The following is a 72,089-nucleotide window of genomic DNA, read 5'->3' on the forward strand; positions in this document are numbered from 1 at the left end:
TTTTTGCACGGGAACGCCTACTCTGCATCTCATTAGGGTTAGTTGGTGGTGTCGACCGTGGACATAAATTTTGGGGCAGTTATTGTGGGAATACTGGCGTTGTCTGTAGTTTGCACCAGCTTGTGAATGGGGTGTTAAATCTATCTCCGATTGTGATGTGTTAAGGTGTCGGTACATCGGAGATGAGTCCTTGTGAATATCCCCCTCTGTCCTAAACCGACATTAGAGGTCGAACAGTAAGCGGTCCAGTCCAACACAAGAAGTATTGATGTGCCTCTTATGCATGGGGGTGGGGTCTACAGATTGCTACCTAGGCACTTGAACAGAACACCCTTCTTTACAATATTGAATAATTACATGCATGGTTCAATCAAACACAAGTGTAGTGGTATGCAGCTGCACAAGATACATAGTGATTCAAAGTGCTTGTTAAGGATAAACCTCCCACAAGCACCCTGCAGACTTTAAACCACCCCTGGCGTAAGCGCCGGAAGCTTCCACCACCAACAGAAGAACGAAAGGCTGGAACGAATGCCTGCTGTATCCAAAAGTTCTATTTTGCTCAGTTTTAATAGTAATATAATGTTAATTAACTGGACTGCTGGTTAGCTCTCCGAATATCTATTCTAGGATATCTGACTGACTGTAAATCAAAACAAAGCCATTTAGAGGTTTTATTTGAGCACAAACATTAAATATTGAAGTCAGGGTTGGGCTAGTGCAGCAGATGCTACCCTAAGCTTGCCATGGGTAACCAGCTGGGGCCTCACTGCATTTGTCTCAGGGTTCTTGAAGGTAACAGCAGAAAGAGACAGTAAACATAGCACTATGAATTGTTTAATATGTGTAGTTTGCTCGTTTTGTTCTTCCCCCAGGAGGACAAGTCAACCCTGCAGTGTCCTCTGAGGTCAGAGGGAATGCAGCGCCACTTCTCAGCCCTTGGTGTCTTTGTGGCTCATTGGCCCTGACAATGGGGCGCCACCTTATCTCTAGATATTTGGTTACTGAAAGAAGCCGGCCACTGTCCTTTCAGTGCGCCCAGTGCATAATGTGCAGATCTGGCACTGGCCAAATGGACAATGCACAACACGACCCCACCAGATGTTCATTCAGCGATGAGATGCATTGCAGCTGTTTCAATGAATGCCACGGTGAAGGGTGGCGTAGGATAGCAACCCTCACTCCAAGCCTTCTCCTTGACAGGCACCTGTCCCTTAAAGACCTGTGGGAGCAACAGTGAGGTGGACACTGAGAAGTATGTGGGGCCCCTCCCTATGAACCCCACCTTTACTTGCTGCCATTGGCTAAATGTCAAAGATGTGGAAGCAGTCCACAATGAGATGCTGGCTTCCATCTTGTGAATGGCCTGTGCATGCTCAGGGCAGGTGGGAGCATGGGATACCCGGATACGTTGTTGCAATGCTTCTACCTTGAATTGCAACTGACACACCTTGACACATAGCAAATGTTCTTAGAACCATTGAAAAGACACAAATTCATCAGTTCTGGCTTTCCAATAGCACAAAGGAGCGATTTACAAGCATTAAACATGGCGGAAGCTATAACTGCGCGGAGTTCGTATAGGATTTGTAAGCGAAAATTGGACCTTGTATGGGAAAGGTCCAGTGAGCTATGACTTGAGTTAAAATCTCCAAGCAAACGATCCAAATATGTATTTAATGGTTACCCCTGAGAGCCGGTGTACAGCTTACAGTAGCACCACGAGAGAACCACCCATTCAAACTCCACCCATTCAAACTCCACCCATTCAAACTCCACCCATTCAAACTCCACCCATTCAAACTCCAACCATTCAAGCTTCTTGATACAGCCAATGACTTTTCACGAAGCAGTTTTTTAATTTGTCTCCGCTACTTATTGAGAGTGTGCCACCCAGAAACACTCAGATACACACCCCAACCTACACCTGCGACGCCAGCCTTCTGCCATACTGGCAAAATGGCTGCATTATTAAGAGCAGCGTATGTATACACATTTTCATCAATCAGTATTCTGTAATACCTTTTCATCAGCCACGTTCCTGTGTTCATCAATTATTATTTTTTGGTTTTGTAAATTTTCAACAATCATGATTTTTTGTATTTAACATTTTCATCAATCATGATTCTATGTTGCTGGAAGAGATTTTGTAAATTCAACTTAAGAGCCCTAAAAAAGGCGAAATTCTTCATTTTCACAAATCCTCCCTGCCGCCAAAAGAGACGCAAAGTTGTCATGAAATCCCATGATCCTGAGGCCCCTGGTCGCAGGAGCACAGTTGGCACCAGAGGCTACGGCTTGCTTTCTGAATGCTGAGTCATCGTTTTACATCTTCTGATGGGTGCACCACAGAGTGAGGGATCCACGCGTGAAGACCCTGGGACAGCTCTTCGTGTCACTGCAGGCGGGTGAGATGCTGCAAAGCCAACAGCTCATCACGGCTCTTTTACATCAGCACCACATGAAACCAGAGAGGAAGCAGAAGGAGTGCTTGATGCCTACTGTAAATACACTACTTCTACATCTAAACATTCGCGAAATGAGTCACCCCACAGCTGGTCCTTGTTTGAGCTTAGCGCAGTAGTCGAAAGCACGCGGGTCTGTTTTGTGATGTTCTTATTGTCGAATCAAAAAAGGTTTTTTTTTAAACATTGATATTGTAATTATGGAAAACATGCGTTAGCCCCAATAAATTAATCGCATTACATTACGTTACTGACCGGCACATAAAAGCCGCGATAAATAAAAAGAGGAAGAAGCAGTGTGCGTCATTAACAAATGCAATATTGACAAATCTCTGGTTTTGCTATCTGAAAACCGTCGACAGAAGACCTCTGCAGGTAATGAAGCTCGTAGGACAATGGATCTACCCCAAGTAGGACACCCTGGTCGGGTCTTGTCTAAGCGTGCATTAGTGGACCCATACTCAGTCAAATGATCATGAAGGGGAAGGTCACCAGTGAGGGTGAGGGAAAGAGTGGGCTCAGATACAGTCCCATCTAAAGGCTTTCATCCATGGGAATGGAAGCGCTACTTTGGATTACCTTTAGACAACCTATCAAGTTAACACTTTTAAATCAACACTGCACCTATTTGCACCACTTTTGGTTACTTTGCACTAGTACAAAGTCTCGCTAAATCTGATTTGAAATCTAAAAATTCTGAGAAACGATGGATTAGGGAGTTCATATTAGATATAGCTGTTCCAGATCTAGACAATCTTAGCAGGAAGTTATTTGCCTAGAGCAGGGTTTTTACCCGTCGCATCACACTCTGCAACTCGTGGTCATCATTCACGGCGCCAGGGCTAGAAGGAACAAACAGGGGACATACCCAACGGGTACCACACCATATCTTGATCATCCTGGATAAGAAGCCATTACATTTAATGGCTGCCAATAGAGTATTGTATAACCAAGGTTCTATAGATATCAGTTCTTCTCCCAGGTGGGCTCTCTCGAGTGTCATCACTCTACATGATCATATATGTTTTCTGTTAAGTGAGAGAGCAAGGGATTCTGTGGTCATTCTCCTCTGCCACAGGAGGTGTGTTAGTGTTCTGAGATGGTGTGCCAATGAGCGACCCAGTATGATGTTATGTTAACCCAACTTATATAGCGCAACAGCTGCCTCAGCGAAGAGGTGTCCCTGCGCTGCCAGCAGCAAGACATAGAGGCTAAGGCCTAAGCCGGGGGGAAGAGATAGGTTTTGATAGCCTTCCGAAACATCAGATAGTTGTCCAGACAGCGGATCTGGGAGGGAAGAGAGTTCCAATGTTTAGCCGCTAGGCTGCAAAACGACCGTCCACCGGCACGTACACGTTTCACCCGAGAGACGGTGACCAGGCATTGCCCCGAGGAGCGCAAAAGGCGCAACGGTGTTTAAGGCACTAACAGATTGTCCAAGATACCCGGGGAGGAGGTCTTCAGAATTTTAAAGGCCAGGCAAAGGGCCTTCAATTCGATACACTTGGCCATAGGTAGCCAATCTAATTGTCGAATAGCACCGGTTGTCGGGCAGCTTCTAGGGACTCTTTGCAGACGTGTGCCCTCAGCCTTATTAGCCCCCAGGTAGAGCGAACTGGTGTAGTCCAGCCTTGACAAGATAGCTGCTTGGACAATCGTTTGTCGGGTGGACGGACCAAAGTACCCCAACAGGGGTTTCAATCCCCGAAGTAAGCCAAAACACGTGCCAGCCACTTTCTTGGTGTAATCCTGAAAACTGAGTGTCGAGTCCATCCACACCCCTAGATTTTTCACCACCAACTTAGGGGTGGGTGGGCACCCAAGAATATTCGGCCACCAATGCTCACTCCAGAACTCGGTGTCTCTCCCCACCAGCAACACCTCAGATTTATTGCCATTGAGCTTGAGGCAGTTGGCGGTCATCCACTCCGCGACTGCTGCCAAACCGCTCTTAAATTTGGGAGCATCCAGAATAATGTCGTGGGAGAGGACCACCACCAACTGCGTGTCATCGGCGTAGGAGACAATGGAGAGACCCCAAGCCCTGGCCACCACAGCCAAAGGCTGAACATACAGATTGAACAGTACAGGACTCAGAGCAGAGCCCTGCGGCACACCCTGTCCGATAGACTGTACACGAGAGAGAAAAGGCGGAGTGGTCACCTGAAATGTTCTCTCAGAGAGGAAAGATCTCTCTAGAGCTGAGCCAACGATACCGGCCTCCTCCAGATGCTGCAGTAGAATCTGATGGGAGACTGTATCGAATGCAGCGCTGAGATCTAGCAGAATCAGTGCTGCGGTGTTCCCAGCATCCAGAACAGTCTGCAGATGTTCGGACACAGCAAGGAGAGCAGTCTCGGTGATGTGACCTGGGCGGAAACCGTTCTGCGTGAGATCCAGATTACCGTGACTGTCCAGAAATGCCATTCCATTTTGAAAAACTTTATTCGACAATTGAGTCATGAAAGTATCGTACATCAAGCAAATTCATTAACATAATTTGTAGGGAAACTACAATAAAATAAACTCAACACATGATTTGTACACTTAAAACTCCCTAGATCACGAAATACTCCATGATTGCTATTTGATGTTAATTCCTAAACATACAATTTGGTTAAAGTAATTCATTTTTAGGCAACAATATTAGCTTATCCTCAACAAAAATTGGTCAAAACCACAAATAAACCAATTGCATATGAGGATGGATAAATAAATTTACATGAAATGATAAAAACAATAAAAACATGACTACCTTAGGGTGCCTTATCATTAGTCACATTCACATTAGAGTGTCTATATCGTATAATCCAAGCCCACTTGATATATTTAGCCATTGCTATTGCAATTGTCGGGCTTGGATCCGAGCGCAAGATTCTTAATGCCTCCTCATACCTTCGAATGCCTATAAGACGACAGACGGGTAATACCCATTTTTTACGGGGGCACTCATAGAGGGGACAGAAAAAGATGAAATGACTAAGAGACTCAACCGTATCTCTACATTTGGGACATTTGTCCTGGGACCCGTTAACCCATTTGCACGTAAATGTACAGATGGGTAGGGTACCTATCCTAAACTGGAAATATAGTTTACGATCAGTTGGTTCTTCAATCATGCCCCAAAAGAGTTCCTGCCCAGGGTTGGCCTTAATCTCTAGGTATCTAGCTGTTAACTCGGATGTACTCCCCCTGGAGACAGACTCCGTAACTACGAATTCCCAGTACTTAGCTTTAACAATATCTTTTGAAGGGAAAACCGCATTTTGGGGATCATTCCATAGATTGCTCCATCCCAGTCTAAAAAGTAATGTTTTGATAGACTTCAGCCATTCTATTTTGTGAAAGAGGTCTTTCTCCATTATTTCTTTCAGTCCCAGGGCATAATGCCTGAGCTCCTCAGTTGACCAAACCCTACGCCAATACAGCAAAGGCCGCAAATTAGCAGTATCTTGTAGGGTTTTCAGGCCGAGGTCCCAAAAAAGGGGTAACAGAGGAGTACTTTGTGGTACACCAACAATTTTCTGTATAAACTCACTCTCCATTACATTCAAGCGTTTGGGATTGTTACCATAGCCCCATAGTTCTGAACCATATAATGACGAGCTACGAATCTTCATTGAATAAATTTCTAAGAGTGGGCTCATTGGTTGCGAGTGTGAAGCTTTGAATCTTTTCATAAGAAAGCCTGTCTGCTGCTGGAACTTCAGAATTGACATGTCTAGTTGGCTTTTCCAACACATGTTCTTCTGTATCGTGACTCCCAAATATGTAAACGCGTCAACTTGTTCCAGGGGCAAACCACCCATTACAATTTTGCCACCAAACGGTTTGTTAGATCTACACGGGTTAGGGCCATTAAGAACCATAAACTTGGTTTTGGAAACATTTATTTCCAGGCCACGAAGCAAGCAGAACTCTTCAAAGCGGCGGAGGGTAAGCTGCAGGCCACTCGGAGTTTTAGAAATCAGCAATGTGTCGTCCGCGAACATGAGAACTGGAATACGAATACCATTCATAGCCGGTGCATCCGAGGGGACACGGGAGAGGAACTCGGCCACCCCGTTCACGAAGAGCGAGAACAGGGTCGGTGCCAAAACACAGCCCTGTCGAACTCCTCGCTCCACAGGGAATGACTCAGTTACCTCTCCCTGCCGCCCCCATCGGACCCGTGCAAAGTTGTTCTCATGTAGGCGGACCACTAAAGCCAACAACTCCGGCGCCATCCCCAACTCCTCCAATACTTTCCACAGCTTGCCTCGTGGAACCAAGTCAAACGCCGCTCGTAGGTCAACAAATACGGCATACAAAACCCCTTTCTCTAGGACAACTGTCCGCCAGTAGAGGACGACAAACCTGAAGACCTGATCTATTGTACTTGTTTTTGGACGAAACCCAGCCTGTAAAGGACTTAATATGCTGTTATCTTCCATCCAGGTTTGAATTTTGCCCAAAACCAATCTGCCCAGGATTTTTTGCATAGCATCTATTAAGCTTATGGGTCTATAGTTACAAGCCAGCGATTTGTCCCCTTTTTTATATATTGGGACAATTTCGGCACCCTTCCAGGAGTGAGGGATGCTCATTCCCTGGGCTATGGCATTAGCCATATGGGTAATATATAGACACCATCTTTTTCTATTATGCAAAAATACATCGGCCGGGATACAATCCATGCCTGGTGCGCGTCCCTGAGCAACCATGTCAAGCGCTATGTCAACCTCCTCTGGGGTAAACACAGGGCTATTATAAAACGGCCACTCCCGTTGGGGCATTCTAGTATCCTCGATACCTTTACAATATTGTGACTTAAAGAAGTCTATCCAAGCATTCTGGGGAACATAATTATGAGGACTATCAGTAATTTCGCCCCTCTTCCATTTAAAAATGTCCCAGAATTTTTTCTGGTTTTTATCAGCGCATGCTGCTTTTAAATCTTGCCACTCACGCTCATCCCAGTCTTTTTTTGCTTTCCATAAGGTCTTTTTGTGTGCATTACGAGCTGTTTTAATCTCGCTCATATTCTTAGTTTTAAGAGCGAGACCCAGATTACTGCGGGCATGTTTACAGGAGGCGTTATACCAATCCTCCTGTTTACGTTTGGGGGCTTGTTTTGCTTTAGAAGGTCTACAAAAGCATGATTTCAAATTGACTACTAGTTTTTCATGTATAATCTCTTGTTCGACTAATGGTTGACAATTATTACCTATTGCCCTGATTGATGACAACGCCTCTTCCAGATAGGACTCGATACTACCTAGAAGATCAGGGTGCTCAACTATATTACGCCATTTAAGGTGGCGTTGATCATTTGATAAAACAGCAGCTGGACCATCCATTTTTTCGGAACCAGGGGCCTCTACATCGGCCGATCCTAATTTAAAAATTGCAACTAGCGGGTTATGATCGCTTTCAATCCGTGTCTCAACCACCATATCCACAAGGGTGTGCCACATCCTCAGGTGGACCAGGAGATAATCTATGTTACTTGCCCTGATACCATTATCATACGTTTTATTGCATATCCTATCTGATATGGTTCTGCCGTTAGCCGCCCTCAATTGGTTACTCAGGCAAAACCCATTCAGATACAGGGCTGCCTCAGTCCACTTGGCCACTGCCTTTGTCTCAAGCAGTGGAACACCCCACTTCAGATCTTCTTCCTCTACTAAAAGCATATCTTGAGACCCTAGAGGCTCAAAATTTGTATTAAAATCACCCGCAATGAGTGGGAGCACATCGATGGGATTGGATTCGACGAGAGTACTAAGTACTGGCATCACCTCAGAGATTTTCCCACCAGGTAAGCCCCTTACGTATACGTTGTATACGTCAATTTTGAGGTTTGGCATACAGGTCAGTCTGACTCCCAGTATATCATTATTCTGAGTTGGAATGGATTGAATTGTATACCATAGGCTTTGTTTAATCCATATGACTAAGCCTCCTGATGGCCGCCCCTTGGATTTTTTAACTGCGGGGACGTAAAAATTCAAATAGCCCAACATAAATACAGGCTCTGTTGACCAGGTCTCCTGAAAAAGACAGATATCATGCTTATTAATGAAGTCTGCCCACAGAGGAGAAAGAAGTTTAGAACCAATACCCGCTACATTCCAGGATAGAAACAGCACATGACCAACGGGGTTAGTTCCGCCTTTAACACTCCCATTTTTTGTTGTAGGTAAAGGTAAAGGGACTACGCCTTTTGAAAAGCTAGGGGTGCCTTCATTGCTTAAATTTTCATTTAGGAATTCGCCTTGTGATCCTCCCTCGCCAGCCCCCCCTATGTTAGTTTGATCATGGAACCTACAATCATTAGTACCCTCAACTAAACTAGGGGGGTCCCAATGGCATGTGTCCTCAGCTTCCTCTGCGGCTATATGCAGTTTTTCGTGATTGCCCGATGTCATCAGGGCCGCGTATGACATTTGGGGTTTAGGATATACTCTACCCTTGTTCAGTCAGTCGCAGTCCGCTAGCCCAGAGAGCACATCGAATCTATTGATGGATCTTATGTCCGCGTAGGCGTTACCCCTCCACAGGGAGCCCCCACACATAATCCCACCTAAGGGCAAGGTCATGGGTGCATAGAAAAATGACAGTGGCATTGTGCGTATTAGGGGTGATGGGTCGGTTTGAGGCCAGGAACAAATATGTTCCACACACCTTCTATCCCTAAAATTAATAACAACACAATCCCCCTTTAGTGACTTAGGACTCCTGCCCACCCAATTCACTCGCCTAGCATACAAGATTTCAGCTCGTATGTGGGTCGGCAATGGTCGCTTATCATTAAGCCAAAAAGTACATTTATTCTTTAAGTCCCCATATGATTCACTTGCTCCATCGGCCAGAGGTGGGACCCCCGTTAAGATCACCACATAGGGGGCGGCATCCGGCGGCAAATGTAAATCAATTAAGCTCGATGAAGCTTGCACAAAAGGTTGAGCTGGTGGGGGTGGCTTGTCCCTTTTAGCTCTGTCTGCCCCAGAACTATTTGATACCACGGATGGAAGAGGATGATCGACTCTGGGTTGGTTACCAGCAGCTGGAGTAGGTTGAGATCCATGAGAATTAGTGGGATTATTCATCGCAATTATATTATTGTCAGTGAGATTAGTCTCAGTGCAATGGCCTACTGTGCTAGGACATCCCTTTGGCAATCCCAAACCTAGTCTGCCACCTCGAGGTTGGGCCGATGCAAGTGAAAGTTCCATGCATGTAAGTCTGCTTTCAATCGAACCAAGCCTTTCATAAATCGGGTCACACAGATTCTTTATGGTTCTTTCTAATCTTTTCCAAAATAGCGTTGGGTCTGAATCTGCCCCGCACGTGGACCCCGTAGATAGCAATGAATTTGTCCGTGTTTCGGTAGATAAAGGTTTCGGACATGGGGGTAGATCCCTCCTTGTGACGGGGGGAGGGACGTGATCAATATTCGGCTTTTTCCCAGCAACAATCTTTTGATTTCCCCTGCGAGTTTTTTTCGAAATAGGGGCTGGTTGCTGATGGTCAGATGCCGTTGTTCTATTACTTGTTGAGCGGGTCTTAATACCTGATAAAGATTTGGAAGTTGGAACCAAATTTACACGGTTCACGACATCATTATTATCCTCCAATATTTCGGCCGGGGGGGTGGGACACATCAAGAGATCATCATTTTGCTCTTCCTCCAAAGGAGATACACAGGTCATAGAATCCGACCTAACGGGCTGTCGACAAGGTGGTGAACTTAAGTTAGCCATACTTCCTAAGGAGGACCTCTTGTCACACAGGATATCTAAAGATAATCTCTTTTCAGGTAATTCAATATCCTTAGCAAGGACTGATTGCACCCGGACCAAAAAATTGTCCAATGTTCCCATTAATGCTCCCCCAGTCGACTGTGCAATAGTACCATCCCTTTTAGCAGATTTTTCCATTCTTCAGTAGTACTGACAGCCACTTAACACGAATTCCCACAATGTTACACACAAGTGCCTGATGCTTACCCTTACTGGTTCACTTTAGTCAATGCTTGTTAGAGGAAGGTCCCGTTCCGTTCTCGGTCGATCTCGGACGGGCTCAGACGGGCCCGCCCTTGGCCCGGGCTTCGCCCGGCGCGCGCCCGCGCGCGTCCCGCGATGCGTGGGCCGTGAGGAGTTTTATGGCATCAGGGCGGGAGGGCGGGAGTACGGGAAGAGGCCACAGCTGTGTAGAGTTACGGGGCTGCTGGTCCTCGCAGTCCCGTATCCGTTGCTTTGCTTCAGCAACCAGTCACCTTTGCTGACACTTGTAGCTCCCTCGTTAATGCAGCACTCGCCAGGTCCTTTAGTAAAAGAGTTCCGATAAAATAGCACACTGAAGAGACTCCAACCACGAACGGCTCCCGCGAAGCGGGGGCCGTGAGGAGTTTTATGGCGTCAGGGCGGGAGGGCGGGAGTACGGGAAGAGGCCACAGCTGTGTAGAGTTACGGGGCTGCTGGTCCTCGCAGTCCCGTATCCGTTGCTTTGCTTCAGCAACCAGTCACCTTTGCTGACACTTGTAGCTCCCTCGTTAATGCAGCACTCGCCAGGTCCTTTAGTAAAAGAGTTCCGATAAAATAGCACACTGAAGAGACTCCAACCACGAACGGCTCCCGCGAAGCGGGGGCCGTGAGGAGTTTTATGGCGTCAGGGCGGGAGGGCGGGAGTACGGGAAGAGGCCACAGCTGTGTAGAGTTACGGGGCTGCTGGTCCTCGCAGTCCCGTATCCGTTGCTTTGCTTCAGCAACCAGTCACCTTTGCTGACACTTGTAGCTCCCTCGTTAATGCAGCACTCGCCAGGTCCTTTAGTAAAAGAGTTCCGATAAAATAGCACACTGAAGAGACTCCAACCACGAACGGCACTCCAGAAATGCCATTAGAGTGCAATTAATATGTGCCTCTGTAATCTTAGTTGCCCAAGGTAAAAGAGAAATCGGACGGAAGTTTTCCAATTTTGCTGGATCCATTGAAGGTTTTAAGAAGGGGGACCACCATAGCCTGTTTCCACAGACAAGGGACCACAGCAGTGGAGAGCGAGGTATTAACCACCTGGCACAGAGGTGCCAAGAGCACAGGCAGCGAGTTCATGAACTGGTTTGGCTTAAGTGGGTCTGCAGGAGAGCCAGATTTAACTTTGCTGCATAGCAGACGGAGCTCATCCTGAGAAACCGAACAAAAGGCCGTGAGAGTATGGGTAGTAGGGGGTGTGTGTATAGGGCTAGGACGGGCAGAAACCAAAGGGAAGGATTTATATATAGTTTCCACTTTCGTAACGAAAAAAGTAGCAAGTTCCTCACAGTGCTGCTTAGATGTAATCACAGATGCCGTAGGGGTTTTCCTTACTTTAAGATCGTTGAGTATTTTGAAAATGCATTTGGCTGGGTTGCTGCTGGACTTAATTTCATTAGCATAGTAGGCAGCCCGCTCAGATTGTATGACCCGATGGTAGCTCTTAATGGCAGCCTGATAGCGTCTCTTAGCCGCCAGATCGTAATCCCTTCTCCAATCCCGCTCCAGTTTTTTATAGGCTTTACGCAATGTGGCCAGACTATCAGAGAACCAAGGATTGGAGTTGGAGTTGCGGCATTTTGACCATGTGGCCGGAATAAAAGAGTCCAATGTTTGAACAATCCAGTCACAGAGTGTTTTATATGCCACATCTGGATCGTTAGGCAGCGTAGGAGTTTCTCAAGATTCAATTTTCGCCAAGGGCGCTTACGGCAGGACTTCTGAGCAGCTCTGTGCAGGGGTTCAGAGGTTGGAAGGGACACAGAGATCAAAAAGTGGTCAGTCCAACATACCCGGCTAGGTGTATTAACAGTAAGGGAGGGGAGGTTGAAGAAGGCGTGTTAAGCAAGTGGCATGCTGTATGAGTGGGACCTGCAACTAATTAAGTTAGTTGACAGGCTGCCAGGTCTGCCAGTAAACTATTGATTTCTGTATCTGTATGGCTGTCCAAGTGTAGGTTCAGGTCACCAAAATAGTAAAATTAGCTGTTCACATTGCCAGGACACTGGTCACTTCAATGAGTGCGGATTTAAACTCTTTAGCTGGTCCAGGAGGGCGGTAGACCAGCAGCCCTGACATAGTATGGTTGGCTCGAAGCGAACGCATTCGCAACCAGCCACGGCCTCTTTAGCAAACGTACAACCATAATGGGATTTAAAAATGACTGCGATACCGCCACCTCTCGATATCCTATTTAAGGTCAGGATACTATAGCCATGCGGAAGTGCTAAACCTGGCTCCGCAACCATATCATCAGAAAGCCAGGTTTCCGTTCAAAAGAAGACGGCAGGAGCTTCATCCTGTACTAAGTCATGTACATCTAAATAATGTTTAGCCAGTGAGCGAGAGCTAACACTCAAAATTTATATAAAAGGCCTTGGTAGGGGCAAAGAAAGTGGTGGAGTCAATTTAGTATAGGAATTGAAGCCGCAATGGATACAGCAAAATGGCCCTTCCAGAGAATCGGTTCCTGGCTGGCCACACGGGTTAACCGTTTTATTGGTTATGGTTGATGCCCACCATTGAGGAGTACATTAAAGATGGAGTAACCCTGCACAATCCTGTGGTGACAGCGTATGCCAGAATCTTCATGCCTATTTTGTTTAGGGACATGCGTCAATAGCTGGCGCAGTCGAGGAGGTCCTTGCCTTCTCATGGTGGCACTATTTAAAGATGGTAGAGCTTGTCGCCGATATTTCATTCACCTTCAGCAGTAATCGCCATCGTTGTGGAGGTATGCCAGGGACAGCTGCTGAAAAAAGGACTGAAAGACGTGGGCCAAGCAGGTGAACACATATCTCACCCAGGGACAAGCATGATAGACAGTATCATAATGATGCACCAGGCTATGGTGTTGGATCCAGTCTTGCACTCCAGTTGCCACTGTGGAGTTGTGGAGTCTGCATATGAAGGGAGATGCCTTTCAATGTAGTTGCAGGTTACTTGCTGCTCCAGTCCTGAATGCCAGTAGAAGATGCAAGTTGCATGCACTAATGCCTGCCCGAGTGTCTCTCCCACTCACCAGTCACAGTGAGCTGCCAATTGCTCCTTCTTTAGGAGCTGCTTATCAGAGGCACTATGACTCGATGGGCGAGTTCTGTGTCTGCAGTCATCGAATCCCACCTTGGGTAGTCAATATAGTGTCTACATTGGTGTACCTTTTGTTGCTGGGTTCTTGGAGGTCTCAAGCCTGGATCTGCCCATCAGCAGGTGGCTCTGGCCAGGTTGTCTCAGGGGGACAGTTTCTTCACAGTCATGAAGGCAGCGTGCATGTACGCAACGCGCCATACATTGAATGAAAACCGCCTCCAGTGGGACACCCGAGGTGCAGGTATACCTTGCCAGTTGTCTCATGCTGGGAGCTCTCTCACTGACAAAGCCACAACGCTTTGATTCACAGTCTTCCAGCATGTACTCTCCGTCTGTCCAGTGGCAACAAGGACCTCTGATGCAGTTGGTCACTGTTGTCTGACCCGCAGGGCTGACGATGCTCCTTCGCTCTTCAGTTCATCACACAACCCCCATGTGACGGGAAGCAACCCTGGCTCGGTGTAGGCTGCCAGAGCCCAGGTAGTGATCCAGTCTAAGTTACAACAATACCCTTTCAGGCATAGAGTGATGCATAAACTATGCAAAAAAGGAAGCAAGGAACTCTGGGTAATTCCTATGTTTAGGTGGAGAGCAGCTCCTGTATAGAGCACCCTACAACACCAGCAACACTCTGAACCTGCATCTTAAATGCCTATTTTTCTATAAAAGTCTTTAAGCATAGGATTGCACAGTGCCATCCACATCGACCTGTAAATTTACAAAAGTGATCTTTAATGTCCATTCTCTGGTCAATCACCAGGGGTAAGTATGGAGGATGAGATGTATTCGATGGAAATTATATATATATATATATATATATATATATATATATATATATATACACACACACGCACATATATAGACACACACATATATATAATGGAAAGAAATTATATTTTATTTTTAATAATTACTTGTACTTTACTGCAAAGTAATGTCCAATGCAAGTTAGTTACTCCCTGTGAAAATGTAGTGATACTCACATGTAATGAAATGACTCCTGGTGTTCTGGCTGCGATGCAATGGTAGTATACCTTTTACAAATTTGCCTCAATGGCAAAAGGTCCGGTCGAGCCTTTAGTACACTGGAAGATCACTCAAGGCTTTTGTAACCCTACTATCCAAAGCTCCTGCTCTGGTTTATTCATTGTAGGCACTCTGAGCAGAATGTTGTTATTGGACCTCAATGTTATAGTTGGCTGGTGAGGAACTACACATAGACACTTCCAAAAAATGTAATCTGTAATGTTTAACCCAGAGCAGAAATGTTCTTCCTAAGGCATGGCAGATGATGAGACCTCTGCCTCTTGTTGGCAGCTGAGTTCCAGGTTCAAGATCAGCTGCCACAATCAACTCCTTGGATCTTTCCTCAGGTCCTAGAGACTGAAACCCCCTTAGTACGAGGGATCTGCCTCAAAGGAGAGTCTGCAGATATCAGGTGTTACTCAGAAGAGGCTAGGATGGGACCAGTGTCGCCTTTTCCTTCACAAGAGCTTATGAAGGTCCCAATGAGGCCTGTTTGCTCCAAAGTGAAGGTGCTCAGCTTGTGCTGGGTTAAAGATTGCTTTAAGAGAAGGTGCATGCAATAAACCCCCAAGACTAGAAGTGTGGCTTGTGCAAGCTCTGGTCAGATGGCCAAAAACAGGAACCTGCAGTAAGCATGTGTCTAGTCCAGGAGTACCCCAGTCGACAGGCCAGAGGACTTACTGAATCTCACAGTGGAAAGGTTCTTTAGGCCTTTGGAGGTTTGTGGGTTCCTTTAATATCCTGCTAGGAAGTGAGAAGTCTCTGGGTGTCGACAGTGGGTCTGAAGCTGCAATCGCGACCTCTTTCATTCTAAGGGGCATATTTATGAAGAAATCACGCAGCGCAGCAACGTGACTTGCTGCGTTGTGTGATAGGCAAAGGCCAGGAATGCGCCATATTTAACATACTATGGCACATTGCTGTCTTCCCAGCACTGACACACAATGCCTGCCTAGCGCCAATGCAGGCCCTCTTGCGCCATGATGCAAGGGCGCCTGCGTTGTAAGCAGGATTGTTTTTGTGTAGAAAGGGGCACCTTACTGCACAAAAACAATCCTGAGAGGCGTTTTCCTCTTTCTATGTGTGCAGCACACATAGAAAGAGGAAAAAACGAGGAGAAATAAACATATTCCTCCTCGTTGCGCCTCACCTGGGGAGGCGTAGCAATGTGACGCATTCCCAAACTGCGCTGCGTTGCGTTATTCTGGTTTTATCAAGCCTTGCAAGTCCACGCCAGGCGGCCTTGTATGGGTTAATTAATCAAAATTAAGAGCTGCGTCGCTCTTGCGCCTCATTGCATGGCGCTAGGGCAACGCAATTCTTTCATAAATAAGCCCCTTGTTGGCTTGTTTTATCTCTCAACCATACAAAAGAGGGTCAAGAAAGTTAAAGCCCAGCGGGTACTCGCTCCCAAACCATAAATACAAAACACCACAAAATGCCCAGGTCTGAGAAAGGAATAAAGTGAAACCTAAGATGCAAAGGGGTTATCACTTATATGGAGGAAAGCCCTCACCCATGAATGGTGCATGCTTCCTCATAGGGTTTGTCCTCACACCACAACAGCAAGTCACGGTGTGGGCTACAACTTCCCAACTAATTGTGAGGAGCTCTGCGGATGCTGTAATGTATGTGAGTCAGTAGTCTGGGTGGGTGACGCAGAGTGTGCAAAGTGCTAAGGTGTAACCGAGAGAACAAAAAGTGAATTAAAACTGACTCTGCCTCAGCTTTTCAGACCCGGGCATTTTGTTTTAACTCTCAGCACCCACACAATAGGTGAGGAGGAGAGTGGGGCTTCTGTGGTAGAGCGCTCCCAGCTCTACGTGGAACTATGGTGAATGTCTGCCTCAAGGTGGAGGGCATGCAGAGAGGAGCCAGCCCCCGAGAGCCAGCCGCCGGGCCACAAATCCCTGAATTGATCAAATATTTGTATATTCTTCTTCGTCTTATTGTTCATTATTACCATTATGTTTTACCAATATTCTATTGCTCTAACTGTGGGTTTTGGTGCACATACACGTAGAATAACACTGAACAAAAGCAGGAGTGGGTGACGCGTGCAAGCACAGGCGGGACCCAGTTGCAACAGCAGGTTGACTTTTAGGCCTGGAATATGAATGGGGAGTAGTGGTAAGTACTGTACTCCTAGGTAAGTAGTGCATGGATTTACAGACCCATCTGAACTCACCTTTAAAAACTCAAGCAGTAAATACCAGATTTCCATGGTCTGCATGTGTTATTGATTGCATTCAATATTTGCTGCAAGCGGACAAGAACACCTGCTGTACATAAACTTCTATTACAAGTATGAGAGGTCATTGAACACCAGTAGAAAATACCCCCTACAAATACCCCCAATCAATAAGCAGGTGCTAATAACTCCCAGAGTATATATGAAAGAAAAAGAAAATCTGGAAACCATCAACAAGTAAACCTAAGATCTCTTCAAAGCACAAAAACAAACAAATGCGGAGCAGAACTGAAAGGCCAGACCCATATAAACAGACAAGCACAGGTGAGGCGCTCACAACTTAAGCTTACACTTCCGGTCTGCAGAACAGCATCATGGGTGCAGCACTCCTAGGCCACCGCGCCATGCTAAGCCAGGCCCACGGTCCACTATAAGCCATCCCGCATGAGCATGGAATCCCGGCCGCCCTGTCAGGACCTCCAAGGAGGCAGCAACGCAGGATGAGAGCCAGGAAGCAAAGGCTGGAACCTGGAAACAGGAGCCAGCCTGAGGAGGTAGGGGCACGATATGGGCACCATGCTGAACATGCCTGCATCGGCAGATCACCTGGGTCCTAGACGGGACTCCAAGTAGCCGTTCCCCCTCTTGAAAATGCAAGAAGGACCATACTTATGGCAAAGTGACGCTGCGCAGCACGCGACTTTATTGCGCTGCACTGCGTCACAGGGAAAGGACAGGAGCATGCAGTGTTATGCCGATACGCTGCATTCCTGTCCTTTCCCCAGCACGGGGCGTACAATTGGCTGCCAAGCGCCGACACAGGCACCCTTGCACCATGGTGCAAGGGTGCCTCCATTGCATGAGGATTGTTTTTGTGCTGAAAGGGACACCTTCCTGCACAGAAACAATCCCCTCAGCCACATTCCTCTTTGTATGTGTGCTGCCGAATGAAGCCTACATAGACAGAGAAAGTAACGAAGAGAAGCAAGATGTTTCTCCTTAATACGCCTCCCCTCGGAAGACACAGCATTTTGGGGCATTCCTATGTTTACCAATTCTAGCAAATCTGGGAATGCATCAAAATCCATGAGCGTTGTGTGGGAACATCCATGCAACACCCATGGAACGCCTCCCTGGGGCAGAGTAATGCAATGCAGCAATGTGTGCTGTGTTACTCCAGATTAGAAGCCACTCAGGGCCACGCAAAGTGGCCTTGTGTGGCTTCATACATCTAATTTTTGCATTCCGCCGCACATGCGTGGTGCAAGTGCGAGGCACCCGGCCTCATAAATATGGCCCTATGATTCTTTGCAAAAGGCTCCACACAATGGACAACAGGGTGAGCGTGTAATAATCAAGGATGTCTCGTAGACAAGTGGCTTAGAACAGGTTAAAGGTTTATTCCATAAGTTACAAAGTCCAAGTAAAACACCAGAAAGGCCTCTGCTAAGATCCTATGTGAGCCCCACCAGGAGCAGCCTCCCTGCTGCTCAGCCCATCTCTTCCAACTGCCAACTCCTCCAGTCCCACACACCAACATTCCAAGTGACATCACTCATGGCTGAGCAGCAAGGGACAGGACAGTAATGAGGAAGATGTACATCAACAACAATAGATTATAGCACATCTCCCTTCCTTCGAAAAACAAGCAAAAGATATGCATTGAATCAAGATAGCACAAAATCAGAAAAGAAGTACATTAAGCAAATAACTATACATCAAATCAATAGTCGCAAGAAAATAACTATAACAAAAGAATGATGAACACCATCCCCCTCCCCAGAGAAACTAATTAGATGGTACACACTAGAACATATAACATTGAAATAGGGAAACACACCTCCCTATGAACTCCAACAAATTAGATGGTACACACTAGAACATATAACATAGAAATAGGGAAACGCACCTCCCTATGAACTCCAACACTGTAATAGGGGAAAACACCTCCCTATAGGGGAAAACACCTCCCAAGGACTCACTGAACTTGTAATAGGGAAAATACACAACCCTATGATACTCTGTAATAGGGAAAATACACCTCCCTATGATACTCTGAACATTGTAATAGGGGAAAAACACCTCCCTATAGGGGAAAACACCTCCCAAGGACTCACTGAACTTGTAATAGGGAAAATACACAACCCTATGATACTCTGTAATAGGGAAAATACACCTCCCTATGATACTCTGAACATTGTAATAGGGGAAAACACCTCCCTATAGGGGAAAACACCTCCCTTAGATTCTGCGAACACCGTAATAGGGAAAAACTTTCCCTATGATACTCCAAGATATCAAAACTTGTAATAGGGGAACACCTCCCTATAGGGGAAAAACACCTCCCTTTTGAAAAGGAACACAAGTCCCTGTGAACTGAATTAGGGCACATAGCTCCCAAAACGTCTCAAATTGAACAAGAACACACACAGCTCCACAACTCCATGAAACCTCACCATAAAATTGTACACAACACCTTTAAACTAGGACTAAGGCACACACTACCCCACAGCCTCAACATAGGGAGAGACACCACACTATGAACTAAATCAGAACACACACACACACACCACCCCCACAGGATAGAAGCACTCACTCACACCCCCACAAAACAGTACTTTCCTCCCCCCAGTTGACGCCACACCCATCCAACCACACCCTAGTAAGCTACAACAAGGAAGTGTGCGCATCACCGCGCAAATACAAGCGATCAAATTTACAAAGAGAGCTGTCTCCTGCTCGCTCCATTGTGCTCAGAAAATTGTCACCTTACAACACCTCACGTGTTGGCTCTTGTAATGCTGCTGGGGTACTGAATGTTCTGGGTATTAATACTGCTTGGGGCACTGCTCTCCTGTGGGCTCCTGTAATGCTGGTCGGAAACTGAACTCATTCCAGAGGAAGTGTGCGCATCACCGCGCATGTTCGGGGAAAGATTAGCTTCGAGCTTGGTGCTTCCTGTTCCCAATGCGCATGCGCCAGCTTCAAAACGTCTCATTTCGCCTCTCAGACCAAAACTTGCTATCGTCGTCACTTCTGTAACTCGAGAACAGAGGAAATCTCTTTGCCATGGATCAAGCGAACGACAACAACTCATGTCGTCAAGGTAACCAACCAAGGTGACGAAAACGAATGGCCACGGAGCTGCTCCCCGCGGCAGTTGAAGCTGGTAAGACGGCGCGCTCTGAGCGAATGTCATGAGGCTCGTGGCATGTTTGAAAGAGTAAATGATACTGAACCAAAACCACCACCGCACAGTGAAACCAAACAGCCAAAAAACTTTTCCATTTTGCCACGATGATTTCAATTGTTAAAAGAGCACAGCCTCTTACATTTCGTCTTTAGTCCTCACACCTCACATGCACAGTTCATCTTCCTTACAGCGCGTACAATGCAGTGGACACAATCCACAACCTCACCAGCCAGTTAAGAGGCAATCAGTGGTCGATTACTTGCACTGCTCCACAATAAATTATCACAGAAGTGTCGACAGTAGTTCCTTTGAAGACAGTTAATTACCAGTTAACGCTGAGGCTCAATCAGTGCCATAACCACACAAAAAAAAATATATATTCCACCGAGGCTCGACACATGCCCCCGATCACAGAATCAGACGGTCCGGTCACCACACATTGGGATATATTAACTAAAGAAGGACCGTTAACACCGGAGCTCTTTAACGTCATGTAGGTTCACGAATCTCTTGCAACACAGTACAGAAAAAAGATACTGGCACTTACATATTAGGGCGACCGATGGAGTGGTCACTGGTGGGGCTCTTAAGTGTCAGTTTCCTCAAAATACGCAATTACTCTTGAAGTTACTTGAAGTCCTTTTACTTGAATAACTCTTGAAGTTCCATTCTCTTGAAAATCCTTTAAGCTTCATAAAGCATAACCCAGAACACGCGTTAGTTCCTCCAAATCGTCGCCAGTGTAATAATCAAGGATGTCTCGTAGACAAGTGGCTTAGAACAGGTTAAAGGTTTATTCCATAAGTTACAAAGTCCAAGTAAAACACCAGAAAGGCCTCTGCTAAGATCCTATGTGAGCCCCACCAGGAGCAGCCTCCCTGCTGCTCAGCCCATCTCTTCCAACTGCCAACTCCTCCAGTCCCACACACCAACATTCCAAGTGACATCACTCATGGCTGAGCAGCAAGGGACAGGACAGTAATGAGGAAGATGTACATCAACAACAATAGATTATAGCAGAGCGCTTGGTATTTCAAGTCATGGAACAACTGTGACATCCTCATCATCACGTGGATATGTCGATATGACATTGATTCTGTCTCTTATCCCCTTCCACAGGTGTCTCTCGGTTCTCTGTAGGATCTTTAAGATCAGATGGCACTGCAGACGATTATGATGTCTTACCACCTCCTCAGCCAGGGCCTCCAGCTCAAGATCCGTGAACCCTGCTGGGGCCCATGATGAGAGATCTTGGCAGGTATATGCTATTGATGTTAGAGGATGGCCGTGGACTCTGTTTATCCAGCTCAAGCTACTGTGACCTCACAAGATGGCTGCCTGTAGGGATTCTTTTTCTCACTTCTGTGACTTCCAGTGCCTGAAAACAGGCACATCCTGGTGCTCTTTGCTTGTGATGTTTATCAGGTATGACACTGACTGCACCTGGAAAATAGTGCATGTTCAATACATGCCATGTTTGAGGGTCGGTTCTAATCACATACAGTAAACAACAATTCCCCAGGGCATGGAAAAACTCATAGTCCACTTTATTTACTGCACACAATGTTTACCATCCTATTTATCGAATGTGGGAGTTTGGAGGCCTGGGCGGAGGTCACGAAGAAGTGACCAAAAAACTCTGATGCGCTATGCGGAGTTCCGCAAGTGGCGGAGTGCATTATGTCGCGCCGTTGAGGACCATACATGATCTTAGCACTTCTACTTGAAGTCTCCATGGTTTTTGATGTACGGTTGACCTGCACCGATCAGAGCGCAGAGACTGTAGGGTCAAAAGTGACAGTTTCAAAGGGATGAAACAGCTTCCCAGTAGCCATGGCAGAACGTTTGTGCGAGTTGTTAGCCTTTGTGTCTCGCGCTGATAAAGGGTCACCCATGGTGTGCACAGATCGGGCAGCCTTCCATAGACAGCTGTAAGGAAGGGAATGAAATCATTTGATCAAACTGTCTACTACAACTAAGAAATCGGCTTTCCTCTGATTCGTAGGGTACCTGGAAGGACTAGAATTTGCAAGAAAACAATCGAATTTGCTATATTTGGTAATTGAACTAAGTTATGAGATTTAAAAGGAAGTGCAAGCTACCCTGAATTTTCTGAGGGATGAGAAATATGAAACATGAACAGTAAAACACAAATCAACATTTGCCTAAAATACAGAAATGAAAAGCAGCCTTCTGTGAGGTGTAGGGTGGCATGGCAGACACGCAGCTCACTTTAGCGCCAAGACACCTCAGGGTAGTCGCTTGCTCAATAAGTCTCAATAACATAACACGTAGCTTATCGGTGATGTTTCTGGGCACTCATTTGCCTGCAGTAGAGCTAGGAGCTAGCACTCTGCATAGTAAAAATACAGAGCCGCAAAGTGTCAATTATGTGAGCAAAGTCTTGCACAGACCCCTGTTATCGGTCTCCCTGTAGCTCCCTGAGTTTCCTGTTTCTCGCATTTTTACCTTTGTGTCGTTTTCCCACACAGTCTAGTCCGTATTTTCACCCCAGTACCTCTTGGCGCAGAAGGCGAAGGCGCCATTTTCTCACGGGTTCACTTTAAAACTGTTTTCATTGTGACTTTGAAACTGTATGGATCATGTAAATTTTTTGCCAAGCAACATATTAGTGACACAAGAGCCTGGACTTTAACATAAAAGCCCACCTATAGAAAACGTCATGGACTATGGCAGTAACCGATGTACCCACGAGAAGCACATGCGGTCATAACAGAAAGAATTCAAAACTTTGCACACCCCAAAATAAAGTGCATCATGCCTGTAGATAAAATACGCATCACCCGGGACACACAGAATAAACATGGCGGCGATATCAGCACACAAATATCTCACGCTCAAAATATTTTGGCGAAAGTAAGGACAATTGTGGCGAATCGTGAGATGACAGAAAACACAGAGGGATTACAAATAACATAACATAACATGTATTTGTAAAGCGCACGTTCCTCCAAGGGCATCTTTGCACTGACTAACAGATGTTTATTATTACCTAACACAATGGAACTCATATAGGAGGGCTCTCGTCACATGAAAATCCTATCCTACACCCCCCCAGCCATGTGACCTTTAAAGGGCACAATCCTGATTAAACAATGCAGGCCTCTGCCAAGGCGAGCCGGCCCCAGCAAGTGACATGGCGACCAACCCTGGGGGACTTTCTGAAATGTCAGAGGGAAATATCTGGAGCGTACGCCCTGCTCCAAAGTCCAATGTTTAGGAAACGGGCAGCAGTCAGTCAGGGTGAGTGACAGGTGTCGGGTATGGATGAAGAACTGAAGTGTGTTTGGGGAGTGGATAGTAAGAGGGACAAAATACCCCCCCCCCCCCAATATTCTCCTCCGGTTTTAGTACTTCCTCCAGAAATCAGCATTTTTCATTCTCTTCAACTCTACACCAGGCTCTTCGGCATGGGTGCTGGGATTGGAAAAAATCCTGCAGTAAAGCCGCATCCCTTGGGTTCCCCCCTGCATATTTCACCAGGTAAAAGCTGGTAATATCCCCTGTTAAAAATGGGGAATTACTGCAGCAGTGATGTAAGATATCACTGATGTCTGCAGGAATTTAAACCTTTTATGAGGTCAGAGTGTGACTTCAAATCCCACGGTATTCCCGCACCTCACAGTTACTGATATTGAAGGTACTGTTAATTCTCACCAGTATCATTCTCAAGGTACTGGTAATTTGCATCTCTGTTATACTCATGGCAGTCGTAATTCTCACCAGTACTATACTCATGGTATCAGTAATTCAGACCAGTATGAGGATTATGGTGTTGTAATTTGCACCAAATTTAGGGACATGGTATTAGTAATTTGCACCAGTATCACACTCACAATATTGATAATTTGTACCAGTATTACGCTCATGGTGATGGTATTTCACACCAGTATTATATCCATGGTGTTGGTAATTAGCACCAGCTTTACACTTATGGCATTGGTAATGTGCACCAGCATTACGGTCATGGTATTAGCGCACCAGTATTATACTCATCGTACTGGTAATTTGCACCAGTATTTCGGTTGGGGTTTTAGTCAAGGGAGTAGCCAGAATATTAAAATATCCCCACTCTCATCCAAACATCTATCCACTCATCCTTTCTTCCTTCCATCCTCCTTCTAAGATCTGCAATTTTACCTTTACAATCTGCTATTCTTTCCCCCATCATTCAGTCTTTCATCAGTCTGTCCATCCGTCCACCCATCCATATCTAAACCTATCCATCCATCCATCTTCAAACCTATCCATTATACCCATCCATCCAACCATCCACCTATCTATCCATCCATACGCCCTTTCACCTATCCATCTCTCAATCCACCCTTTCACTCATCCATTCATCCTTTGTCATTCATTCATCCATCCATCCACTTTTTCACTATATCCATCGATCCACCCTTTCATGCAGCCATCCATCCTTTCACTAATCCATCCACTCATCCATCCTTTTACTTTTTCAGTCATCCATCCTTTCACTCACTCATCCATCCACGCTTTCACTCATCTTTGCATCCATTCACCCTGCCTTTCACTCATCCATACATTCTTTAACTCATCCTTCCATCCACCCTTTCATCCTTCCAGTCGTCCTCCCTTTCACTCAGCCATCCTTTCTCTCATTCATCCATCCTTTCATTTATCCACCCACCCCCCCTTTCACCCATCCGTCCATTCTTTCAATCATCCATCCATCCATCCTCCCTTTCACCCATCCATCCATGCTTTCTTTCATCATCCATCCTTAAATCCATCCTTTCATTCATTCATCAACACATCCATTCTTTCACTCACCCATCCATCTACCTTTTCACTCACATCCATCCATACTATCACTCACTCACCTTTGTCTTCGTAAATGCAGACAGAAGAGGCTCATCAAGAACTTCACCCCGCTGTAGCTGCTAAAGTTGTGGGTTCATGACGCCCCAGCATCCATCTTTTCACTCATCCATCCATCCTTTTGCTCATCCATCTATCCACTCTTTTACTTTGCCCATCCATCCAACCTGCTGCTCCAACTTCCATCCGTCCATCCCCTTTCATTCATTCATCCATCCACCCTTACTCACTTTCATTAATCTTTCCATTCTTTCACTCATCTATCCTTACATCCATCTACCCATCCACCCTTTCACTCGTTCATCCATCCATCCTTTCACTCACTCACACACCCATCCACCCATCCTTTCGCTTATCCATCTATCCACCCTTTCACTTTGTCCATCCATCCACCCTTTCACTCATCCAGGCAGTCATCCTTTCATCCATCTATCCTCCTTATTATTCATCCATCCATTCTTTCACTTATCCATCCATCCATCCTTTTATTAATCCATCCAGCCACCCTCTTTCACTCATCCATCCATTTTTTCACTTATCCATCCTTTCACTCATTCACCATCCATCCACCCTTTCACGCACCCATCCACTCACCCATCCACCTGTTCCCTCACACCCATCCATCCACCTTTTCACTCACATCCATCCATCCTATCACTCGCTCACCTTTTTCTGAAAAGTTGCTGACAGAAGAGGCCCATCAAGAACTTCACCCCCACTGTAGCTGCTAAAGTTGGGGGTTCATGACGCCCCAGCATTTATCCATTTACTCATCCATCCGTATATCCTTTTGCTCATTCATCTATCCACCCTTTTACCTTGCCCATGCATCTACCCTGTTGCTCCACCATCCACCCCCCTTCATTCAGCTATCCATTATTTCACTCATCTATCCTTACATCCATCTACCCAACCACCCTTTCACTCGCCCTTCCATCCACCCTTTCACTCACACACCCATCTAACCATCCTTTTGATCATCCATCTATCCAACCTTTCACTTCGTCCATCTATCCACCTTTTCACTTCGTCCATCCATCCACCCTGTTACTCCATCCATCCACCCTTTTACTCATCCATCCAGTCACCTTTCCATCCATCCATCCACCCTCCTTTTCATCCATCCATCCATTCTTTCACTTATCCATTCATCCACTCATACATTTATTCATCCACCCACCCACCCTCTCTTTCACTCATCCATCCGTTTTTCATTTGTCCATTCTTACACCCATCTTTTCACTCACTCATTCATCCATCCATCCAAACTTTCACTCACCCATCCACCCTTTCAGTCACCCATCCACCTGTTCGCTCACATACCCATCCATCCTTTCAATCACATGCCCATCCATCCATACTTTCACCCACTCACACATGGACCAACCCACCCTTTTATGTTATTTAGGAGTCTTTGTCTACCATGTTGCATACAGAAGAGGCCCAATAAGAACTCCACCCCGCTGTAGCTGCTAAAGTGGGGGGGTTCAAGATGCCCCGGTTTGAGTAATTAGCACCAGTATTATAGTCTTGGTATTAGTAATCTACACCAGTATTGTGCTCATTATATTGGTATTTCACATCAGTATTATACTCTTGGTAATGGTGATTTGCATCAGTATTATACTCATGGTATGGATAATTGGCACCAGTATTATAATCATGGTTTTGGTAATTTACTTAATTCAATTAACGACACTTCTTAAATGGCGATGTAGGACATTTTAATACACTTCACATTAGCACCCTTTTTTTATCTCTGGTCACTACTGTACTACCAGTTGGTCTACATCCTGGGGGAGGTCAGCATACCTAAATAAAAACCCATTGATGATGCTGTCACGTTACAAATAGGCAGAGAATCAAGATATACCGCTCGAGCACCTATGTACGTAAATGAGGGTTTTTCTTAGAAAGAGTCACAACTCTTGACCCTGGTTACACAGGTACACGTGATCCATTCTCTTGTGAGTATTGAATACTGCAAGGAAGCCGAATGGATCTTAGCTTCTCCCTCCCTCCTCCTCTGATCTAATAATATTGAAGCAGCGCGCAACTGTGGGAGCTTTTTCTCCTAATTATCACTCGATATCCTTTCTGGCAAAATTACAGTTGGATACATCCCAATCAATGCCACCAAAATTGTAATGGCTGTCCATAGGGAATACCCATTGATTTACCTACGCAGACAAAATGACAGACAACCCAGGTCTCAGCTATACAGATGAGGATATCAGCGTAATCTTATCAGGACCCTCTTTGCTACCAGAGAGTAAATTTACACAGACACTGGCACAGACAAATGAGTGGGACAAACTGCTCGAGACCAAAAAAGAACAAGTAAGAACAGCCATACATGGCCTAATCATGACAGAATATCTCAGCGCCAATGCGGCCCCCAAAGGCTTATGGGTACACAATGCTCCCGGCATCTTCCTCCAAGACATCACCTACGGTAAAGATTAGTCAGCAATCTCATACAAGTGCACGAGGAATTACCTGGTACTGATTATAAAAACCGCCACCAGATTTACAGAAGTACTGACAATAAAAATAAAATAGTTGAAGCTAAGATAAGATCAATGGTACACATTTCAGTATGCAAAAAAAAGATTAGAGGAAATCAACCATGAGATGAACGAGACCAGAGATTATATCACACAAAATAAAATACAAAAACTGGGTAAAGATCTTAAACGTTTCTCACTGGAAAAAAATGCATCCCTACATAAAAGATGATTATACGGTACCAGACCAATCAACGGGCAACGAGTCAACAGGAGACAACTCCACTGATAACTCAGATTGGAGTGGTGAAGATGCACCCCATCCACGACGATGTAGAAGTCAATACAGACCCCAACAATGCCGAAGACCAATCACATTGCGTACACCGCAATATGGCGATCAACCCCTACCATTATATCAACCATACATACCAAATTACCATGGATGGATTAATCCATATCTCCAAGGGCCACCACTGATGGGACCAATGACGGGACCACACAGCATGCAACAACCTCCTTTTTAGGTCTCGGCCTGACATAAGCAGCTCATGCGCTGCTCTCGTCTTACGCGGCTTCTTGGAATCGATACGATTTCAGAAGGCTCGTCCTATCTCGCCTTCAATTTTGATTTGTTCGCGTCGTTTGGCGTCACGAATTATGCCAAAGGCAGTGCAATGATTGCACCGAATGCATGGCAATCATTGCTTGTTGCCACCCTGTCTCCTTTTAGCCACACCCAGCGGGATTGGAGCTCTTACCCGCGGCGTGACACAGTAGGTTTATTATTAGCCTGCCGCACCTTATTACTTTTATTCCAGGCGGAGCGTGGTGCCTGGTTCAGGGACACCTTGCTCTGTATATTTACTTATTTATTTATTTTATTTTTATTTTTTATTTTTAGGTTTTTATAGAGCGCGTAGTCACCCTCGAGTATCCCAGCGCTGAAACCTCGGACTCCTAAGGGGGGGGCACAGGGAAGCTTCGCATAAATCAGGGAAAAAGGAGGGTTTTGAGGGACTTCCTAAATCGTAGGAGGTTTGGTTCAGCTCTGAGGTTCGAGGGGAGAGCGTTCCATTTTCTGGCCGTGTTTACCGAAAATCTGCGGCCGCCGATGCGGGTTTTCTTCACCCTAGGGACAACGATAAGGTTTCCCTGTTCAGACCGGAGCGCTCTCGGCGGTCTGTATGGAGTGATCCAAGTGCTCAGAATGGGTGGACCAGCGTCGTGCAGGACCTTGTGTGCCAGGCAGAGGGCCTTGAAGGCGACTCTTTCCCTCACGGGGAGCCAGTGAAGTTTTCTCAGGGCAGGTTTGGCCGATGTTCTCGCTGGGGTGTCTGTGAGCAGGCGGGCTGCGGCATTTTGGGTTTTTTGAAGTATTTGGAAGGTGGCTTCCGGCGCCCTGAGGTAGATAGCGTTGCTATAATCTAGCCTTGCTAGCACTAGGCCTTGAATTAGCAGGAGGCGGGACTGGAATGGTAGTAGGGGGAGCACCTTTCTGCATGATCTAAGTAGCCCATAGCAGATGCCGGCTGTTTTCCTCGCCTGTGTCCTAAAGGTGAGATCTGTCTCCAGCCACACTCCCAGACTCTTAACCTCTGTCTTAAGGGAGGGGGGGTCACCCATACAGGCGGGCCAGATGTTAGGGGGGAGACTCGAAGTTTTGTGACCGAGGAGAAGGATCTCTGTTTTTGACCCGTTAAGCTTTAGGTCAGAGTCGCCCATCCATTGATGGACGGTGGAGAGGCAGTCTCGTAGGTTGGAGGGCTTTAGCTTGGGGTGTGAGAGGGTCACCACCAGCTGAGTGTCGTCAGCATAGCTGACGATCGTGACTCCGAATGGGGCGACCAGCTCCTCCAGTGGGGCCATATACACGTTGAAAAGCGTGGGGCTCAGTGAGGAGCCCTGAGGCACTCCACACCGGAGGGGGATTGAGGGGGAGCGGCTTTCTCCTTCCCAGACTTGGAAGGAGCGTCGGGAGAGAAAGGATGTGAGCCATCTCAGCGCACTGTCTTGTACGCCAGTATTCTCTAGGCGCTGGGCTAGGACCTGGTGGCTGACAGTGTCGAATGCCGCGCTAAGGTCCAGGAGGACCACTGCCACTGATCCTCCTGTGTCCAGGATTTCCCTCGCTTTTTCTACGGCCGCCAGGAGGGCGGTGTCTGTGCCCTGACCTGGTCTGAAACCTGTTTGGGAGTTTTTTAGGAGATGGTTTGCCTCTAAGAAGTGGGACAGCTTTTTATTTGCAAGCTTCTCCGCGACCTTACCTATCCAAGGAAGGAGGGAGATGGGTCTATAGTTGGATAAGTCCGCGGGGTCTAGCGACGGCTTCTTCAGAAGACCTTTAACAACGGCCTCCTTCCAGCTTTGTGGGACTTCTCCTTGGGCAAAAGAGGTGTTAATGAGGGCCGTGAGTCTAGCTGTAATGGTCCGAGCAATGTTTTTAGTGAACCGTACGGGAACTGAGTCGCTGGGGGCCCCACTTTCCGTGGCTGCTAGAGTAGTTGTCACTTCTTCTTCTGTGACTGGTCCGAATGAAGCTAAGCGAGGGGGTTCGGGTTTGTCCGTGGGGTTTCCTGGCGTGAGGGCACGATCCTTGGCTATTTCAGGGTTGGCCTGATTGGTGGCAGGTAGGGAGGAAAGGATTTTCTTAATTTTGTTGTCGAAGAAGTTAGCCAGGTTGGCGCATTTCTCCTCGGCTGCTTTGGGGTCCAAGGGTGTCTGCGGGGGGGCTGGAACATGGAGGAGCTCTTTAAGGATGGAGAACGTCTCTTTGGCAGAGCACGAGGAATTCTTTATTCTTTCCTCAAAGAAGGAGCTTTTTGCGCTGTGGAGGGCTTGTTTGTAAGCCTTCATGGCTGTTTGATAAGCGTTTATGTCCGTCGCCGATTTGTTTTTTCTCCATGTTCGCTCCGTCTTTTTGCACTCCTTCCTAAGAATGTTCAGGGGCGGAGTGTACCAGGGAGCATGGTTAATCCTTTTTACATGCTTAAGAGAGCATGCTAATGGGATGAGGCTGTCTAGGGGGTTGGTAAGCCAGCTGTTGAATTCTCTATCGGCGGTGTTAGGGTCAGTTGAAAGGGGGCCGTCGGATTCCCTAAGCTTCACTTCCCATTCTTCTGGACTTAACTTGTGCCAACGTCTGGTTAGTATCCTGGTTTTCTGTTTAGGGACCGAGGCGGTCTGATAGGACCAGTGCATAGGGACCAGAAAGTGGTCAGTCCATGGAAGGGGGGTAGGGTCTTGGGTTTGGAGATTCCTAATGTTGGTGAAAACTGGGTCTAGGAGATGTCCTTTCTCGTGAGTGGGTTTCGGATTCAGAAGCAGGAGGTCAGCTGACCTGAGGTCTGCTAGGAGATTAGCGGCAGTGTTGTCTGCCGGGTCTAAAAAGTGTAGGTTCAAGTCCCCTAGAAGAAGAAAGTTGGGCGTTGCTATTGTTTTTAAAAGGATGTGGTCCATCAGAGTGCTTGAGAAGTCACCTATCGAGCCTGGTGGTCGGTATACCAGAAGACCCGATAGTGAGGTGGTGGGGGAGATCTGGAGGGTGAAATTACAGTTTTCACAGTCCTTAACCGTACCGTCATTGATCCTGCAGCTGAGATGGTCTTTATAGAGAATGGCGAGCCCGCCACCTCTTCCTACTGGTCTGTTAAGGCAGCAGATTTGGTAGCCGGGGGGGGTTGCATTGACCAAGTCTGAACCGTTGCTAGGGGTCAGCCATGTTTCGGTCAGAAATAGGGCGTCTAACGAGAGGGTTTGAATGAGGAGGTTTATCTCGTGCGAGTGCTTTGCTAGCGACCTGCAGTTCAGGAGACCCAGTCGAAGCGTGTGGCTAAGTTCCGTGGCTTCGGGGGTGTCGCAGAGGGGACATCCTGTGAACGGGGTGTCATCCTTGAGGATGAAGTCACACTGAGGTTTTTTCTTTGTGTTCCAGAGACGGAGGGTATCCGGGGGATAGGATAGATAGGGCTGTGAATTGGGCATAGTGTCTGGTCCTAGGGCCGTCTGGGCCCGGACGGGCCCAGACGGGCTTGCCTTTGGCGCGCCTTCGGCGCGCTGACGGCGCGCCCGCTGCGCCCGTCCGCTGCGCTTCCTAGCGAGACACATAATTTATGACTGTGGGAGAAGGCGTCACGGGGGTGTGGCCAGCTGAGGTGGGCGTGTCTGACGTCGCGCCTCGCCCTCGGTAATGGCGATGTGAAAGTATCAGACGTTGCAGCGCTAAATCCGCTGTTCGTGAGCAAGGAGGTGAGTGATTTAAAAATAAGCAGAGTATCACACAACAGGAATTTTAAAAATTACAGGCTCACTCCCGGCTTCCGCCTCAGGAGACTCGTGGTTCAAAGTGTCGCGCTTTCCAGCTGCGCGCACTCTTTATACTCGTATTAGGGGGCGTGGCCAGCTGAGGTGGGCGTGTCTGACGTCGCGCCTCGCCCTCGGTAATGGCGATGTGAAAGTATCAGACGTTGCAGCGCTAAATCCGCTGTTCGTGAGCAAGGAGGTGAGTGATTTAAAAATAAGCAGAGTATCACACAACAGGAATTTTAAAAATTACAGGCTCACTCCCGGCTTCCGCCTCAGGAGACTCGTGGTTCAAAGTGTCGCGCTTTCCAGCTGCGCGCACTCTTTATACTCGTATTAGGGGGCGTGGCCAGCTGAGGTGGGCGTGTCTGACGTCGCGCCTCGCCCTCGGTAATGGCGATGTGAAAGTATCAGACGTTGCAGCGCTAAATCCGCTGTTCGTGAGCAAGGAGGTGAGTGATTTAAAAATAAGCAGAGTATCACACAACAGGAATTTTAAAAATTACAGGCTCACTCCCGGCTTCCGCCTCAGGAGACTCGTGGTTCAAAGTGTCGCGCTTTCCAGCTGCGCGCACTCTTTATACTCGTATTAGGGGGCGTGGCCAGCTGAGGTGGGCGTGTCTGACGTCGCGCCTCGCCCTCGGTAATGACGATGTGAAAGTATCAGACGTTGCAGCGCTAAATTCGCTGTTCGTGAGCAAGGAGGTGAGTGATTTAAAAATAAGCAGAGTATCACACAACAGGAATTTTAAAAATTACAGGCTCACTCCCGGCTTCCGCCTCAGGAGACTCGTGGTTCAAAGTGTCGCGCTTTCCAGCTGCGCGCACTCTTTATACTCGTATTAGGGGGCGTGGCCAGCTGAGGTGGGCGTGTCTGACGTCGCGCCTCGCCCTCGGTAATGGCGATGTGAAAGTATCAGACGTTGCAGCGCTAAATCCGCTGTTCGTGAGCAAGGAGGTGAGTGATTTAAAAATAAGCAGAGTATCACACAACAGGAATTTTAAAAATTACAGGCTCACTCCCGGCTTCCGCCTCAGGAGACTCGTCGTTCAAAGTAATACTTATTTGTATTACTTTGATTGGGAGTGCGGTGCCCGCTTCAGGGACACCGCGCTCTGTGTATTTACTTATTACAGCACTCTTTGTCATTTTTAGATTGCGGCCCACCTCGGCCGCACTTGTTTTAATGTGCCGCAGGGGGCTGTAGTGTTGAGTTAGGCGCAGCTTCCCCCCGTCTGGTGTACCTCCCATATCCAGGCACGGGTGACGTCATCTCCTTCCCTCCTCAAGGCCCCCTGTGGCTGGCATGGGATATGTGCATGGGCTCTGCGCATGGTGCCCTGGCCGCCTTTTCCTAAAGTTAGACACTCGTGAGCACAGGGTGTCTGGGAGGGGGTGTGCCAGGCAGTGACAGATGAGGTCTGGCAGCAGGCGGGCGCCACCCGGAACTGATCACTTCCCTGCACAGAGGTATTCCCGCACCTGGCGGTGCAGGGGGAGAGGCTGCAGGCAGGGTAAGAAATGTGCCCTTCAAAAAATTTTTTACCAAACTAAAGGCAGATCCGGTGGGCAGCGTGAGAAGCCCAAGTGGTGAGAGGGCACTGGTGGGCAGTGCGAGGAGCCACAGGTTCTAAGCTTGGAATGAGTGGGCAACGCGAGGAGCCGTGTGTGATCTGCTGGGCACTGGTGGACAGTGTGAGGAGCCACAGGTTGTGAGCTGGGCACGAGTGGGCAGTGTGAGGTCCCGCAAGTAGTGTGAAAAGCTGGCAGTAGCAGGCACTGAGTATCTGGCACTGGAGGGCAATATAAAAAGCTGGCAGTGCTGGGCAGTATGTGGAGCTAACAGTTTAGTGTATTTTTAGGAGCTGACAGTGGGGATTCTGGGGTGCACTGTGCCACTGGTGGGCACTATGCATAGCTAACACTAGTGAAAAGGGTGAGGCACTGACACTGGTTAGTGGTGAGCAGGAATTACACCACTGGGTGTTTGGAATGATGGGCAGACAAATGACGGAGCGGAATGCATTGATGCCGATAGCGATTACTAGTGGCTGAGAGTCATTCAAGCATTCCACCCGGCACTTATTTGTGTGCCTCGGTTAGAGGAGCTGGTATCTGGTGGGCACTCTGAGAAGCTGGCACTGGTGGGCCTTTTGAGGAGCTGCCCTGTGAGAAGTTGCCAATCATGTCTCATCCTTTTCTTTAAGATAATGTTAATCTGATGCGTACAACATCAGGATGAAACATCACAGAAACACGAATCACACTGAGGGAGAGCAAAGATAAAGATCTTTGCTCAGAAATTTAGAGAATCCCCAGAGCGCTGTAATAATGTTTCAGTCACAAATGCACCCAATTAGTTACTTCCTCAAGATATAATCGAAAACCTCAATGTACAATTATCCCTTGTGTTTTAAAATAACAGGTGGCGATGCAAACTGCTTCATATCTCCCAGATGTTTCAAAGCCTCTTCGTCACTTTACCCCCTGTCATAGTAAAGTAAGAACCGAGTGTGTCTGCATCAAAGAAGGAGGTAATCAGAGAAGGGCCAGTGATCCGGAGGGCGACGTGTGCCAGGCCAGAGTTGAGGATGATGCACGATGGGGAATAGATGTCATTGGATTGAAAATGCAATATGTCTCGCCTTTGATTAAGTTAAAGCCATTTGCTTTGCTAATGGTATTGTATAGCCTTCTTCGTAGATAAAGAAGACAACACACCAGAGAGTGATACCAACCTTAGACGCAAGTCAACCTTCTGCCTCCTGATGATATCAATTGAAATTCAAGCCTTCGAACAAGCAATCACGAAGGAAGTAGAGAATGTCAAAAATCTCACAAAAAACCCTTTGTCAATATCACAAAGCAAGAAAACAAGCACTAAACAAACTCAGACCAAATGAGAATATAATAATCAAACCAGCAGATAAAGGGGGAGGCATTGTCCTACTCAGCAAGGAAGGATATGATAAACAATGCTTAGACCTTCTCTCCGACGACAAGTTCTGCAAAAAGATACCTACAGACCCCACCGTGAGGTTACAACACACCATAGAATTGATGGTTGATGAAGCAGAATTGAATCTCTGGATTTCAAAGAATGAAGCAGATTTCCTCAAGACGAAAACACCTACAGTGCCGTATTTTTACTCACTACCTAAAATACATAAAAATAGGACACCACTTCCAGGACGCCCGATAGTTTCGGTTATAGGCTCAGTACTTGAGCCTCTTTCGCAATTTGCAGATGAGTTTCTGAGACCTCTGGTTCAGGAGATACCGACGTATCTGTAGGACACACAAGACCTCCTCAACCAACTAAAAGGACAGTCCTTCAATGAAGACAACATGTACCTTGTCGGTCTCGCTGTAGAGAGTCTCTACACGAGCCTCCCACAACAGAAGACCCTGGAAACTCTAGAAAATATCCTATTCTCCGAACAATGGGAGAACAAAACACCGAGACACTTTGTACTGGAGTGCTGCAGATTAGCTCTCACCGAGAACTTTTTTTAATATAATGGAACACTATTTGTAAAATGCCACTGAACATCTATTGGCAGTACATTTGCGCCAAGCGTAGCAGGGCACTATGTGAGTAATTTCGAGAATTAGTACATACGAAATGACCACACCCTTTCGCCACGAAAATACTGCTCTAGAAACGTTACATATATGATGTGATTATGATCTGGAAAGACACCCAGGACAGTCTGCAGAATTTCCTTAACTGGATTAACACCAGAGATGAGTGTCTTAAATTTACTTCCACTGCAGATAACAAAAAACTAGACTTCCTAGACATCACCATATATATAGAAGACAACACTATCCATACCAAAACGTTTTACAAACCCACAGCCAAGAACAGCTTACTCTCCTACAACAGCTTTCATCCTCGACCATTGAGAGACAACTTACCATACAGTCAGTTTTTACGCCTCAGACGAAATTGCAGCAAACTAGGAGACTATAAAACGCAGGCGAAAGAACTGAGTCAGAAACTTGCAAAGAGGGACTATCCCATCAAAACAATACAAAAATGTCAAAATAGAGCAAGAAACCAACCAAGAAAGTGCCTACTCGTAGCAGCACCAAAAGAGATGTCTGAAGAAATACTCACATGCGTAACAACATACAGTACAGCTACCGATGCGGTGAAAAAGATTGTCAATAAAAACTGGAGAATACTTACTTCTGGTTCCCTATAATGGCCTAAACCTAGATTCGCCAATAAGAGAACTAGAAATTTCACAGACATTCTGGTCCATACGAGACCAGCACCGAAGGCAAAAAAAGAAACCATCACTACATCATGGAATATGAGCCCCATCACTGGACATTATCCATGGGGTTCATGCTCAGTATGCAAACTAACCACAGTGACAAAAGTTCTACATCTTTCCATGGACCTAACATGGACAATCTGACACCATACCAACTGCAATTCAACGCATGTGATCTACATGATCACATGCCCCTGCGGTCTGAAATACATCGGGATGACTTGCCGCAACGTTAAACAACGAATCTGCGAACATAGGAGCAATGTAAAATGTAAAAGGGCAACAACCAAAATAAGCAAACATAACATTGACTCTAATCACACAATCGATGAGCTGAACTGGACAGTCCTAGAAACTTTATCCATAAAAAATCACAATGCAGCACAAGTCTTGTTTGAAAAAGAACAGAGTTGTGTACATCGCCTCAAGACGAATACACTAGGGTTGAATGTGACAATATCCCGTGGTATAGTTTAGCGTGAAACTGAATTCTGGAAGACCTTATCAATGATGAACAGTTAAAGAAGCACCATAAGTGATAACCCTGATTAAAATCACAACACGAGTCCTCATGAAAATGCGAATTCCTCCAAAAACAGCTAACTCACAACCGCGCCGCCCCATCATCAACAGAAGCAACTTTTTAGAAAGGCACATCCTCTCTATTTGAACCCTCCACTTTTACAGCATAGTTAATAAATATTAACGTGACCCTAAGGTCCCACCATTGTGACATCATTAACCAAGCCTCTTGCAGAATTTCACCAAAACACCTAACTTCACTCCAAAAAGCGATATTCACAATTTATACCATCAAATAATATATTCTCACATATCACCCTTTAAAATTCTCCACTAATTATTATTTTTGGGCGGAAGTCTCTTCACTGTGTCTACTGACATGGAGAGTAGATAATAACAGCTCACCACGGGCCCACGTCACCCGGGGCACCGTGTATAGAGCGAGCACAAGTCGGGACTACAGCTCCCGCAGGTGAGGAACACGACAAAGGAATTCAGCACATGAGGACGCTGGAACAAGAAAGGTCTATTAATGACTCTCTTTCAGCAGGTCTGGAGAGCTGGCCGGTCCCCCGAGGACCCCCGCAATTGAGACTATTAAGGTATTTAATCAACACGCCGCAGTCACGCTTCAATCGGTGACTACAAAACAAATGAAATACAAACTTTTAGCATTTTAAAACAAGCTTTGGCATAGCAATAGGTCTCGCTTTTGGGACCTTATAAGTACTTAGTTATGCGCATAATATCCTTGGTGCAACAACATCAACTGTTGCATGGCTAAACACTTATAAGGTCCCAAAGGCGAGACCTATTGGCTATGCTAATGCCTGTTTACTTATGTTATTTTGTTTGCAGTGGAGTGATCATCTAGAAAATGAGTTAGAACTACTGGCGTTGTAGATGTGAATATTTTTCGAAACACGTTTACAAAAAAAACTATTTCGGGTGGTGTTCTGACATGCTAGGCAGTTAACAAGCATCTTGTGAGGTGAAGACAAAATGCACTTGGATACATAAGAACATGCGTTGCCATAAGAAGCGTCAGCAGCAAAGAATATTATTTAAATAAACTCAGCAAGTATTTTACAGTAAATATAATTTATGTGACATTTATGGACATGCCTCAATTTTGAACAAAACACAAAAACAACCCCCTGGCTCACAAAAATGCTTCCCTGCGTGTGTGAACGTTGGTACAGGCAAACTGAGAGAGAACCAAGCAAAATAATAAGGGGCATATTATCAAGCACAGAGTTAAAATTATCGCCGCTTTAGCGGCAGAAAACTGCCGCTAAAGCGGCGATAACGGGCTTGATAATATGCCCTGGAGAATTCCAATAGAAGCCCATGTTGACACCACAACATGGGCTTCTATGGGAATTCACAAGGGCATATTATCAAGCCCATTATCGCCGCTTTAGCGGCAGTTTTCTGCTGATAAAGCAGCAATAATTTTAACTCCGTTTCTTGATAATATGCCCCTCATTTCGGTAATTTTATAATTTTCCAATCACTGTAAACGAAACCTCAAACGAGCGCTATTAGTTAATCACGACACCTGTGATTATTTACTTATTTTTGCAGGTTTTTCAAGGCATGCACTGTCAGTCGTACTACAAGGAGGAAAGTGCAACATTTCCCTACATTTCACTAATTGTGCATTTTGAAACAGATGAGGGGACACACAGGAAATCCTTTATTATTGAGCATTGGATTCCAGCAATAACCTCTATATTACTGCGTGGGCTCTCAAGTTATGACGCAGTCACTCATGGTTACAAAGACAAGAAGGGCAGGGGTGAAAAGAAAACGAAGACTTGTGCACAAGCAGCCTGTGCGGCCGGGCCCAGTGTTTGCTGCACTCAGAGAGGCTGAAGCCAAGCATCGCATCCCCAAGCAACTGAGGCATGTTTTTAGCATGAGGTCAAAGGGCATCAACATAGCTGAAGCTGCGAGTGAAGAGCTTTCTCAATATCATGCAACTAGCAGGATATACTACACAACAGCACAAAGAAACCAAAGACACAAAAATATTAAACGTATCAAAATTACATTAAATTATATATTATATTTCATAGAGTTTAAGTGTGATAGAATAGTTTTTGATGTATACCCTGTGCCAACCAGTGTGGTGACAAGTACCAATTGAGTTCAGAGTGTAGTCAACTAGCATGCCAATTGCTTCCAAACAAAATGGAGGTTTTATCTATAAGAGTGCTGCATAATACCAAAGGAGAAGTTATTTAAAAAGGCATGGTGGAAATTACTGTCAACGGAGTTTGGGGCTCCCAAACAGGATTCTAAATCGCAATAAGGAAACTAAGGAGCAACAGCCAGCGGGTGGAGCAGGGAGGTGGGGCTTACACAGGACAATAACAGGAACATTTTATAAATAAATAAAGGCACGCTTAAAGTGAAAGTGGCGCCGTTCACGTTGTAGGAGCAGCAGCAGCCAGCAGGAGGAGTGGCTTTGGAAGGATACTAACAGGAACCTTTTATAAATAAATAAAGGCACGCTTAAAGTGAAAGCAGCGCCATTTACACTGTAGGAGCAGCAGCAGCCAGCGGGAGGAGCGGGAGGAGCGGGGAGGTGGAGCTTTAGCGGGACACTAATAGAAACACTTAATATATAAATAAATACATGCTTAAAGTGAAAGCGGCGCTGTTCTCGTTGGGAGGGGTGGGGGTGACTTTTGAAATGGATCATGGTGCCCTGGTGCTGAAAGCGTGCACGCGTGCCCATAAAAAAGGACCCGAGCGGCCACAATAATGAACACGCTGAAAGCGTGTGCGCATGCCCATGAAAAAGGACGCAAGTGGTGCGCTCCGCAAAGCAAAGCTGAAAGCTGGCGGCTGCGTGCGTGCGTGCTCGCGCGCGTAACCACAAGCTCTAGGCCAGGAAAAGCATGTGGCAGCACTTTGAAAACCCACACACTAAATGTCTCGCAGAGCAGCGCATGCGCTGGCTCAGCGAGACCTAAACAGCGAGGCTCGCACTCACTATGCCGGGAAACAGCCTTTACCACGAAGCATTTTCTACGCATTACGTTTACAACGATACACTTACCTCGTAAACGTCTTCACAACGCGTAATGCTTCAACAACCATCTTCACCACGCAAGCAACGTCATCACGGAACAACGTCATCCTAATCCGAAAAAAGGCATCAGTCCGTTTTCAGTTTCGGCGGAGACCTGCGGAAAAAGGAAAAAAGAAGAAGAAAGGGGGCTTGGGGGGGGTCTCCCCCCCAAAAAAAGAAAAAGCGGAGTAAAGGTAAAATCGAGGTGACGGCAAAGCGTGGAAAACACATTCCGTTGTAACGCATGCGTGGTAAGGGCATGCGTTGCAACGGAATGCATAGTAACGACATTTATTCCACTATGCCCCGTAATTTGAACGTTTTTCGACACTCGTGCCATAACCAACTGTGACTGTATGTTTGTTGGCGCTTACATTATCTGTATTACTAGCAGCGAGGCACGCATCACAATGCCCCATAATTTAAGCTTATTCTGATTTATAAATCAGCTTCAATTTAACTTGCCTTTTTTTTACCATCTCTGAGCGCACAGAATTTCAAGAATTAAGGTTAAACACCACCCGCCTGCAGTAGATCCTTACTATATCTCGATTACAAGCAGCGAAGAACACTTCACAATGCCCCGTAATTTATACGTTCCTTGAGTTTTAAATCAGTTTCGTCTCAACGCAACTTATTTGACAGTCTCTGAGCGCACAGAATCTCAAGAACTAAATGAGGGTTATACATTACGCGCCCACAGTAGCTCCTGACTGTGATTACACCAACTTAACCTCACTACTCCTACCTAATTTTACCGCTGTGATGCATAAAGAATAACAGTCACGAAAATTAAGCACCAGGCCTCCTAACGCTTGACACTAAACATCCAGGGGTCTGTAGGCATAGAAATCCCCCATTTACTAAATGACTGTTGGGACACACTGCAGCTTTCAAGAAGCGGACACACGCACTTGATTGAAGTTTACCGCTGCATAAACCTATTTTTAGGCTGCCATCCTGCGTAGTAATGAATGTAGTAATGAATGTATTCCTGTTTATACCAATGTGTTTTTTTAATTGATATGTGTTTAATGTAAGACTTCATACTCGTTAAAACAAAGATCTACATACAGCATCACTACAATTGGGGTGTCGAATTACAGCACAATACCAACAATGTACATACATGTACTGTTTTCTTTTCTCATCACAGTTAAAGGTACGAATGACCTGATAACGACGTAACAAGAGTGGTAAGTCAATGACCCACTTACTGTAGTTGCCAAATTCAGAAACTACATTCACTCACAGGTCCTGAAGAAAGCCCCCCGACCTGGCTGGCCACAAATGGGGCTGAAACATGTTGACCACTCACATGGACTAACCAGTGCGTAAGATTAGTAACTTGATCTACATACGCACCACCTTGTTTTTACTTTTCCGCATCTCCATACAATTAAAGACACTTCTTAAATGGCAATGTAGGAAATTTTAATAACCTTCACATTAGTACCCTTTTTTATCTCTGGTCACTACTGTACTACCAGTTGGTTTACCTCCTGGTGGAGGTCAGCATACCTAAAATAAAAACCCAATGATGAGAATCAAGATATACCGCCCGACCACCTAGGTATGTGAATGAGGGTTTTTTTCTTAGACAGAGTCACAACTCATGACCCTGGTTACACAGGTACACGTGATCCATTCTCTTGTGATTATTGGTAATTCACACCAGTCTTATTCTAATGGTATTAGTATTTTGCACTAGTATTATATTTGTGGTATTCGTAATTCGCACCAGTATTACACTCATGGTATTAGTAATTTGCACTAGTATTATACTCATGGTATTGGTTATTCACACTAGTCCTATACTCATGGTATTGGTATTTCGCACCAGTATAATACTCACGGTATAGGTAATTCACACCAGTATTATACTCATGGTATAGGTATTTCACACTAGTATTATACTCCTGGTATATGTAATTTGCAACAGTATTAAGCCTTTGGTATTAGTAATTTGCACAAGTATTATATTCATGGTATTGGTATTTTGCACCATCATTATATTCGTGGTATTGGTAATTCACACCAGTATTACAGTCATTGTATTGGTCATCCACTCCAGTATTATACTCATAGTATTGTTAATTCGCACCAGTATTACAGTCATTATATTGGTAAATCGCACCAGTAATATATTTGTGGTATTGTTATTTCACCCCAGTGTTATACTCATGGTACTGGTAATTCACACCAGTAATATACTGATGTTACATGCAATTGCACTAGTATTATATTCATGGTATTGGTAATTCAGACCTGTATTACACTCATGGTATTGGTAATTCGCACCAGTATTATACCCATGATATTGGTATTTCGCATCAGTATTATACTCATGGTACAGGTAATTCTTACCAGTATTACACTTGTGGTATTGGTAATTCGCACCAGTATTATACCCATGGTATTGGTAATTCACACCAGTATTACACTCATGGTATTGGTAATCCGCACCAGTATGCATGCACCAGTTGGAATGGAAGCCTAGGTGTTCTTCTCCCTCGCCCACCCTCTACTGACTTGGCCTCGTCTCACGTCCACTTGAAGAGCCGGGCATCAGGCCAACCCTCTCCCAGTGCTCTCGGCTCCCATGACGGAAGCGGTCACGCAGCCAGTCCACTTCCAAACACCGGATTCACTGAAATTAAATCATGCGGAAGATAAACTACTTCAGGAGGAAAAAACTTCTTTGAATACAAGCCAAACTGAGTATCTGTCACTTGACTGTGAAATACTCCCCAGCCTGTCAGCGGTTTCAATACTGTGGCCATTTTAAGGTACTAATACCTTCAACTTCATTTTGTGTCCAGGCAATCATATGTCACCCAGCTCCAGAACATAGATATTTAGTGCTGAAAAGCCCTCGGCTAAAAGGGCAGGAACTAGTTTGAGGTGGTGGGGAAGAGAGAGGCATATGTAGAAGCTATAGGAACAGGGCTGATTCTACATTAAGGCCGTTCTAGACAGCTGCCTTATGGTACCACCGCAAATATCCACAAGAGGGTGTCAACTTGCAACACATACCTTCAAAAAGGTCTTTGTTGCTAGATAAAGGAGAGCAACCAAACAGCAAGATATCTTTTGTTTGGGGTTTGGAAAATCCATGCAGAGGAGCTAAACAGAAATGCTGCAGAAATATGCATGCTGCTGTGAGGGTGGTAAGAACACGGGGCTGCAGCTGGTGGGTGGCGGCGAAGGATTGGTCGGTGCCAAGGTGGCAGAGCAGGAAGCAGTTGGCTACAGACACAGCAGGATGGCGCTGCTAGGGTGGGAGGAAGCAGTAATCTGCTGTAGTGAGTGCGGGGAGAGTGAGGCCATTGGGTATGGAACAGTGGGGCATGACTTAATGCAGCAACATGAAGACAATACCATTAATCCATTTATTTAAGCGTTTTATAAAGTGCTACATGTCACCTAAGCTACTACAAAGCACTGGGCAACAGAGAAAGTTCTGACATAATGATAGTTACAATCCCAAGGATCTGAGATTCTTCAATATAGTTTTCAGGAGTTTCCTGAACTGAGGGAGACAAGTTTCAGGCCCGGGATTCCGAAGGATCTTCCGTCATACTTTAGACTCATAAGAAAAATTGTTGGGTCAACCAGACCAAGGAGGATCCAGGGTTTGTGGCTGCCACACAGTGATGCGCAAGGTTGGAAGGTAGGCAGAACCTCTGCCCCTGTGTGCTGTGTGCATGGTGCTTTCCTAAATTCAACAGGAGGCCAATGCAAAACTTTCAAGGTTAGATAAACATTCTCCTGCTCGTATGTGTAGGCGCAATCTAGATGCCTCAATGTGAGCTCTTTGCATTCGGAGGATGAGTTTGAGATGTCCACAGAGAATCTGTTACAGTGGTCCAGCTGAGCCATGTGAGGTGCTAATGTTAGCTTCAGCCGATGATTCATAAGGAAGAGCGGGCGGATTCTCCAGAGGAGGGAGGCATAGTAAATTACTTGCCTTGACCGCTCCATCGATTCATGGAATGTTGTTGGGGTTTGATAAAAAATGATCCGCATTTTTCCAACCGACTAAGATGAGGAGGTGGGGGTTCCAGGATGGAAGGCATGTTGAAAGGGGGCAATGAAGGAACTGTGGGACACACTGCTCAAAGTGACAACAGTCGAGCACTGGGGTTGGTCTGCGCTCCCTTGAGTGCCTCGCCCACCTGAGGGATAGCTGGAATCTGTTGGAAGGGCAGTGGTCCGAGGCACTGTGGTTTCTGGCAGTCTCGGAAGGAACAGGAGAGCACCACAAGTTGACAGAGAGCAGAAAACAGAGCCGGCACAAAAGCGATGAATGGGGGGGCCTGTGGGACTCATTGCAAGCGCACATATGAGCAAAACAACAATGAAATGTGCAGGAGAAATTAACTTTTCCAATTGATCCTGGAGTTTCTATTCTTTTTACTGTTCAGGTGAATTTTCCTTATCATCATTATACCCAGACATGGGTCCCAAGCTCAGTGTGCAATGTCTAGCTGCCCCTCACCAAAGAGGCCAATGCAGGTTGCAGCGCATCCAGAGCCTCTTCGTGCGACATCTACAGTTTGGGCCAGGACCAAGACTGCATTGCATATAATTGGCCCGTCTCTTTATGGTAGAGACAAGCTACAATTGATAGAATGGATTAATATCTGGATAAATCCACTTGGTTCAGACTAATTCAAGCACACCCATCCATCCCTGGTGTGCAGCCTGAGGGCTCATGCTTTACATTCATCACCTGTAGTACTTTAAGTGTGGGTGACATTTACATTTTGCTGGAAAAGATTTTCAAAATTTGCTCTGCAAGACCTATTGGCTTTGCAGCGTCTTTCAGACATGTTGACCACTGATCATGTTGACCAAGTACTTTAACCTCTAGCAAGGTTTCTAAAAAGGGTTTGTCTAGGTAGACATTAATTATCGTCAGGAAAGCCAACTCCAACCAATGTGTGAAGTTTTCAAATCGTGAGTGTGGCTTCTAGAGACACACCACTATTAAAATATGGTGCCTACCAGTATGGATAGTGTGACTCCTAGACTTTGTAGCCCTCAATGTCTTATGTTACATTTCTTATACATTGAGTTACACTTGTATGATTAATTGTCTCTGTATGATGTGTGTGTGTGTGATGTAAAATGCTCTGACACCCTACACTGGTAGGAGTAGCACTATTAAAGAAATTAAATACGCGTGAGAGAGGGGATATGAAAATATGCGTTGGCACCCATGGAAGGTGGTATTGAGGGGATCCGTGCAGAAAGAGTTCACTGGAGCACCAACAAAGATTGTCACACTGGGTGCCTCCTGCCCTAAAGCCAGACCTGTGTGTGCCTTTACCACAAAATAAACATTATTAAAAATTATCAGTTAAAAAATAAAAAATATATATACCTACCTTTTATGTTTTTACCACGTTTAGTAAAGAAAACTGCATGGTGAAGGCTGCATGGAAAAGGCATGCGTTGTTAAAGTTACGCATCCGGTGTCATCACCTGCCCAATTGCTTGTAATCATGCAGAATGGCATTATATCATGAAACCACTCAGCAATATATATCATGAAACCACTCAGCAATATATATCATGAAACCACTCAGCAATATATATCATGAAACCACTCAGCAATATATATCATGAAACCACTCAGTAATATATATCATGAAACCACTCAGTAATATATATCATGAAACCACTCAGCAATATATATCATGAAACCACTCAGCAATATATATCATGAAACCACTCAGCAATATATATCATGAAACCACTCAGCAATATAAATCATGAAACCACTCAGCAATATATATCATGAAACCACTCAGTAATATATATCATGAAACCACTCAGCAATATATATCATGAAACCACTCAGCAATATATATCATGAAACCACTCAGCAATATAAATCATGAAACCACTCAGCAATATAAATCATGAAACCACTCAGCAATATATATCATGAAACCACTCAGTAATATATATCATGAAACCACTCAGCAATATATATCATGAAACCACTCAGCAATATATATCATGAAACCACTCAGTAATATATATCATGAAACCACTCAGTAATATATATCATGAAACCACTCAGCAATATAAATCATGAAACCACTCAGCAATATATATCATGAAACCACTCAGCAATATATATCATGAAACCACTCAGCAATATATATCATGAAACCACTCAGCAATATATATCATGAAACCACTCAGCAATATATATCATGAAACCACTCGGTAACACTGTCCCACACAACCTCTAATCTGGGCTAAAGTCTAAATAAATGATTAGAAATAAAATTTGTTATGTCCATTATGAATGTTGCCTTCTCTTTATCACTGTTTTTATTCAACACATTTCAAAAATATTTGTGACTTGCTGTTATTGTAGTTAATATTTGCTAAAATTATCTTGACTTTTCCTTTTTTATACTATTGTATTTTTTCATAAAGTAATTGGCTGAGCAGTGTGTTGTGTCTTTATTGAGGATTGTAGCTTCTACGTGGGAGGGTTGAAACACGTTGACTTTTTAAAAATATATGGATTCTCCAAACATGCAAATTTTCAATGACCGGGACAATAACTGAACATCTATAGGAAATATAGAAGCCCAGTGAAAAATAATAGGGACTATCCTGGATGGCTTGGGAGATGACATATTACTTTGGGTCAAAATCTGGGGCACACCTGAGGCCACTGTGACCAGAACCCGTACTGTAGATTGCCTGCCATTGGATATGGCCAACCAGATACCATGGTTATTCTACATGGAAGACACCTTTAAAACACTAGGCTTAACGTATCTGTATGACAATCCCTCTATGACTGGGCTCGAACATAAGCCGTGCATTAAACAATGTTATATGGACCACTGTATACATACTCGCCTGGAAAGTGCCCAGGTCAAGGACTCAATTGTCAGGTACGCTCTTGTATCCACAACACGCAGCACTGAGCCGTACTCAGGTTGGATTGAAAATTCCACATATCGACATTGGCCAACTACTCTTAGGCTTGGAACGTTTGCATTTCAAATTTGCCTTTCCCAGGGCAGGGGTCTGGAAAACGCAAAATACTATATTTTATTTTGTACTTTATATTTGGAGCCGAGACGCACTTTCTTGGTTTAAAGTGTATGCAATCAAACCTGAGACTCCATAAGGAAGGACTAACATTTCTGCAATCCCTGGGCTTGCTGGATTTGTTATTCATTCTTACAATTGATAGAAATTGCCTTATAAATCCGGAAAATATAGAAATCTTAATGTAATAGTCTTTATCTGTGGATCTTTAATTGTATGTATTTTCATGACCTGTGACTGTTATTTTTAAGGATATTCGTATTGTATGTTTTTTATGTCTGTGTTATGCTTTTATGTCCTTTTAGATAGAAAACCAAAGGGGGTTCTGGCTCGTATGGCAGCAAGGCCAAACCAATTATAATGAAAGAACAGAATACAAGCCAATGCTGCGTGTCAATTTACCTACAATTCCCGTGACCTGAATGAAACAAGAGCACTGACAACCGATTATTTCGTTGGATTTAATCCTGTGAAAATTATTTTTAGTTCACGTTCAAAAACATTTAAAACTGAAACAGTACATATTCATTACACTACACATACAGAACTTAACTTGAAGGTGACAATACTGGAAACATTTAGACACCACTGTGTTCATTCATACACTCGCCCATAAGGCCAACATTCATACCGTTCATACTACTCATGCATCCACACTAACATATAACATACGACAGAAATCTACAATTTAATAATCTTTACACATAGGCCATCAAACCACTACTGTACATAATGATGGGGCTTAATGCTGTTTTTTTACAAGATTGACCGTAGAAAAGACAAGGTCTACGCGTTTCGAATCCCTTAGTTGGCAGGGATTCTCATCAGGACCGACATAGGACTGCAAACAAAGCAGAAAAGAAAGATTTACTAAGCTGACCCACTTTGTAAGTGCACAACCGCATGGTCAACAAGGGAGTCTTACCTTAGTCTAAGGAACGGAGAACTCAGCCACAACTCTAAAGAAAAAGGAGAGCCAACTTGGTTACCTATTTCTGTGAAATCAAAACTAGATCACCACCTTGTTAGTAATAGACACACCCATACAACATAGAGACGATACAAACACGTAGTCTAGTTATTAATAGAGAGGCTTACGGGTGTGTGGAGTGGTGTCTGGTTAACTGAAGGTGATTCTGTCTAAAATCAGAAGCAACCACGGGGTTTTTTTCGGGCGTTGATAGATTCAGAACGATATCTAAAAGCAAGAGCAACATGAAATCAAGGCGCGTCCTATCGCCTACAAAGATTGGATCCGAAATATTTTGAAAAAGGTCTTAGAGCGCTTACCTCCGAGGTAGGGGACAATGGAGGAAAGTACTGCTACTCGGTCAGCTGATGTCCCGAGCGAGGACTCGCACGGCGTGAGATTCGCCGGCCGTTTTGAGGTTCGGTCACAATCAAGTTCTCTGCAAGAGAAGGTGAGGCTGCATCAGGTAACTGATACCAGGATAGTCCTACGGAGTTCGTAAGGTCTGTTTGGAATGCGAGGAAATGTTACCTGGAGAGCCGGCGTTGTCCGTGTCTCTGTTTCTCTGGGAGTAAATCACCCGTTAGGTAGCTGTACTCCTATTGGGGCATTTTTAACCCATGCGCTAAAAGGCGGGATCACAAAGGCTTCTGGGAGTCGTAGTCTGACCAACGGTGTTTGGAGAATCGGTAGTTTGAGATGGATTTTCAGATTGCAGCGGCGCCAAAGTTAGCGCGTATATTTGGTGGAGAGCGTTAGTCGGACTGTATCAAGTGCACACGTGAACGTGTACTGACTTGCTGCAATATGCCTCCACTGCACATATGACTAGAGTGTATTATAGCAGGGGTGGAAGAGCGAGGTGGGAAGCGCTGGTTGGACTAAATCCTATCAAGTCGTTAATATGAAGAGTCCGCTACGTGGGGGACCCACTGCGCATATGCTTTTGAATGTGTCTCATCTGTGATATAAGGACGAGATTTAGCTCAGTAACTGAATAGATGCCACTCATAAGTTGTATATCTCGGAGAGTTCATTCAATCCGTCTACCGACGTATTAAATTTGATAATGAGCATGGCTTCTCTCTGTAGTAGTTTAGTGTCCAAGTCTCCACCTCTCTGGTCTTGTTCAACTTTTGATATCACTGACCATTTGAAATCCATTTCAGTATGTTTTTGCATCACCCAATGATTCACTAAGGGTGCATTTAGAACATTTTTGCGAATCCGAGACTTGTGTTGCTGGATTCGGAACCTTATCTCCTGATTGGTCTTGCCAATATAAAGTTTGTTGCATGGGCAGCTGATGCCATAGACTACGAACTTGGATTTACAATTGGAGAAACTCTCATGTTTCCAATAGATTCCATTGTGGGCAAATAGATTTCCTTCAATGGTTGAGTCGCAGCAAATACAGGTACCGCATCTGTGATGTCCTTTTATGGGCGGTAGGCACAACAAATTTCTTATATCAGTGCTTTTGGTCTTAGGTAGTGCGGCTCGCACTACATGGTTGGCTATGTTTTTATCTTTCCTGAATGCAAATAGCGGTCTCTCATTGAATGTGTTGTCCAGGTTTTTGATCAGATGCCAATTTTGATTAATAGTTTTCTTAAACCAATTTGATGTTGGATTGAATGTCGAGACGCAAACCATTCTCTCTGTTTGTGATTTTTCACGTCTTTCCAGTAATGTTTCTCTTGGTGTCCACCATGCTCTTTTGATAGCTCTTTTCAAAAGTTTTTTCGGGTAACCTCTGGCCAGAAGGTTCGCCTTAAGCTTCTCTGCATGTAAAAAATATTCGTCTTTGAATGAGCAATTCCTGCGGATGCGCAGGAATTGCCCATAGGGCAAGTTCTCTCGTAGGCTACGTGGATGGTTGCTAGAATAATGTAGCGCTCGATTGCGGTCAGTTTCTTTCTTGTATAACGTCGTCATTAGACATCCATTCGTAGGGTAAACCTCAACGTCCAACTGACCGCAATCGAGCGCTACATTATTCTAGCAACCATCCACGTAGCCTACGAGAGAACTTGCCCTATGGGCAATTCCTGCGCATCCGCAGGAATTGCTCATTCAAAGACGAATATTTTTTACATGCAGAGAAGCTTAAGGCGAACCTTCTGGCCAGAGGTTACCCGAAAAAACTTTTGAAAAGAGCTATCAAAAGAGCATGGTGGACACCAAGAGAAACATTACTGGAAAGACGTGAAAAATCACAAACAGAGAGAATGGTTTGCGTCTCGACATTCAATCCAACATCAAATTGGTTTAAGAAAACTATTAATCAAAATTGGCATCTGATCAAAAACCTGGACAACACATTCAATGAGAGACCGCTATTTGCATTCAGGAAAGATAAAAACATAGCCAACCATGTAGTGCGAGCCGCACTACCTAAGACCAAAAGCACTGATATAAGAAATTTGTTGTGCCTACCGCCCATAAAAGGACATCACAGATGCGGTACCTGTATTTGCTGCGACTCAACCATTGAAGGAAATCTATTTGCCCACAATGGAATCTATTGGAAACATGAGAGTTTCTCCAATTGTAAATCCAAGTTCGTAGTCTATGGCATCAGCTGCCCATGCAACAAACTTTATATTGGCAAGACCAATCAGGAGATAAGGTTCCGAATCCAGCAACACAAGTCTCGGATTCGCAAAAATGTTCTAAATGCACCCTTAGTGAATCATTGGGTGATGCAAAAACATACTGAAATGGATTTAAAATGGTCAGTGATATCAAAAGTTGAACAAGACCAGAGAGGTGGAGACTTGGACACTAAACTACTACAGAGAGAAGCCATGCTCATTATCAAATTTAATACGTCGGTAGACGGATTGAATGAACTCTCCGAGATATACAACTTATGAGTGGCATCTATTCAGTTACTGAGCTAAATCTCGTCCTTATATCACAGATGAGACACATTCAAAAGCATATGCGCAGTGGGTCCCCCACGTAGCGGACTCTTCATATTAACGACTTGATAGGATTTAGTCCAACCAGCGCTTCCCACCTCGCTCTTCCACCCCTGCTATAATACACTCTAGTCATATGTGCAGTGGAGGCATATTGCAGCAAGTCAGTACACGTTCACGTGTGCACTTGATACAGTCCGACTAACGCTCTCCACCAAATATACGCGCTAACTTTGGCGCCGCTGCAATCTGAAAATCCATCTCAAACTACCGATTCTCCAAACACCGTTGGTCAGACTACGACTCCCAGAAGCCTTTGTGATCCCGCCTTTTAGCGCATGGGTTAAAAATGCCCCAATAGGAGTACAGCTACCTAACGGGTGATTTACTCCCAGAGAAACAGAGACACGGACAACGCCGGCTCTCCAGGTAACATTTCCTCGCATTCCAAACAGACCTTACGAACTCCGTAGGACTATCCTGGTATCAGTTACCTGATGCAGCCTCACCTTCTCTTGCAGAGAACTTGATTGTGACCGAACCTCAAAACGGCCGGCGAATCTCACGCCGTGCGAGTCCTCGCTCGGGACATCAGCTGACCGAGTAGCAGTACTTTCCTCCATTGTCCCCTACCTCGGAGGTAAGCGCTCTAAGACCTTTTTCAAAATATTTCGGATCCAATCTTTGTAGGCGATAGGACGCGCCTTGATTTCATGTTGCTCTTGCTTTTAGATATCGTTCTGAATCTATCAACGCCCGAAAAAAAACCCGTGGTTGCTTCTGATTTTAGACAGAATCACCTTCAGTTAACCAGACACCACTCCACACACCCGTAAGCCTCTCTATTAATAACTAGACTACGTGTTTGTATCGTCTCTATGTTGTATGGGTGTGTCTATTACTAACAAGGTGGTGATCTAGTTTTGATTTCACAGAAATAGGTAACCAAGTTGGCTCTCCTTTTTCTTTAGAGTTGTGGCTGAGTTCTCCGTTCCTTAGACTAAGGTAAGACTCCCTTGTTGACCATGCGGTTGTGCACTTACAAAGTGGGTCAGCTTAGTAAATCTTTCTTTTCTGCTTTGTTTGCAGTCCTATGTCGGTCCTGATGAGAATCCCTGCCAACTAAGGGATTCGAAACGCGTAGACCTTGTCTTTTCTACGGTCAATCTTGTAAAAAAACAGCATTAAGCCCCATCATTATGTACAGTAGTGGTTTGATGGCCTATGTGTAAAGATTATTAAATTGTAGATTTCTGTCGTATGTTATATGTTAGTGTGGATGCATGAGTAGTATGAACGGTATGAATGTTGGCCTTATGGGCGAGTGTATGAATGAACACAGTGGTGTCTAAATGTTTCCAGTATTGTCACCTTCAAGTTAAGTTCTGTATGTGTAGTGTAATGAATATGTACTGTTTCAGTTTTAAATGTTTTTGAACGTGAACTAAAAATAATTTTCACAGGATTAAATCCAACGAAATAATCGGTTGTCAGTGCTCTTGTTTCATTCAGGTCACGGGAATTTTATGTCCTTTTGGCCGACTAAAGTTTAATTTGACTTGACTATTAAGGTGGACGTCATTTTTAAAAACAATTTGTTAAAAGACACCACATCAAATGAACACACAAGGAGTGCTAGATAACTTGACGAGGACGTTTTAACATTTTTAATTGTGCTTCTTTCTTCTTTCTTTATATACACATTATTAATCTCTTAATATTATTTAAATTTCTAGGCAGTCGCGGACCCCATGAGTAGGCTTTGTGGAGCCCTATGAGTCCTCGGACCACAGGTTAAGAACCACTGGACATCTCTAGAATCCTTTTGATGTTTTGTCTTGTATTTTCGCTTTACGTTTGTGTCTAAGTGGAAAACATACCGGATTCTGATGATGTTGACATTTTTTTTAACCTGTCTAAGCCTTGGCATGAATACTGCAGATACGCCGGTGAGATCGTCATCAGTGCTCGCTCAGTGCACTGCCAGCCAGGCGAGTAGACCAATGCACGAGCCGCTCTCGGACAGAGTCCCTAGGACAGTGAACACAAGCCGTGCAGAAGCACTTGGTTAGTGCCCAGGCATCTGTTACATGCACGTCCAAGTTCGCACCACCTAACTCTCAGAGTCTGCAATACCTTCACCTTCGGTTACGCTTACCCAACAGTATTGTATTGTGCTGTGTGCTAGGGACTTTGTTGAGAGAGCCCTGGCTGCGGGCGAGGCTGGGACAATACCACAGCCCTTAGTTCTAACTACGTTCCTGCTACTCTCATTCCTTATGTAATTTACTTTGTTCTATTGTAAAGCACTCTGACAGCTCTGAGTAAGGTTGTGCTGTATAAAAATTCACAAATAAATAAATCAATAAACAGGGGACCACTCCTGGAGGCACCGATGAAGCTGCCACCAGGCACCCCCATGAGAAGAGCTGATATGAGCCCTTTGCAGCCGGTTCTGGCTCCTGGCCCGTCGGACACACCTGCTACCACAAGCTGAAGCCAGCCAGTGTATGTCTCAGTGGAGTGCTGGCCAGAAATGCCACTAAACCGTGACTGCGTGTCACGGTCACGTTATCTCTTGACGGTCACCCGGGCCGTCAGAAGGTGTGGAAAACATTACCTGTCAAACGTAATGCTTTCCATTGCATCGGCCTAGCGTTCACGTGCCATCGCCGCCGGTGACGTCATCACGCTCCGGCGCGTAAACAACAACCACAGGCAGGTCACTTAGCGGTGACTTGTGAATGGAAACACAGAAGCTGGCGCCAGTTTCCCTTCAGGACTGACCCCTGTTCCAATGCTCTTTATTACGTTGAGTGTTAGTGTTCAACTGTGACGACGCAGGGCATTTCTAAGGATGGAGACTTGTCAAAAAATAAAATCTGACGTTCCTGGTGGTCTCTTACTCTGCTTAATTTGTAATATAATAAGTGCGGGTGCTCATAGTTTCGTTTAGAACCCTGCGGATTCCACCCCATTCCTCTTGAATCCGCCAGCAGGCATTACACTGTATCATTCTAGCTAACTCTCATCACACTCATTACTTCCCACGCTCATTAACGTGTTCCTCCTTCCCTCTCGTCCCCTTACTATTTTATTATCAAGGGGTCTAGAGCCATCAAATCTTGGTAACTAAAAACTTGGACATGCCACTCTGGGACTGCAGTTTTGCATCCACCGAGGGGCACGGAATGACTGAATTGACGTATGACACAAAAAACTTTGCATACAGTATTATCCATGTTAACTGAATTGTCATCTTCTAGGAGCTGCTAATTAGTTCTAACTGGAAGATAAAAATCTCTCCCCTCTCTGTTTATTCAACCACCCCTGAAATCCACGAAGTGGTACATTTTTAAAGATTTGCTGGTGGAAAAGCAGGATAGTCCCAACCAATTCAGGGCACCTCGCCACCGTATTATCGTCTCACTTTCTCAGTAGCTTACTAGCACTGCGTCACTCCTTCATGCCAATTCACTTCTTCCCTCCGTTATTCACCCACACATTCTGTCTCAAATGCTTACTCACTCCTCAGATCACTCAAATCTCCCTCACTTACATTCACTCTATCAATTGCTTTTTTTTTTGACAGAGTTTTATATAGCGCGAACTTGACCTGAATCGGGTATCAGAGCACTTTACATAGCACCAGTTGCATTACATGAGGACACATTAATTTTTGTTGGGCACTGGGAGATTAAGTGATTTGCCCAGAATCACAGGTTGTTCAGTGTCATTGCCGAGACTCAAACCCAGTTCCCCAGATTTGAGGTCGACTGTCCGAGCGTTAGGCTCAGCCTCCCTCGTTCCCTTAATCTGTGAACATACCACTAAAATATGTTACTCACTCACTCTAATTTACTCACTCTGGGACATATCAGCAAGGGCCGGCGATAATTATCGCTCAGCATGCTTAGCGCGAGAATAATTATCGCCCGCAAGCGCTGAATTTTATCGCTGAGATAGCGTGCTATCAGCAGCGCATATCTCAAAAGAGATCAAATTCCAGACGCAAGCTGCCAAATGTGCGATTATTGCTGGAAATCCTGCGATAATCGCACAACGTTTGGAGATAGCTTGGTAATAGGGCAGGGCAGACTTAACCATGATATCCACTTTCCATTGGATATCATGGATAAGTCAACCTAAAAGCAGGCGTAAGGAAAGTAGCGATACCCGCGGTTAGCGCTACTTTTCTTATCGCTATGCTTGTTAGCGTGCCCATTGATAATTGGAGAAATGTCGGCATTTCTCCAGTTATTTTGGGACGGAACGCCCACTTTGCATCTCATTAGAGATGCAAAGCGAGGCGCTGTTGTGACGGGCGCTAAGTCAGCAAAACATGTGATAGCGTGTCTTTGCTGAAAACAGACGAAAACAGACGCAAAAGCAGCGATAATTTCATAGCGCCGCCTTGCTAATTTGCCCCTTTGTACCTCACTCATTCACTCACTCATTGCTCTTACATACCCACTATCTGTTGAAAATTTGTAGAGCAACGCAGGAAGCGGTAGACGGTAAGTTTATTCACTGCTTACACCTCCAAGTCACCTCACACAACGCCAACATGCTTTACCCCAGCATTAGATTGTCCCTCTGTCGTCATGTCATATTGATCGAAAACTTTGCAGTGACAGTGAGAGAAAACTCCTCTCCTGTGTGATATCCTCTACTGACCTGGATCTGGTATTTACCCAGAGTTTGTACTTCAAATGCATTTCTTCTTTGTATTCCACCAAGCCACAAGCTTCCGTTTAGGTGAATTATTTGCACAGCACACACCTCAAACCCAATTGTTAGTGCAAAGAGGGCATCTTAGTTCTAAAGTTCCAACAGTCTGCCCTGTGCGCGAACCAGCAATGGTCTGGATTCTCAGGTATGCCCCCAGTGCAGAGTTCATGTACAGGATTACATGGTAGATACGGCAGATAGACTTCCACCGACAGACAAGGTTACAGGCCTGTGTTGTATGTAACCCAGTCTGAGCATCGAATCAAGCCTTCTCAGGAGAGTCGATGATGCTCAGCCAGATGTTAATGATGGTAATCCATACCTTCCAGGGCCACCTGATCTGCTGTCTGCATTTCATGCTGTTGACCATGATACCCACCTCAAACTACTAAGGGAGAAACAGGCTTTGAAGAAGTGTTGCTGACATAGTCCGGAGAGTGCCTCAACAACAGATTTCACTACATTAAGAATTCTCCGATAAATTCTCGATTCTAGCCCCCCTGCTCTTTAACTTGTATGTTGAATCTGAAAATGAACTATTGCAGAAATTTGGAGTCTCGTTCCAACAATTTGCTGACAATACTCAGCTCTACCTGAAAACTGACTGCACCGGCGTCCTTTTCTCATTCACAACCAGTGATGATGAGACTAAAAACTGTCTGAGAAGTGAATGTCAAGTGGAACCCACAAAAACAGAACACCTCCTAACCTATAATAACAAGCTTTTGCAATGCAATCGGTCTCGCCTTTGGGACCTTATCTGTATTTAGCTGTGCAGCACATCAGCCTGGGTGCTGAAACATCTACTGTTCCTTAACATGGAGGGAAAGTAAGAAGTAAACTGCGTGACACGCCAGGTATGGGAACACGTGGAGAGAAATATTACCTTCCAGCGGGAAATGGTATAGTCCAAAGCTCTGTTTTTCATATAAAAGCAGGGCCTTCGGTGTTCTTATCACTGAAAGTACAAGATTTGAAAAAAATATTATTGTCTACGGGTGCTCATGGAAGATAATTTCTATGGACTGGAATCTAGAGAATGCTAAAGGGATTCTGGTATTTTACTGACGTCTGCTGGTTGTTTTCTATCAAGAAAGTTAAATAAAAGCAGTTGCCAGGATAAATTAAAAAAAGAAAGTCCCTCAGCAGAAAGCAATTCTGGTATTTTACTGACCTCTGCTGGTCGTTTTCTATCAAGACAGTTAAATAGAGGCCGTTGAACAGGAAAAAAAAAGTCCCTAAGCGAGAGCAGACAAGTCCTAGGGCTGATCTTCAGAGCCCACAAAATACATACACATATAAGTATATACTAAAGTATGTATACTAAAGTATATACAAGAGGTCTCGAATGCTCAACCTCAAAACCACAATCGTTCCCATGAATGCCTAAATCCTTTCAGATCCCGCCTAAAACGCAGACCGTGGGAAGTAACAAGAACCCTCAACCGAAGATTGTTCAGCATGGCAAACTCTTTCCACCTAAATCAGGCTGAAGAATGATAGCCCTGCCCATGGTAATATTGTAGATTGCATATGATAACGTGCTGCTGTGGGTTACTCCAAAATCTAAGAGACGAAAACATGTACTTTGACTTGAAGGACCACATTTCAAAACTCCACCCCTAATCTGGCACTGCTGAGGATCCTTCCAACCCACATCAGACCAGTGCGCTCCCTGGCTGGATTTACAAAAAACCCTAAGTAGTCTTTGCTCACTTCTACAAACAAGAGTATTTATTAGCGATGCTTTTCTCACTGTGTAATGTACCTCTACGAAGGATGAACATATATTTAAGTACAGAGATTGTACAAAGAAGCGTTTAGCTCTCTGTAATGCACTATGTCACCCTTCATGAGTCTAGTTGGTGTGATAAAAAGATTCCTACAAAAAGCTTAGACTGTGGGTATTACTCTTAGTTTACCTGTGAGTTAGGTACCCCGGGAAATGCACTGGAGTTGTCCAACATGACATTCTCCCGGTAGAATCGTACACAAGAAATCCCATCGTATATGAAATTTAAAACAATGTTTCTGTAATTTTCCTGACTTGTTTTACAAATTCTTACTGACCCTACTCTCCTGTGATCCTTGCTTTGATTTGTCACTACACTGCTCCCACCACTCTTCTCCAGGCCTCCAGCAGCACACGTGGGGGCAGACCTGAGGAAGGTTGCCTCTTAGCTGCCATTACACATACTCTCTCAGTATCATGTGATCCATGCAGCCTGGCCCTGTTGTTCCTGCACCTCTAGCTTTGCATGCTTCCAACACAGGTCCACGCCCTTTTGTAACTCAGCTCCTCAACTCTGATTGGCTTGATGCTCCTATGGTTCTGGAGTAGCGTGCTACTCGTCGTAAAAAACGCTTCAACACCCCTCCTGGGGTAGCAAGCGCTATATAAGTGCGATTACTATACAATACAACACATCAACCCATTTCCCCAAGGTCACAGGTGTCCAAGATGGAGCACAAATGGCAGTCTGTCCTATGCCGGAAACCCAGCGCTGGTACCGGAAGAAGTGTACACATGGACACAGAACAAGGCAGAAAACAAGGTACAATTGAACCCCGTCCCTCCAGTTCGGGGGGCTAGGATGGAATAGCAAGTGAATCCAGGTAGGGAACAAGCTTCCTCAATCTATTTCAGGCCAGAAATCACACTCAGACACATTGTAACTGCTACTGAATATTCCTTTTATGTATCAAACTCACGGGTTGAACCCATTTAAATTTCAGCTGTGCTGCACTTTACAGATATGTACTCCATGAAGTATGCAGGGGGCGGAGAAAGTGCTTTTGAACCCCTAACTGAATGGTGGGCACGACTCAGATGGCACAGGACTCAGAGTCACAACAAGTAAAACGTCACAATCAACATGTACCTAAAAAAATCCTCCATACTACACCTTCTATGCCCTTCCGTACAGGGGTAAACCATACTTCTGTAAAATGCAAGGTACCAGCCAGTGGACCGACAATGTGCCAGTGGATGCTGGCCTGTATTTAATGCCTACACTGTGCACAATGACACGTGGTTAACCATACGCAGGAGGCTTGTCTTGCTGCCAACCAGCATGTCATGGGTGGGCAAAGTGGCAGTGTCCACCAGCGTCATGCTGGAGATGTATCTCAGTTAATTAAAAGGAGGGGAGATGTCATCCTTCTGAGGTCGATCAAATGAGTACCATTGAGTTGGGTAACAATAAACATCTGTTATTCAGCGCCAGGATACCCTTCTGGGTGAAGGTGCGCTTTACAAATACACATTTTATGTAATGTAGGAAGGTCACTAGGACCATGGGGATACCATCAAACCACTGGGTACCACTTCCTGTGTGGGGATAGGGAAGACAGGAAGTGGAGGACCAAAAAGGGTATTCTACGGCAGCCTAGCTTAGGAACAGCATGGGTGGAGACCAGCTCCCCCATACGTAGACCAACGAGGAAGTAGTGAGGGTCCTAGTATATCAACATACATAGTCCAGCACTTCATCTGGTGTGATCGGTCGTCTGGGACTACAGGCATGACCAGCAGTATCTGTTTGTCGGATGTTCTGCCATGACTGATGCTACCAGTCAGAGGGCACTCACGGTTGATTCTGGTTTTGTTCTATAGTATGGTTTCCTCTGTAGAGTGGTACCAGTGACCAGCAATGAGGAGGCAAGAGTGCATTCTGGGAAAGGTGGAAGTGCTTGAGGAACTTGGGGTGCTTCCTTTACAAAACTCACTCCAAGGCATTGGTGACAGTCAGGAAACCCTACTCCTTCTTGTGTCCCATGGCGTCTTGTGGATCTCATGCACACAACGCAGACCCGCACTGGAGAGCGTGTACCACGGTGTGGTGTAGATTGGGAAATTGCAGCAGACTATGGACTGGCTGCACAACGTCTGCTGCAGAAGATCTGCTCGGAGGGTGAGGATCACTGCCTCTTCTGACCACACCTCCAACAACTATTCCTTAGGGATTTTGGATACGAGGCTGGCCCAGTGAATAGGTGATAGTGGTGCAGTTCAGAACACAAAATCTCCTCCTGCTTCCACGGACGGAATGATTCCTCAGTCATACGCACATACAGACATCACACGCTGGTGGGGCCCATAACACCAACACTCATTCCACATTAATCCTATCCGTGCCTACAGAGGGATCTTCAAATATCCCGAACTACAATTCTATCTACTTGGATGGAGGAAACCACATCTATTAAATTACCCTAACAATTCCTCCATCCGGAGGACGATCGGATCATTTAGTTGAGTTGGAATTTGATAGATAACCCTTCAATTCTTAAATTAATCAATAAACATTACAAGAAATAACCACCCGACACAGTTCTTCAAACAATGATTTTTCTTTATCTAATTAAATTGCAGGTTAAAAATCCTAACAAATGCAATATTATCTTTTGTCATAATTACCTATTCTGGCTACTTGTCGTTCTCTAAGTCAGAAACTGGTCCTCAGAAATCCATCAGAGATTCTACCGTCCCGTCCTCTGCTGTCAGCGTGGAGTGCCGCATAGAGTAGCATCGATCAGGGTGCGTCTCAAGCTCTTTGGGTGGTAACCTAATTTCCCTCTCTATTTATTTATTTATTTATTTATTTATTTTTGACATTTGTTAAGCGCGAACGAATACCCGTAGGCGTCTCGGCGCTAGACCTTAGCAGGTGTCTCTTAACGAGGCATGGGAAACAAGAGGAGAAAGGTATACTATCACTGATTAAACAGCCAGGTTTTCAGCTTCCTACGGAACTGTAAAAGTGAGGGGCAAGTTCTAATGTGATGAGGCAGAGTGTTCCATATCTTTGGGGCGGCGACTAGAAACCGGCGGTCACCCCAGGACACTGTTTTAGAGCGTGGAACCACTAGTTGGTTCAGATTGGAAGAGCGAAGCTGTCTGGATGGTATGTAAGGAATAAGCTTGTCCTTGAGGAGGCGAGGCCCCTGATCATGAAGTGCTTTGTAAATTATACAAAGTGACTTGAACTTAATCCTGTTTTGGATGGTCAGCCAGTGAAAAGTTCTTATGGTGTCAGTGATAGGAGCAAACTTTGGTGATCTGGACAGAAGACGCGCTGAAGCATTTTGTATTGTCTGTAGTTTTTTTATAACCCTAACTTGGGCATTAAGAAAAAGAGAGTTACAATAGTCTAGTGATGAAAGCACTAAAGAACTGACCAAAGTTTTAGCAGCAGTATCTGGCAGGAAAGGAATGATTTTCCTTATCATTCGGAGTTTGTAATGAGCAGTGGCTGCGACCTTATTTGCATGAGCCATGAAGTTGAGCTGGTTGTCAAAGGTAACTCCCAAATTCCTGACTTTGAGGGTCGGAGTAGGGGGAGTACCAAAGGCCGACGGCCACCAGGAAGTGGGCCATCTCGGGGAGAGAGAACCAAAGATGAGCACCTCCGTCTTATCGGAATTAAGTTTCAGACAGTTATCTGTCATCCACTCTCCGACTGCTACCATACCGTTTTTAAAACGTTCTGCTACCTCATGCCCGTCACCTTTGATGGCCAACACTAGTTGCGTATCATCCGCATATGAGGTTAGGCTCATCCCGAATGCTTTGATCACACCCGCAAGGTCCGACACATAGATGTTAAAAAGTGTCGGACTAAGGGAGGAGCCTTGAGGAACCCCACAAGGAAGTGAACGCTTGGCCGATTGATATGGCCCCAGAGTGACCACTTGTGATCTGTTGGACAGGAAGGAGGAGAGCAGATCTCTCGCTGTATGGAAAATTCCCATCCGTCCGACACGGTCTACTAAGATCTTATGGTCGACCGTGTCGAAGGCCGCCGAGAGGTCAAGCAGAACAAGAAGTGCTGTCCCTCCTTGGTCACGGACAATTCTAATGTCGTCCGCTGCGTTAAGAAGGGCGGTTTCGGTTCCGTGATATTTTCGGAAGCCAAACTGTGTGTCATCCAGCAGCTGATGTTTCTCGACGTATTCTGAGAGCTGCTGGTTCATGGCTTTCTCCGTCACCTTAGCTAAGAAGGGGAGGCTTGCTATAGGTCTGTAATTCTTTAGTTCCTCCTTATCTAGGTTGGATTTCTTAAGCAAGGGCTTAATGAGTGTATTTTTTAAGGAGTCTGGATAGATCCCGGAACTGAAGATGGTATTACAGACCAGAGAGATAATAGGCGCGGTAACGTCTATTACGTTGGAAAGCACTGACGAAGGGCATGGGTCCAAGGCCGATCCGGATTTGATGGATCTGATAATGGTTTTTATGTGTTCCGTGGTAAGAGGCAGAAAACTAGACAGGATGTTTCCTGAGGTGGTGTGAGCGGTGGGAGATCTCGGAGTGATGGTGGTGGAAATGAACGTTTGATAAATGTTGTTAACTTTGGAGAAAAAGAATTCAGACAATGCGTCGCAAAGAGATTGAGAGGGCACAGGATATAAATCAGGTGCGTTGCCGGACAAGGTTTGGGTGATATCAAAGAGTTGTTTACTCGAATTTTTGGCTATTTCAATTTGATCTGCAAAAAAGGTCTTTTTGGCAGCAGTGATCATAATTTTGTAAGTGGATAAGGATTGTTTATAGGTGATCTTGCTTTCGTTATTGTAATTTCTGCGCCAAAGCCTTTCCCTGTTCCGACACAGTTGTTTTTGGATACGCAGTTCCTCTGTGTACCACGGAGCAGTAGGTGAGCTTCTGTTTCTAGAGTGGAATTTCGTGGGTACTAATTGATTAGTGGCGGCACCTATCCATGGCACCTATCCATTCGTGAAATTGCCTAGTGGCAGTAATGGGGTCATTGGATATCTCTAGACTACTAATATTTATACCAACATTTACATATACATGTAGCATTTTTCATTATTTCCAGGTTATTGATTGGCTGAATTCATCCCCGTCCCTATGCTTTAAGCAACATTTTCAAAATTTCACATACGGATGATGTATAAACTAGGCGCATGGGAAAGTTGTTCCCAGGTCAGGAAAGTATCAGTCTATTGTGAATAGGTGGCTTTTGGTTCCCAGATGGCAACATTTCTTCCATGTTCAGGGACATTGGCATCTCGCCCAGAGTAGTCTTCATAGACCTGGTTCGGAGGTTCAAGGAGAGGACACTACGTAGTCAGTGCAGGCGCCTTCCTCCATTGCTCAGTGCATGAAGTCATGTACTTTAGTGAGGATTAAGTCGGCAGCCATCTTTTAGTAGGCCGAAATAGTCAACTTAAGTAAAGAGGCACAAGAATCGTAATTAATACATATAAATGATTTAAACAGTGTTATTCCCTTACTAATACCCTTATGTGTATGTATTTATCTAGCCATAAGCAACAGTTAAAGCCATTAATGCTGGTATATTTAAGTGCAAATCACGTTAACACTGCTTAAACTAAACATATAAGTTCAATATGCGTACAAATTTAGTTCACTTTTTATTTTAGCCATGCTAATGCATTCCCACGTATATTCTCTTGATTAATAAGGTTGGTTAGTTCATCACAGCACACTGTTTAATCATTAAAATTAATCGTTTAGTCGTTTTAATATAAACATATATAAATGGATTGGGTATACCAAAACATTTTTTTTTATTTAACCCGCTCCATCAATCCTCCCTTTGGTGATATTATCACCACCAAAACAACCCACCAAATTTAAATTTATTTCCCCTTTTGCAGAAATTTGAAATGTCTTTTTGCTTATTTAAAATTATGTTTCCCTTTCATCTTCTCTCATGGTTTTATCATACATACTCTCCTTCCACTCTTCCATTTCTATTTCATTGAGATCTTTTTCTGGTTTCTTTTCCCTCTTTTTGTAAATTTTCTTTTAACCTTCTTTTTATTTCTTCCATATCTACAACATATACATCCTAATCTAAGTAGTAATAATACGAAAATCACACAGGTTAATGGAAATAATATTTTCCCTATTATAGTACTACCTAATTTACCCAAGAAAGCCTTTATAGCAGCCATCTTATTACTAATTCTAGTCCAGATACTTTCAACCTCCAGTGGTTTTATTTCATCATGCAATTCTGTAATATTTTTGATATAGACTTTTAGATCTCTGCTTTCGTCAGGAATGTAAGTGCAACAATGTTGAACTTTCAGCATTCCACAGACTCCACCCTCTTTTGCCAATAAAATATCAAGGGCAAGTCGATTTTGCATAATCATAGCACGCATGGCAACTAATTCAGTGTTTACCAATAGAAATCCTCCAGCTGTGCTTGTTGACAAACGATCCACTATGGTGGACAGCTTCCGAATATTATTTGCATTCAAAGATATTCCCACTGCTGGTATCAAGGCTCCAAAAATATCACCTACAATTTCTAACCAGGTTTCTCTTCTGCTACGCATTAGTAGGTTATTTGGTCCACTATTTTCTACTCTATCCATGTGAAAGATCTTTGGAAAGACCAGGCCTACATAACATGTGCCATACCAATGGTCAGGCAACCTGTAATAAGCCTTGTTCCCACAAATATAATACAATCCAGGAAAAACTGGGTCTTCTCCACCTCTAAATCCCCATCCGGATGCAATGAAGTATGTATCATGACACTCACTTGTCCCCATGTATATATAATCATATTGAGATCTTTCTCTCATGATGCATAATTTGCCTTTCTGTGGTGAATCTATAGCTATTGTTGGTCTAACATCACCTTTCGTTTCCTGGTTCCCATCTATTGCCCAAATGTTTTCCCCTTCTTTATGTCCTTCTGCATTCTTGTGTATTTTCAACCTCCTCTCCTCAACCATATCCAAGAATATTTTTTCTTCTGGTTTCAAACTGCAAGTTAAATTGTTCTTAAAAATATATTCTAGAGTTAGTCCTTTAGTTTCTATAAAAATTTCTCCTAAAGCATTAGCATCTTTAGCTGGATTTAATTCTTTATTCATGGGCAATCGTCCAAGAATATTATCTATGTTAGACATATTATACTCTCATTTTCCTACTTGATAAAATATACTAGTTAAGACGCTACATGTTATTCCATAAGTTGCTGGGAGGTGATGATAAGTCACCCCTTCTGAAACGGATGCAGGTAATTGCATGCAGACGTAGCAATCCCTTACTTCCATCGTTTTAACATATTCATACAACAATTTCGAAAACACATTACTAGAGAAATCATTTATTGACCTATCTTGATGCACATGCTCTGTGCTTGTTCTAACCGGTATTACCTTTTGTGAGTTTTCACTATATTAGTCATATTCTCAGTATGTCCTGCTAGTGTATCTAAAGTTACTTTGAAAGAGATCAAAAGAGCGAGTACGCTCCAAAGAAGCATTAATAGTCCTGTACAACAGCAACATGTCTTGCACCATCTTCTCATGAAGGTACATCTACTCTTATTATCATCTATGTTAGCCATCTTGTTAGATCTAACCGTGTCTTTTGACTTAGCCTCTTCTACTCCGCCTCTTATAGCTTTCCTACAAGAGCTAAAACTTATCAGGTTGTCCAAATACTTCGATTTTCTTATTCAATCCTGTGTATTCCTACAAGGATCGCCTGAAATTACTCAGCTTGGCCTTTCGTCGTTTTTCACTTCTTTCTCGTCATCCACATGCAGGATTTCCTGATCTTCCGCTTCTTCTCCAATATCGGATAAGATAACTCTCAGGATTTCCCCAGTTTCTTCTTCTTTTATCAATTTCAGCCAAGTCTCCTCTGGATTTCCTTGACTATCTGCCTCTTCTCCTTGTTCAGGCAGTGCCACGTACGTCCATTCAGGTGGCTTATACTTCTGGTTTGGTTTTCTTGCTCGTTTGTTTACTTCTGGCACTTCTGTTTCTCCCTCTTTCTCTGGATGCTGACTGGTTACTTCATTCACTTGTTCAGCCACTGAGGGTTTAGCTCGTGTCAATCTGTATCTTAGTTTCTTAATTTTATTTGGCCAAATATCTCCTTTGGCGTTCCTTCTTGTTTTGCCGTCTTTGCCGTTTCTTTCCTCGATCCAAGTTCTCTTTCTCAGAACTCGACCTTCTGGTATCTCTGTTTTACTGTCTTCAGAGTCTGTTTCATTTGATTTTTATTTTTCAGAAGTCTCCTTTTCCACCTCTTGGGTTGGCCCTACTTCTGTCCCTCCTCGGGTCTCCGGCATGCAATCCTCTTGCTGACTATTTGTCCCTTCACCTAGCTGAGTGTTGCAGTTCCCTACACCTCCTCGGGGATTTTCCACAATCTGTCCCTCTCTTTCTGCAACTGTCCCTTCTTCTTCTTCCAGTATTTTCTCAGGTGGAATTTCTTCTACTCTTTCATCCGGTGTAAAAGTTACTTCTGACTGGATGTTCTTTTCTTTTCTTTTCTTCTTTCTGTGTTCACCACTAGCGTTTTGCTCATCTCCAGAATCTGAAGTATCTGAAATCTGAAATCTTTTTCTCAGAATTTCTTCTCTGGGGGTCTGAACTAGTCTTGGCTCATTCTCCCCCCTTTCAGGATTTTCTTTTGTTTTTATATTCTCATTGCTTGACTCATCACTTGATTCTGATTCGTCAAAGTATTCTTTTCCAATGCCGTCTGCTGGATTTGGAACTCTCAGAGTGTGACTGGCAGGTATCCAGTTTTTCAATCAATCAATCAATCAATCAATCATACCACTTGTATAGCGCGCTACTCACCCGGGAGGGTCTCAAGGCGCTTGGGGGAGGGGGTCCGCTACTGCTCGAACAGCCAGGTCTTGAGTTGTCTCCTGAAGGCGAGATGGTCCTGGGTCAGCCGAAGGTGGATGGGGAGGGAGTTCCATGTCTTGGCCGCCAGGTAGGAGAAGGATCTGCCTCCGGCGGTTGCTTTTCGGATGCGTGGTATGGCGGCGAGGGCGAGGCTGGTAGACCATAGCTGGCGGGTGGGCGTGTAGAAGGTCAGGCGGTCGTTGAGGTACTTCGGGGCCAGGTCGTGGAGAGACTTGTGTGCGTGGGTGAGGAGCCTGAAAGTGATCCTCTTGTTGACGGGGAGCCAGTGCAGGTCCCTCAGGTGGCCGGAGATGTGGCTGCGTCGGGGGATGTCCAGGATGAGTCGAGCGGAGGCGTTCTGGATGCGTTGGAGTCTTTTCTGTAGCTTGGCTGTGGTTCCGGCGTAGAGGGTGTTTCCGTAGTCCAGTCGACTGGTGACGAGGGCCTGGGTGACCGTCTTCCTGGTTTCGGTTGGGATCCATCGGATGATCTTGCGAAGCATGCGTAGGGTGTGAAAGCATGATGAGGAGACGGCGTTGACTTGTCTGGTCATCGAGAGGGAGGAGTCCAGGATGAAGCCCAGGTTGCGTGCGTGGTCTGTTGGCTTGGGAGCGGTGCCCAGGGCTGGGGGCCACCAGGAGTCGTCCCAGGCGGAGGGTGATGGTCCCAGGATGAGGACTTCTGTCTTGTCTGAGTTCAGTTTCAGGCGGCTGTTCTTCATCCAATCGGCGACGCCTTTCATCCCTTCGTGTAGGCTGGTTCTGGCGGTGTCGGGGTCTCTGGTGAGGGAGAGGATCAGCTGGGTGTCGTCGGCGTAGGAGATGATGTTGAGGTTGTGTTGGCGTGCGATGGCGGCAAGAGGTCTCATGTAGACGTTGAAGAGGGTGGGGCTGAGTGATGATCCTTGCGGAATGCCGCAGATGACTTCGGTGGCCTCGGATCGAAACGGGGGGAGGCGGACTCTCTGTGTTCTTCCGGCGAGGAACGAGACGATCCACTCCAGTGCCTTCTCTTGGATGCCGATGTTGCTGAGGCGTTGTATTAGGGTGCGGTGGCAGACAGTGTCGAACGCTGCGGAGAGGTCCAGGAGGATGAGTGCCGCTGTTTCCCCGTTGTCGAGCAGGGCTCGGATGTCGTCGGTTGCTGCGATGAGGGCGGTCTCGGTGCTGTGGTTGGCTCTGAAACCGGACTGCGAGTGGTCGAGGGATCCGTTTGTCTCGAGGAAGGCGGCAAGCTGTCTGTTGACGATCTTCTCGATGACTTTGGCAGGAAAAGGAAGGAGCGAGATGGGGCAGAAGTTTTTGAGGTCGGTGGGGTCCGCTGTTGGTTTCTTCAGTAGGGCGCTGAGCTCGGCATGCTTCCAGCTCTCCGGGAAGGTGGCGGTGTCGAAGCCGGTGTTGATGACGTCTCGGAGTTGGGGTGCGATGGTGGAGTTGGCCTTGTTGAAGACGTGGTGGGGGCAGGGGTCAATCGGAGATCCGGAGTGGATGGTGTTCATCGTGCGGGCTGTGTCTTCGGTGGTCACCGTGGTCCAGGTGCGGAGGGTGGCGGTGGGGGGCATTGGTTTGACGGTTGGGTGCGTGGGTGGTGCGCCGAAGCTGTTGTGGATGTCGGCAATCTTGCGGTGGAAGAACGAGGCGAGAGAGTCGCAGAGATCTTGTGAGGGAGTCATGTCGTTGTTGCCGGTGCTGGGGTTGGAGAACTCCTTGACGATGGTGAAGAGTTCCTTGCTGTCCAGTCGTTCCTTCAGTGATTTCTTCTTGGTGGTGCGGATGAGCTGGTGGTGCTTGCGGGTGGCGTGTTTGAGGGCGATCATGTTGTCAGTGGTCCGGTCGAGGAGCCAGGCTTTCTCGAGGGTGCGGCAGGTCTTCTTGGAGTCCTTGAGTTCGTCGGTGAACCAGGAGGCCTTCTTGCTTCTGGGTCTGCTGGGTGGGTTCTTCAGTGGTGCGAGTTCGTCGGTGCAGGCGGTCAGCCACTGGGTGAAGTTGAGGGCTGCTTTGTTGGGGTCCGTTGTGCTGGTGGGTGGTTTCTGGCTGAGGGAGGTGGTGAGCTGGTCGGCGGTGATCTTGCTCCAGCTTCTGTGAGGAACCTGTTGCAGGTGGTGGTGGGTTGTGGTTCTTCTGAAGCTGAAGTGGACGCAGCTGTGGTCGGTCCAGTGGAGTCCGGTGGAGTGGCTGAAGGTGATGTGCTTGCTGGATGAGAAGACGGGATCAAGCGTGTGGCCGGCGTAGTGGGTGGGGGTGTTGACCAGTTGCTTGAGTCCGAGGTTGGCGAGGTTGTCCAGCAGGGCGGCGGTGTTGCGGTCCTTGTTGTTCTCCAGGTGGAAGTTGAGGTCCCCTAGGAGGATGTAGTCGGTGGAGGGGAGAGCGTGTGGGCTGATGAAGTCCGTGATGTTTTCGCTGAATTGTGTGCGTGGTCCCGGGGGTCTGTAGATGAGGGTGCATCTGAGGGTCGTCTTCGGGTTGGTGTGAATCTGGAAGTGGAGGTGCTCGGCGGCGGCGAAGGTGTCGTTGGAGTCGGTCGTGATGCGGATGGTGTTCTTGTGGACGATGGCGATGCCTCCTCCGGTCTGGTTGATGCAGTCCCTCCTGGTGATCTTGTACCCGTCCGGGATGGCGATGGCGATGGCGATGTCGGGCGCTGAGGAGGCGTTCATCCAGGTTTCCATGAGGAAGGCGACGTCTGGTGATGTTGTGTTGAGCAGGTTCCAGAGTTCCACGGCGTGTCTGTGGACGGAGCGGGTGTTGAGCAGGATGCACTTGAGGTTGCTGCTGGTGTTTGGCTTGGCGGGTGCGGTGCAGGTTTGGAGGCAGGTGAACTTGCAGGTCATACAGGTGAAGGGTCCGTGAAAGCGTTTCGGGGCGGCCCGGCAGCAGGCGGGGTTCCGGCCGGTATTGAGTGTGTTGAGGGCGGCGGCGTCACACTTCACAGCAGTTGTTGTGGTCAAGATGACCTGTCTTGGCCTTCCCCACCTTGGAACCAGGCAATTTCTTCTTCTGTGTACTTTTATCCTCACCCAGTCCCCTGGGCTCAAATCATGGGCTGGTTTCTTTTCAAGTGTGGTGGCATCCGCTCCAACCTGGTGAAACACAGAATGAACTGCGTCAGCCAGGCCTTTACAGTAATCCAAAATCATGTCATCAGTTATAGTCATCAGCTTGTTGACTGGCACAAACACGTGTCTCATGGCACATCCCATGATGATCTCGTGTGGACTCAAACCTGTGGTTCTATCTGGAGTAGACCTAATGGTCATCAAAACCAGAGGCAAGACATCAGGCCATTTCATACCTGTGGCTAAACACATTTTTCCTATTCTATTTTTGATAGTACCATTCATTTGCTCAACCACACCGGAAGCCTCTGGTCGGTAGGCACAATGCAGTTTCTGTTGTTCACCCAATGCTTCACAAATTAGTTTCATGATCTCATTGTAGAAATGTCCTCCTCTGTCTGATTCTATGGTTATTGGGAACCTGTGCCAACTGTGATTCCATCATTTCTTCTGGTCGGGTATGCCTTCACCCATCTAGAGAACAGACAAACTACCACTAAAACATACCTCAGTTTGTTATAAGGAGGCATTTCAATGAAATCTACTTGCATTCTGGTGAAAGGTCCTCCCTCCCGGCCTATGGTACCCAGACTCACCACTGTTTCTCTTCCAGGATTGTACTGCTGACATGTCAAACATCTCTGACAGAGACTCTCTGCAATCAGCCTGAATTTTGGGTTATACCAGGTCTGCTTAAAGGCCCTTATCATGGCATCCCTTCCCAGATGTCCTTGGCCATGATACATCCGTGCCATGGTTGACATCATGCTATCAGGCATTACTGATCTTCCATCCCGATAGACCCACACATGATCCTTTTCCCTGGGTGCACATCCTGCTTTTACCCACCCCATTTCTTCATCCACTGCTTCATACTGCAACTTCCTTACTTCATCCCATGTCCCCACAACGTTAGTAAACATTATGGAGCAAGAAGACATTTCCTTTTCTTTTGACCGATTAATTGAATACTTGTTTCGGGCTCAATACTGAGCCATGTCATTGGCAAAACGGTTTCCGGTAGTGATGTAATCACTACCTTGTCCATGAGCAGCACATTTTACCACAGCCAACTCTTTGGGCATTTGTATTGCCTCAAGCAATTTTCCAACCACTTCTGCATTCCTTATAGGAGTTCCACTTAAGGTCAGGAAACCTCTTTGCAGCCATAGTTGGCTGAAATCGTGGACAACTCCGAAGCCATACTGGCTGTCAGTCATCACAGTCACTCTCGCATTCCTCCCAATCTTGCATGCCTTGGTTAATGCCACTATTTCTGCTACTTGAGCGGATTTAACTCCTTTCAAGGGTGATGCTTCTATAACTGCTGAAACTGTGCATACTGCATAGGCTGCGCTCAACACTCCTTCACCCGTTCTCAAACAGGATCCATCCACAAAAAACACATGATCACTCTCTGGCAGTGGTAGATCTCTTATATCAGGCCGAGGTTTCGTGCAGTAATCAAGCACATCCAGACAATCATGATCAACATCCTCTCTTATCTCCACTCTCTCTGCATCAGGCAAAAGTGTAGCTGGATTCACATTCACACATCTTTCCAGACTCACATTGGTTGCACCTAGAATGACTTTTTCATACTTAGTCAGCCGACTATGTGACATGAACTGTGCTCGACTCCTTGTTAATAGGATCGCCACACTATGGGGTACAAACACTCTTACTGGATACCCCATCACAATTCCTTCACTCTGCTCTAGACTTCGGCATGTGGCCGCTACTGCTTTCAGACATCCTGGCAGACCTATCGCCACTGGATCTAGCATTGACGAGAAATATGCAACTTATCTCCTTTGCCTTCCATGTTTCTGTATCAACACTGAAAGTGCAGACCCGTTTCGCTCACTACAGTATAGCTCAAACTCCTTTTCATAGTCTGGCATACCCAATGCAGGGGCTTCACAAAGACTATTCTTCAATTGTTTAAACGCTGCCAATTCTTCTTTGTTCAGTTCAAGGGGGTCTTTTACCTCACTTTTTGTCAATTTTACCAATGGTTTGGCAATCAGGGAAAAATTACTTATCCACTGACGACAATAACCAACCATCCCTAGGAACATTCTCACCTCTCTTTGGGTCATAGGAGCTCTCATTCCTCTAATGATTCGGATTCTGTCTATGGTTACTTTTCTCAGGCCTTTCTCAATATTATGACCCAAGTATGTCACTTCCTTCTTACAGTATTGCAATTTTGTTGGAGATACCTTAAGCCCTCCATCTGCCAAATGATTTAGCAAAGCTATGATGTCTGTTTCACAAGCCTCACGTGTCTTTGACGCCACCAGTAGGTCGTCAATATACTGGACTAAAACTGAACTCTCAGGCATAGTAATACTTTCCAGAGATTTCCTTAACAACTGATTGAAAATGGAGGGGCTCTCTGTGTACCCCTGTGGGATTCGGCACCATGCCAAAATACGGTTTCCAAACCGAAATGCAAAAAGTGCCTGGCTGTCATGATGCAACGGAATGGAAAAGAAAGCATGACACAAATCAATTACTGTGTACCATTCTGCATCGTTTAGTGCTGCTGTTGTCTCCTGAGGCGGAAGCCGGGAGTTTTACTTGTAATTTTGTTTTTAAACCTGTTACTCTGTTTTAAAAACTCACCGTCATTCCTGTCTCACACCGGTATCCCCGCACACCGCACAGCTGAACGTAGAGCTGCCTCGGTGTTTGCCGCCATCCTGACAAGCCCTCGAGCCTGGCCACGCCCCCTGACGCTCGGCCACGCCCACCATCACACTACTTAAAGCGCGACTCCGCTCCTACGCGCATTAGTGCTGCTGTTGTCTCCTGAGGCGGAAGCCGGGAGTTTTACTTGTAATTTTGTTTTTAAACCTGTTACTCTGTTTTAAAAACTCACCGTCATTCCTGTCTCACACCGGTATCACCGCACACCGCACAGCTGAACGAAGAGCTGCCTCGGTGTTTGTTTGCCGCCATCCTGACAAGCCCTCGAGCCTGGCCACGCCCCCTGACGCTCGGCCACGCCCACCATCACACTACTTAAAGCGCGACTCCGCTCCTACGCGCATTAGTGCTGCTGTTGTCTCCTGAGGCGGAAGCCGGGAGTTTTACTTGTAATTT

This window comes from Triturus cristatus, chromosome 6, assembly GCF_964204655.1.
Source record: "Triturus cristatus chromosome 6, aTriCri1.1, whole genome shotgun sequence".
NCBI classification, from domain to species: domain Eukaryota; kingdom Metazoa; phylum Chordata; class Amphibia; order Caudata; family Salamandridae; genus Triturus; species Triturus cristatus.